At 46.1% G+C, this 70,898-nt stretch overlaps 1 protein-coding gene across 3 annotated transcripts; it reads left to right on the top strand.

The window, feature by feature from the left end:
- The first annotated feature begins 18,453 nt into the window (after positions 1-18,453).
- On the top strand, positions 18,454-64,614 carry CERS4 (ceramide synthase 4). 3 transcript variants are annotated; one of them, XM_056512455.1, is made up of 12 exons: positions 18,454-18,696; positions 25,873-25,927; positions 39,077-39,250; positions 46,397-46,514; positions 49,318-49,436; positions 51,465-51,522; positions 53,938-53,988; positions 58,228-58,320; positions 58,958-59,086; positions 59,331-59,437; positions 59,831-59,987; positions 62,581-64,614. In XM_056512455.1, exons 2-12 carry the CDS (start codon positions 25,908-25,910, stop codon positions 62,770-62,772), a joined length of 1,218 nt encoding a protein of 405 aa, XP_056368430.1. In that variant the 5' UTR covers positions 18,454-18,696; positions 25,873-25,907; the 3' UTR covers positions 62,773-64,614. The 3 variants fall into 3 exon arrangements, with proteins under 3 accessions (XP_056368430.1, XP_056368431.1, XP_056368429.1); XM_056512456.1 differs by lacking the exons at positions 18,454-18,696; positions 25,873-25,927 and adding an exon at positions 22,896-23,018; XM_056512454.1 differs by lacking the exons at positions 18,454-18,696; positions 25,873-25,927 and adding an exon at positions 23,085-23,182.
- Positions 64,615-70,898: the final 6,284 nt, after the last annotated feature.

Raw genomic sequence — 70,898 nt, 5'->3', positions numbered from 1 at the left:
AACACATTCCCCCCATATCCAGCACCCCGCAGGCTCAGCTGGTGCTCCAGCTCATTGTGCTGGAGAGCTGGAGGCTGGGGAGATCCGGGTGACCTGCAGCTCAACCACGTGGTACCCATGGCCTCAGGTGCTGTGGCAAGATTCCTGTGAGTGGCAGCTCCCATCCCGCTGGGAAGACGCTCCCCTGGATGAGAACAGGCTCTTTGCAGTGGAGAACAGCACCATCCTCAGCAGAGGTGTGACCCAGGAACGTTCCTGCTCCCTGCAGCATGTCCTGCACAGACAGAGCAGGGCTCAGCCCTTTAGGGATCAGGTGAGCCTGGCACAGGGCATGGCCCCGCTGAGCTGAGCCCCCCGGGGCATCGGCCCAGTGGTGGCTCAGCACACAGCCATTTCCATTTCCATTTCCATTTCCATTCTATTTCCTTTTCTGTGTGCAAACAACTCTAGTTTTGGTAGGGTTTGCACAGCTGTGCTCCTAAATCCATCAGTAGTGGCAGAGATCCTGCAGTCACCTGGCTGAAAAAACCACTGGAACTAAATGAAAAGGGAAAACCAACCAATGTCCTTAGTCTCCCCCAGTATGATATCCTGTCCTACAGGTTTAGTATAAGAAATAAATTCCTGTGTCTCATTTTAGTACCTGCAGATATTGATGATTTTAAATTTTCCCTTGTGTCACAGGAAAGTTCCTTTTTCATTGGATGATTGATTTTGGGCTGGAAATTCATCAGAGCAGAGATGCAGTGGTGAACTGGACTAAGCATACACCAAAATGCACTGCAGCAGCACACGCTTTTCTGTCTTCTTGTACTTCGGGAATGAACAAGACTTGGAGACTTTATTTTCCTAGGCAGTCATTACCTTTCTCCTGGTGATACTGCTCTGCATTGGAGTGTTGATGTGGATGTATGTTACCCTATTTCAGATCCCCTCTTGACTAACGAAATATAATATTTGTTTTTTTTCTGAAGGAGGATAAACCATGATGGAACTAGAAATAATGTAGTTAGAAATCTATCTTCCCTTTGAAATCCCCAAAAATGCAGACAAAATTTCATCAGCCACAGACAAGTGCTTAATTGACAAAATGTGGAGGTACATTTTGTCATTTTTGCCCAGTTTTTGGAGTATAGTGAGGAGCTGATTTTCATTCTCAGTGGCATTCAGATCAAATGACCATGTATGAAATTGAAATAATCTCCTTCCCATTGCTAGTGTCAGATTAACCTCCCCTTTGGGGATTTCATTCTTCAGATCTCTTTTTCCATGATGCCCGTCCTTGGATGACTGCCACAGGCCTGGTCCTGGCTGCTGTGGCCACTCTCCTTTATATCACTGTTTATCTATTTAAAATGAAAGGTAATCACTGTTTATCTATTTAAAATGAAAGGTACCATCCTGGTCTGAGGACTGGGGAAGGAGCTGGGCTGTCCTACTGAGCCACCTCTGGTCCTAACCGATGTGAAGGGATGAGAAACACCCAGAGGGAACCAGGGTTTTGTTCCAATGCCTGGGGCATATGTTTGGTGCCAGGGAATTTAAAGACCCAGTGACTTTAACTTCTGTCAGGAAAAGAAAGGTTTCTTCTCTAGCAAGAAGGCAAGGAACGAAGTTCTCCTCTATCCCAGCATGGAAATGTGGCAATAATTTGCCTTGCCCTATAAAGAAACTCTGACAGGGCCTCCTTTCCTTCTAACCCTGATGGAAGGCGATACAGAGGATTGAAGGACACTGAAATCCTCTCTTTCTCACGGGAGATGGGGCTGGAGGGTCATGTGGGCACTGAGGCACATCCAGACCCCGCGGTGCTTCTATCATATGGGTGGTTGTAACCTGCTGGGGGTTACTCAGTGCTCATTGGAAGGGATGATTTTTTAAATTATTTGCATTTCATTCTTTTCTTCATGGGAGAGCATAAAAAAATATGCTCTTTTACTTTCCATTTTTCAGAAATTGGAGAATTCTTCAAATAGAATAATTCAGGGGTTGCATTTCTGGGGGACTTTTGGGATGGAAATGGTTTGGATGCATACAATTATGCAATTAATTTGAATTAATTAATTGCATAATTTTAAGAACAATCATTGCAGAACCACAGAAAGTGTGAACATATGTACCCACAGTGAGTTTTGCTTTTCAAAGTGCTCTCAAGACTCTTCCTTCCCAAGGCCGGAGGAAGCTTTGGGGTAGTGCATTTTATTTTGCAGGGGCCTCAGATTTCTCAGCACTGCAGAGCTCAGGCACAGGGCAGTTATGTACCTTGGCAGGTGGTGTGCTTCGCCTGTTGAGGCACACCTGCCCCTTCAACTGGAACTGGAGGCCAAGCTCATGTCTCCAGCAGGGTGGTGTTGATCCCTGCACATGGCAGGGTTAGGGAGGGTGGGTGAGATCCCCAAAGTCTTTAGAAGAAAGGCCCTGAGGAGTTCCTGGGCTGAAGCTTCTGTTTCATGAGCAATTTCAGCCTTCTCTCTACCCCAACAAACCTATCATAGGAAAAATGCACCGGATTGGTGATGATGCTCTGGTCTGGCTTTGTTTTCCAGGAATGCAAACAGTAATACTGTGTAAGTCTCATTCCCTGTCTCCTTGGCAAAATCCTCTGTGAAAAATTCCAGGCTTTTTCATTCATACTCCCATTCTCCCAGACATTATCCTTTGCTGTTCTCTGGCTGTTGTATGCCAAGAGTTGGTAGGGGATGCTGTGGTCCAGAGGCCTTGGGAGGAAACGCTTCTTTAAAAACTTGGAGGAATGCTCTCCCTCAATTCTCTGTAGTTGTGTGTGTGTTAATGTACACAGCTACCTCATCCTTTTTCCACACCCCAGTTCTAGAATGTTCCCCATTTCTATTGGTCCCCATTTCTAGTCACCCCTCCTCTAGATCCCAGCTGGTTGTCACCCCTCACTCCTGCCCCTGTCCCCTCAGTTCTGATGCTCCACCTTGAGCTATCCCAAATATAATCCTGGACCCTCCTCTGTTCTTGGTTCTTTGTCCCTGGGTCCCTCCTGTGTGAGGTCAATAAAATCCACAGGAACACCATACAAAGAACTCCTCCTGCCATTACTTGCCAGCCCTCAAGACCATGGTGGTGTGAGTGTCTGGTGCTCAGGGCTGTGCCTGTCCTGTAGACACAATGCTCTCAGGAAGGTGCTGCATCTGGCCTTGTAATCATGTGAAAATTCACCCCAAACAGTCATTAGATTCTTTTCCTGGGCAGTTGTCAATGCTTTCTGGCACTCCTTCAATTTAAGTATTGAAATTCTGATAAAGTTTGGGTTTTTTTAAGGGAAGATTACAGAAACCTGATCTTTTAAGAAATTTCCTATAAAAATACAGCTTGTTTGATCAGTAAGAAATTTTAAAAAACCAAACTTGCTGGAAGAACAAGCAAGTTTGCATGCTTGTTTACTTGCTCGCAGAATTCCCAAGGAATAGTGCTTTGGCTATTAAAAATTAATTCTTGGTAAATTGGTGCCAGTGAAGGGGGGGAAAATTATTGGGGGAAGCTAAACAGAGGTCATCTGTCTTTGCAATCAAAGTACAAGACAGTGCATCTGCCTCCTCCATCACAGCCTGTCCTGACATGTGCAGTCCTTTAGTGGGGTGGGGGCCCCAGGAAAGGGGCTGTGCCACACAGTAATCTGTGTGTGTTTGTGTTTCTTGTTCAGGGGACTGCAGTGCAGAAATCAGTGAATCTCCTCCTCTTCCTTACAAAGAATTATTTACAGAGTCTCTGTAGGGTGGTGGGTTTGATTTAATTTTTTTCACTTTTAAGGTGTAAAGTGAACCAGAAAAGTGATTGAGGTTGGGAGGAAGAAGAATGAATTTGAGAATCAAGAATTAGAGATGACTGGAGGCAATGTCTGGGGTTGGGAATGGGTAGTGACAGTGGTGGTACCAGAAGTTTGGGAGTGTCCTGGTCTGTCACATTGCATATTGCATCTAGTCTAAAACTGCAATCTAAACTCAGCCATCCTGTAAGCAGGCAGGTACCTGGGTATGGATGGATTTGAACAAATACAAAGAATCATAGCCAGTCTAAGTGCAGGTGTATCACTGGCCAAGGAAATGAGTGACTGGGACAGTAGCCAATCATGGGTATGCCTGGAAAATTCAAACTCTCTATTTAAGGAGTGGTCACAAGAATAAAGTGCTTTTGTCCTTTGTCACATGAATCACAGAGTGTCGTGTGGTCTGTCTCTGACCTGGCACCAGTCAGCGTTACACTGGTCTCCTTGGAAGTGAGGGACCTCTGGAAGAGCATTACCTGCCCCAGATTTGCACATGACAAGCTGCACCATCCCTGGCAGACCAGAGCTCCGGGCTGGGGGAGGAACAGGGCTTTGGATGGCTGAGCTGTGGCAGAAACCCACCCTGGGACATGTGCAGGTGGTTACAGGAGAGGGAACACAGGTATATTCAAATCAATATCTCACAAGCCACCTGTGCTAGTTTACCTTCTTTTGCAGAGATACAAGCCAAAGAACTTGGTGAGTATCATTCTCTTTCCTATGCGGGAGACTTCCCAGCGTGTGTGCCCTGGTTTTGGTTTTCCTTTTGGGAAAGGAAGAGGTAGCAAATACAGGACTTGTTTCAGAAACGTTTTCCATTGGTCTCTGTGTGGCTTTATGCTATTCCCTGTAATTATCTCTACTGAGAAGAAAATTCCTTCACAGTTTTCAAAGTATAAACTGACCATAAATATACATCCAAATCCGGACCAGAAACGTGGTTGTATTTGTAGAAAATGGATGGAGCCCTTTCATGCAGTCAGACACTGAAGTTTTGAAGCAATACACTGTGAAATGACTTTGACAAAGAAAGCTACTCGGAAAATGAGCAGCAACACTGGCATATCATTACCCTGAGATAATCCAGTACAAGTCTGTTTGATTATCTCTCTCTCAACTGTGGGTTTTTGGGGTTTTTTTGTGGTTTTTTTTTTTTTTTTTTTTGTTTTTTTTTTTGTTTTTTTTTTTGTTTTGTTTTGTTTTTTGTTTTTTTTTTGTTGGTTTTTTGTTTTTTTTTTTTTTTTTTGTGTGTGTGTGTTTGATTTTTTAAAGCATGGACAAGATATGCAGTGCCTGTAGAAGAAGGTAATTCCAGTTTGGTCTTCCAGGGTGCTAAATCATTTCCCCTGCTTTATTCTCCCTCCTGGCAGTTCCCCTACTGCAGTGTTGCTGGTGGGACCAGGGGTGGTTCTGCCAACCCTCCCTTTAGCCAAGGAAGTGTAACACCCAGCTCTTTGTTCATTTGGTGCCTGCCCCAGTTTCAGGCAAATCTGGAGAGTTCTGGTCCTCAGCAAGCTGTGTCCTCACATTTCACACATCTAGGGTCTTCAGCCTGAAGGTCTGCTGACAATCCTCTTATCTCTCTGCTTCTTTTTCTGTTCCTTGCACCACCGTCGTGACCTTGTGCACCTTCCCCTGCCACAGTCTGCCAGCGCTTGTTCCCACCCTGCTTCTTCCTTAGGCAGCCCCAGCCAAGAGCTCCCCTGGGGTGAACTCTGCCCTGATGTATTGGTTCTGTCTCACTTGCAGTGAATGTGATTCTGAATCCAGACACAGCCCACTGGGACCTTGTCCTGTCTGATGATGGCAAAAGAGTGAAACGAGGCGACACACAACAGGACATCCCTGACATCCCTGAGAGATTTAACCCATGCTGCTGTGTGCTGGGCTGTGATGGTTTCACCTTCAGGGAAACATTACTGGGAGGTGAAGGTGATGGATGCTGGAGGATGGGCCATGGGAGGTCTCTACAGAAGATGTGGAAAAGAAAGATGATACTGAATTTAAGCCAGAGAAAGGCATCTGGGCAGTGGGGCTGTTGGCAGGGTACTTCCTAGTTCCCACCACTCCTGATTGCACTCTCCTTCCTGAAATCAGTACCCCAAACGGATCTGGATCTGTCTGGATTATGAAGAGGGATGAGCAGCATTTTTCAGTGTTGATGAGGGTATTTCCATCTTCACATTTCCACTAGTATTGTCTGAGAGGAAAAAAATCAACTTTTGGTTGTGTCTGGGTCCTGGGACATCCCAAAATATGACTGTGATGAATGGGAGGGAGTGAGATAAGGCTTTTCTCGAACTTGGTAGTTCATACTCACAGAACGATTGAGGTTAGAAGGAACCTGTGGAGGTTTCTGTGGCAACCAGCTGCTCAGAGTTGGGCTAACCTGAGGGCTGCCTTTGGACCTTGTTTGATTTGAGGTTGGTAGGGTTCCCAGGGCAGAGATCTCTGTTCAATGCTGCATCTCCCTCAAGGGTCTGAACCAACCTTTTCTCTTTGGTCAGAATTTCTCCAGTTGCATCTCGTGTTGTCAACTCTCCTCCTTGTTCTATTGGACACAACTTCTACTGAAAAGATGTTCCAGGAACAGGGATTTTTAAAAAATGTACACAATAATATTACTTTGGTGACATTTGTCTGTATGTATGTCAGCATCAAGGCTATCTGTGAGCAATGTCTCCTGCTCCTTTCAGCCTGTGGGATTTGCAGGCACTTAGGAGAAAATGGCTCACTGCATCCTGCTGGAGCCAATGAAGGTGTCAGCAGGGCAGGTCTGTTGGGGTAAGGAAAGGGTTACAGAAAGAACAGCAACACCAACATCATGTGTTTTAACAGACTACACCAGCTGAGCAAGAAACTCCTGCAGCCAGAACATGAAGAAATCTGAAACAAAACAGTTTTTCTGCTCTGCTGACTTGTGACTGGAAAGAATAGTAGAAGATGTCAAGAGGACAGATTTATTGTAGAACTGTGATTAGTTTTAAGCTTGCAGTTAAAAATAGCTTTTGGGCTGAGGATATAAATTTTGTGAACTTTGCAAATAAAGTAAATTCACTTGCACCTAGCTTTGCGTCTCTTGCCTTCATATGTCACACAGGTCCATGGCTGTGCTTGCCCCAACGCCTGCCAGAGCACAAACCCTAGGCACGAGTTCACCTGTGACCTAGCAATATCCCACACTGCGAGATGGGCAACTCTAGATTATTTTGCTGAAGGAAAATCTGCGCTGTGCAAGGGGAGGAGAGCAGTTGTGCTGGTTTCACATGGCAGGGGGCACGGGTGGAGCCGCCTGAGGGAAAGCAGCGGGAGGCTGGGGAGCAGGAGGGCTGTCCCCTCTCTGGGGGCTTCCCCTGTGAGCTGCGGGCACCGATCTGAGAGCTGATTCAGTAGGGGACAGCTCAGGAAGCCAATTAAGAAGTTACTTTGCTTTCACAACTCACATGGATAAAGTTAACTAGCTCTCTTATGTCTTCCGGCGGGGAGATAAGCAGCAGCTTGTGGGGGCTCCGGCCCCGGTACTGGGCCCCCCAGCACTGGGCCCCCCAGCCCCGGCTCTGAGGGACCCAGCCCGGCCTGGCCTGGCCCGGCTCTGCGGGGAGCCCCTGACCCGGCTCTGCAGGAGTCCCTGGCCTGGCTCTTGGGGGAGCCCCTGGCCCGGCTCTGCAGGAGTCCCTGACCAGCTCTGCAGGAGTCCCTGGCCTGGCTCTTGGGGGAGCCCCTGGCCCGGCTCTGCAGGAGTCCCTGACCAGCTCTTCAGGAGTCCCTGGCCCGGCTCTGCGGGGAGCCCCTGGCCCGGCACTGCAGGAGTCCCTGGCCCGCCTCTGCGGGGAGCCCCTGACCCGGCTCTGCAGGAGCCCCTGACCCGGCACTGCAGGAGCCCCTGACCCGGCACTGCAGGAGTCCCTGACCCGGCTCTGCGGGGAGCCCCTGACCAGCTCTGCAGGAGTCCCTGGCCTGGCTCTTGGGGGAGCCCCTGGCCCGGCTCTGCAGGAGACCCTGGCCCGGCACTGCAGGAGTCCCTGGCCCGGCTCTGCAGGAGTCCCTGGCCCGGCTCTGCAGGGAGTCCCTGGCCCGGCTCTGCAGGGAGTCCCTGGCCCGGCTCTGCGGGGAGCCCCTGACCCGGCTCTGCAGGGAGTCCCTGGCCCGGCTCTACAGGAGCCCCTGACCTGGCTCTGCGGGGAGCCCCTGACCCGGCTCTGCGGGGAGCCCCTGACCCGGCTCTGCAGGAGCCCCTGGCCCGGCTCTGCAGGGAGTCCCTGGCCCGGCTCTGCAGGGAGTCCCTGGCCCGGCTCTGCAGGAGCCCCTGGCCCGGCACTGCAGGAGACCCTGGCCCGGCTCTGCAGGAGTCCCTGGCCCGGCTCTGCGGGGAGTCCCTGGCCCGGCTCTGCAGGAGCCCCTGGCCCGGCACTGCAGGAGTCCCTGGTCTGGCTCTGCGGGGAGCCCCTGACCCGGCTCTGCGGGGAGCCCCTAACCCGGCTCTGCGGGGAGCCCCTGGCCCGGCTCTGCGGGGAGCCCCTGGCCCGGCTCTGCAGGAGACCCTGGCCCGGCTCTGCAGGAGTCCCTGGCCCGGCTCTGCGGGGAGTCCCTGGCCCGGCTCTGCGGGGAGTCCCTGGTCTGGCTCTGCGGGGAGCCCCTGACCCGGCTCTACGGGGAGCCCCTAACCCGGCTCTGCGGGGAGCCCCTGGCCCGGCTCTGCGGGGAGTCCCTGGCCCGGCTCTGCAGGAGTCCCTGGCCCGGCACTGCAGGAGTCCCTGGTCTGGCTCTGCGGGGAGCCCCTGGCCCGGCTCTGCGGGGAGCCCCTGGCCCGGCTCTGCAGGGAGCCCCTGACCCGGCTCTGCAGGAGCCCCTGGCCCGGCACTGCAGGAGTCCCTGGTCTGGCTCTGCGGGGAGCCCCTGACCCGGCTCTATGGGGAGCCCCTAACCCGGCTCTGCGGGGAGCCCCTGGCCCGGCTCTGCAGGAGACCCTGGCCCAGCTCTGCAGGAGTCCCTGACCCGGCTCTGCGGGGAGTCCCTGGCCCGGCTCTGTGGGGAGCCCCTAACCCGGCTCTGCGGGGAGCCCCTGGCCCGGCTCTGCAGGAGACCCTGGCCCGGCTCTGCAGGAGTCCCTGACCCGGCTCTGCGGGGAGCCCCTGACCCGGCTCTGCGGGGAGCCCCTGACCCGGCTCTGCAGGAGACCCTGGCCCGGCTCTGCAGGAGTCCCTGGCCCGGCTCTGCAGGGAGTCCCTGGCCCGGCTCTGCGGGGAGCCCCTGGCCCAGCTCTGCGGGAGCCCCTGGCCCGGCTCTGCGGGGAGCCCCTGGCCCGGCTCTGCAGGAGTCCCTGGCCCGGCTCTGCAGGGAGTCCCTGGCCCGGCTCTGCAGGAGTCCCTGGCCCGGCTCTTCAGGAGTCCCTGGCCCGGCTCTGCGGGGAGCCCCTGGCCCGGCTCTGCGGGGAGTCCCTGGCCCGGCTCTGCGGGGAGCCCCTAACCCGGCTCTGCGGGGAGCCCCTGGCCCGGCTCTGCAGGAGACCCTGGCCCGGCTCTGCAGGAGTCCCTGACCCGGCTCTGCGGGGAGCCCCTGACCCGGCTCTGCGGGGAGCCCCTGGCCCGGCACTGCAGGAGTCCCTGGCCCGCCTCTGCGGGGAGCCCCTGACCCGGCTCTGCAGGAGACCCTGGCCCGGCTCTGCAGGAGTCCCTGACCCGGCACTGCAGGAGTCCCTGACCCGGCTCTGCGGGGAGCCCCTGGCCCGGCTCTGCAGGAGCCCCTGGCCCGGCACTGCAGGAGTCCCTGGTCTGGCTCTGCGGGGAGTCCCTGGCCCGGCTCTGCGGGGAGCCCCTGACCCGGCTCCGCGGGGAGCCCCTGGCCCAGCTCTGCAGGAGTCCCTGGCCCGGCTCTGCAGGAGCCCCTGGCCCGGCTCTGCAGGGAATCCCTGGCCCGCCTCTGCAGGAGCCCCTGGCCCGGCTCTGCAGAAGTCCCTGGCCCGCCTCTGCGGGGAGCCCCTGGCCCGGCTCTGCAGGAGCCCCTGACCCGGCTCTGCGGGGAGCCCCTGGCCCGGCTCTGTAGGAGTCCCTGGCCCGGCTCTGCGGGGAGCCCCTGGCCCGGCTCTGCAGGAGCCCCTGACCCGGCTCTGCGGGGAGTCCCTGGCCCGGCTCTGCGGGGAGCCCCTGGCCCGGCTCTGCAGGAGCCCCTGGCCCGGCACTGCAGGAGACCCTGGCCCGGCTCTGCGGGGAGTCCCTGGCCCGGCTCTGCGGGGAGTCCCTGGTCTGGCTCTGCGGGGAGCCCCTGGCCCGGCACTGCAGGAGTCCCTGGTCTGGCTCTGCGGGGAGCCCCTGGCCCGGCACTGCAGGAGTCCCTGGTCTGGCTCTGCGGGGAGCCCCTGGCCCGGCTCTGCAGGGAGCCCCTGACCCGGCTCTGCAGGAGCCCCTGGCCCGGCACTGCAGGATTCCCTGGTCTGGCTCTGCGGGGAGCCCCTGACCCGGCTCTGCGGGGAGCCCCTAACCCGGCTCTGCGGGGAGCCCCTGGCCCGGCTCTGCAGGAGACCCTGGCCCGGCTCTGTAGGAGTCCCTGGCCCGGCTCTGCGGGGAGTCCCTGGCCCGGCTCTGCGGGGAGCCCCTAACCCGGCTCTGCGGGGAGCCCCTGGCCCGGCTCTGCAGGAGACCCTGGCCCGGCTCTGCAGGAGTCCCTGACCCGGCTCTGCGGGGAGCCCCTGACCCGGCTCTGCGGGGAGCCCCTGACCCGGCTCTGCAGGAGACCCTGGCCCGGCTCTGCAGGAGTCCCTGGCCCGGCTCTGCAGGGAGTCCCTGGCCCGGCTCTGCGGGGAGCCCCTGGCCCAGCTCTGCGGGGAGCCCCTGGCCCGGCTCTGCGGGGAGTCCCTGGCCCGGCTCTGCAGGGAGTCCCTGGCCCGGCTCTGCAGGAGTCCCTGGCCCGGCTCTTCAGGAGTCCCTGGCCCGGCTCTGCGGGGAGCCCCTGGCCCAGAGTTTTTCCAGCAATGGCCTGGTCCAGCTTCGTCATGTCCTGAATGCAACTGTAACCCTTTTAATGCCTGGATAAGATTCTCGATCTCCTGAGCCCCCCCGAATGAAAAGAAATAAAAAATGGAGTCTACACAAGCCAGTGAAATGAAGATTAAGTTCTTGATGGGAAGAGATTGAAAAGATGCAACTGATGAGTAGCTGAAAACTTTTTTGGGCTATGAGGGGACTGTGACTACACTAAAATTTCTTTAAATTGTGAAATACACTTGAGGAGGTTAAATGCTTGAAAAGAAGACCTTTTTGCTTTCAGGAAATGGGGCTCTCTGTTGTGGGACTGGAAATATTGACAGAGACATTTAATAGAAAAAGAGATTAAGAGAATTTTGCTTTTCAGCAGCTTGCCTTTAAAAGAAGTACCCCAAGTGTGTAACGTAACCCATAACAGCTCTAGAGGAACTGTGGAGATGAGAGGAAATTCATAGTTTGCAGTTATTTCCTAGGTGGGTGCAAATTGTGAAGGTGAAGACACCCCCTAAGCCTAAACCAAAAAAGGAACTTTTCTCTCTAAAGAGAACTGAAATGATTATTTAAGTAGATAACTGACTGAAGTGTTTTCTGTGTGTTGTTGTTAAGAAATGTGGAATGAAGGCAGGGGAAGGAGGGAATAATCTAGGAATCTTATTCTGAATTATTTTTGTGTTATTAATAAATTTTTTCTTATACCCTTTTAAGTTTTAAGCCTGCCTTATGCTCCTAAATCCTATCTCTAAAAGAAATTAAATATATTAAAATTGGCAAAACCCAAGTCACACTGTGTCAGCAGTGCATTCTTTCTCAGACATGCTTTCACACCAGATCCTCCAGTCAACTGATGTCCAGCAGGCATGGACCTTCCCAAGGGAAGGCTTCACCCAGATAGAGCTGGTAAGGGAGAAGACTTCAGTACAGGTGGTCAGTTGCCCAGACCTTTCACCTGGAGAAAAGGTAAATGCCTTCATAAGGTGTGCACAGGTTTGCTGATCTGTGTCAGGAACAGGAAACAGTTAAAAAGCTGTGCAGTGTTAGAGGAGCTGAGATGGGGGTGGACAGGTGGTTTCAGAACTATGCTCCTCTGGCAGGCACTGAGGATGAGGCACCTCAGAGCTGGTGACCCACAAAAGCAGGGCTGTGCTTCAGTCTCCACCCTCCAGCACCACACCAGACCCAGAACTGGCACTTTAACAGCTCTAGACACCCATGAGAAAGATCTGCAAGGAGAAACTGTACCAGAAGCACACAGGGGACACCGTGTAAAAGAAATTATGAGTGCTCACATTAACAGAGTGGGTGACTCCATTAAGGGACCATGAGGCTTTCAGCAGAGAGCCATGTGAGGTAGCCCACCCTCTGGCAGCTGAGGTCTGAGACATTGTTGAGAGGGTGCCACAGCCTCTCAAGAGCCCAGACTGCTTTCCACTGCTTCTCTTCCATGTGGCACAAATGACACAAAAGCCAGAACCTCAGCAAAATCAAGAAAGATTACAAAGCCCTGGGGGTCCAAGTGAAAAATACTGGTGTCCGAGTAATCTTTTCCTTCATTTTACCCATAAGAGGAAAGGGGATAACCAGGAATAGATGTATAATGCAAATCAATTTCTGGCTTTGTGGCTGGTACCATTATGGGGGTTTGACTTTTATGATAATAGGACATTCCTCAATGACTACAATCTGCTAGGGAGGGATGGGATCCATATGTCTAGAAGAGGTCAGGGAACCTGACAACAGGCTGGATACCTCGGACAGCTGGACTTTAAACTGGAGGACTTAGGGGCAGTCAAGTCCAGGAATAAGCCAGGACCCCCAGAGCAGTGGAAGGTGTTCCTTTGTGGCTGGCCAAGATGAGAGCAGAAAGCCAACCACGTCGGGGTGTGATGGCTGTGGTGTATCCTCCTGGACCCCTCCTGGGAAGGCTGCCTGCTCCATTGCCTCTGAGCTGCCTGCAGACCAACGCACACAGCACGGGCAACAAGCAGGAAGGATTACAGAGCTGTGTGTGGTCACAGGGCCATGGTCCCACTGCAGTTACAGAGATGTGGTGGGATAGTTTGCATGACTGGAATGCTGGTGTGGATGGCTGCATATTAAGCAAGACAGGTCAGTAAGGCGAGGTGGTGGAGCTGCTCTTTATGTGAGAGAGCAATTAGAATGGATCAAGTTGTGCTCAGGGATGGATGAAGACCAAGGCAAGAGTTTATGGGAAAGCATTTAGGGCCTGGCTATCATGGCCAACAGGACTCAGGCAGTGACTGTCCCCCTGTGCTGGGCACTGCTGAGGTCTCACCTAACATCCTGGGGTCAGTTTTGGGCCCCTCTTGACAAGAGGACTTTCAGGGGCTGGAGCATGTTCAGAGAAGGGACCAGAGCTGGGGAAGGCTCCGGAGCACAAGTCTGATGAGAAGCAGCTGAGGAATCTCAAGGGGCTCAGCCTGGAGAAAGGAGTCTTACAGAGGACCTTCTCGGTTCCATGAAGTGTGGTTCACCTCATTGCAGCCTCACTTTTTGCAGCACCAGGACACCCCAGATGAGATGGTGTCAATATGGAGAAATACCCCAATGCTCCTGCCAATGGAGGCAGGACAGGGAAGATACATAGGCACAAGGGAGTATGTCTTCATCAGAGGCTGAGCTGTTAAGGAGGTACCTCATCCTTGTACCCATGGACTTAACAGCAACGACTTTAGTGGATGGGAGAACAGACCAGGGGCATAGAAGCAAAGAATTGTTTAAACTAGGAAACACCTTTAAGATCACCAAGTCCACAAGTCCAACTGTTAACCCAGCACTGTCCAGACCACCACTAAACCAGGTCCCCAAGTAGCACATCTACATATCTTTTAAACCCCTCCAGGGAAGGTGACTTCACCACTGCCCTGGGCAGCCAGTGCCAGTGCCTGACTACATGTTCTATGAAGGAATGCTCAATGCCTTTCAATTCTTTTGGCAAAGAACAATTAGTGTAGGAGACGAGGCTTGCCCTGAGAATACCCCCTGCCTGATCAGGGTGTCTCTCCTGTCCGGTAACCTTGCTCTGGTTAAGGCATCTGCACTGCAGGGGATGGCAGGGAGGAGCCTGAATCTCCTCTCCCAAGGTGCTTCTGGTGGCAGTTTCCCTCCCTGCCTGTGTCTGCCAGGAGCTGCTCCTGGTTCCTACAGCTCCTTCCTGTCAGTGTTCACAGACCCCTTCCACCTGCTGAGTGCTCAGCACTGCCCTGCAAAGACCTCGTGACAGCAGCAGCTGTGATGAGAGAGTGTGGCCTTCTAGGCATGTTCTGACCACAAGCTCTTAATGAACGGGTTGGGCAGTATGGCTTCAGATGGAATGTTCTGGCATTTAGCTCATAATGGAAGCATCTTTAATGGTTTGTTGTGGCCCCTCTACACACCAGAGAGGGGTACAGCATTTGGCATAAGATAATATCAAAGACAGATTGCTTTCAAGACATGCTCAAGACAACTTGACCAACTGACCTCTTGTGTGCAAGTGAGTTTGCTGCTGGAAGAAACCAGACCCAAGTGGATGAAGGCATCAAATTTACAACAAAATGTTGATCATACACTGATTTTGTTGTTTCTCAGTTACACTCACCCCAAGTCAAGGATTTCTCAGTATCTTATGCTTTGCCAGTGAGGAGCTGCACAAGAAGCTGAGGGGAGCATAGCCAGGACAGCTGACCCAAACTGGCCAGAGGGATATTCCACACCACAAAACATCCTGCCCAGTGTGTAAACAGGATGAGCTGCCTAAGAGGGGTTGATTGCTTCTCAAGAATGGGTTGGGCATTGGTCAGTGGGTGGTGAGCAACTGTATTGGGCTTCACTTTTTCCTCTGGCATTTTATCCCTCTATCTCCTTTTCACAACAATTATTAGTATTGGGTTTATTATTATTGGTGGGGTTCTCTTATGGGTTTTTTTGATCATTTAATTGTTCTTTTCTCGGCCCATGAGCTCTGAGTTTTCTTTCTGATTCTTCTCACCAGGGGTAGGATGCAGCTGGGTGAGGAGCAGCTGCATGGTATTTGGTTGCCAGCTGGGATTTAACCATGACACAAACTCACAACACAGACCCTTCATATGTCCAAACATGCGTCTGATAGATCAGCAGGCAGAGTGACCTTAGAGACTGTGCTGATTTGGCACAGCCTAAATTTTAGTATCAGAGAAAGATCACAAAGTAGCTTCTGTGAGACTCTGTTAGAAGCTTCACCATGTCCAACAGAGCCAATCTCTGATGGCTCTGAAGATGGACGTGCTGCTGGCCCAACTTGAGAGGCTGGTAATGCCTCTGTGATGACATATGTAAGAAGGAAATCAAAATGGCACGTGAGCAGTTTTCTCCTGCCCATGAGGCACCACTGCCAGGGCCGGTCCCGGCACCGGGCGCGGCCGTACAGCCACCACAGCCGGCACAATTTTGGCACAGCCTGTTCAGAGCCTTGCCTGCCTGGCCACCCCCAGCCAGCCACGTGTTGTGACCAGCGATGTCTCTTTGAGTCTGAGATCACTCAGCACACAGTGTTTGGTGGTTTTAGAGGTCGTTTTCCAGCTCAAACACCAAAGGAAGAGTCAGAAGCCTTTTTCTGAGGTCTCCAAGGTTGTTTATTCTTTCTTATCTAAGGAATTCTTTCCCTGACCTACAGAGGTCTGTCTGGCAGGTCAGTCAGAGGCACACTGCCTGCCCTCTGGGCAGGTCTTATCTTTTATACTATAAATTACATACATGATGTTTACAATTACTTTCCAATACATGGCACTTATATTGCACTGTCCAGCTTTCTCCCAAACCAATCCAGAAGTGCCATCCTAACCCAAAAGATGGATGCGACGAAGAAGAAAGAAAGAAAGACATACCATGCCCAAATTCCTCCATCTTGGCTCTGGACCCCTTATTATAAACAATTTTACAAATTCACTTTTCTACCTTCTAACAATCTAATTTATGCTCTACTTATTTTTTGTGACTTGTAATTCTTCCCATAATGATGGTAATTTTTCCCAGGGACTGAAATCAAACCCACAGGGGTCTTGGGCACTGTGCCAAGGCCTCTGAACCCCTGCCCGGGTCTCGAGGCGCCCAGGGAAGCCGGGGGAATATCCTGGATTCCCACAGCCATGCTGCAGGCAGAAGGGCAGGGCGGTGGTGGCAGCTTCCCCTTCTCAGCGCCCTGCATGAGGAGAGGAGTTGAGTGGTGTCTGTGCCACAGTGGCCACCAGTGCCTGCCCGAGGGCAGCGGGGCCACATGGCTGGCAGCAGAGACGTGGTGAGTGATTCCCCAACACAGAACTAGACAAAATCAGCCTGTCAGCTCTGCGAGATGCTGCAGAAATCTTTGAATTGGTGGCATTTGTTGACAATGGTACTTACAAGCAGCAGTTTTTCCTCCTAGTCAGAGAAAGAGGAAGAAGTGAAGATGTGGAAAAAGACAACATGGCGGCACCAAGGTCAGTGGAAAGAGGAGGAGGAGGAGGAGGAGGAGGAGGAGGAGGAGGAGGATGTGTTCCAAGTGTCGGAACTGAGAGTCCTCTCCAAGCTGTAGTGAGGACTATGGGGAAACAAACTGTCCCCTTGTAGTGCACAAAGTCCAGGGGGATGAAGAGATCCACTTGCAACCTATGAGAAAAGATGCTTTGCTGGAGCTGGTGGATGCTAAAAAAGCTGTGATTTGGTGAGAGACCCAAACAGAGAGAGAGGGCTGTTGCTTCCAAATTAGAGCAGCCTAACCTGCACTCCATGGACTAGTGATTCATGACATGGCAGTTTTGGGAAGGCTCTTTTGTCCGTCGGAGCGACTCATGTTACAGCAAGTTGGGTGGAACAGCTACTTGTGAATTTAGAACTGTGCTGAACCACCTTTCCAGAGAACTGTCTCCCACAGGAAAGACCCCATGGCGCAGCAGAAGAAAAAGACACCTCTTCCTAAGCAAACTGAAGAAAGATCTCAAGTGGTGAACTGAAAGTCTTTTGCTCCTCATTATCTTCCTCTGACTCTGTTAATATTAAATTTACTTTATGCCTTTAAGGTTTTGTTTTGCCCTTAGAGTGTTTTCTCCTAATCCTGATCACAACTCACGAGCGCTTTATTATGATTTTCATGGGTGCCTGGTGTCTTAACCAGTGTCAAACTACAACAGAGACAAATTCCCTTTTCTTGAGTGCCCCCAGTCTATAACAGCAAGGATTGCAAATGACACGGGATTTATGAGCTAAAACCTTTGCTTTGAATTACATTTGAAAACAAGTTGGTAGCCAGTACCTTTTAGGACCATTGTTTCCCCTCTGCAAAGGGCCGCTCACTGCAAATGAATGTTGGCATTGCACATCTTGAAACAATTGACTATAGCTGTAATAACTGCATTCCTGTTCTGTGTCCCCTCATAGAATGGGAATGCAATCCCATAAACTGGGGCCCACAATTTTAAAAGGATGTGAAGGTCCTCAGAGTCCAGAGGAGGGGACCCAGGCTGGTTGGGCTGGATGGCAAGCCCCTGAGGAGCAGTTGAGGGGTCTTTTGTCCTTTGGAGGCTGAGGGATGACATTGTTGTTCTCTGCAGCTTCCTAAGGAGGGGATATGGAGAGGGAGGTGCTGAGCTCTTCTCCCTGAGATTCAGGGACAGCACTCCTGGAAATGGTCCAAAGCTATTCCAGGGAAGGTTCAGACTGGATATATGGGAGCATTTCCTTATGAAGAGGGTGGTCAAACCCTGGAATGGGCTTTCTGGAGAAGCAGCCAATACCCCCAGTTTGTCAGAGAGAGACATTTGGACAATGGCCTTAAGAACCAGCTTTAACTTTTGGTCAGCCCTGTAGGGCTCAGGCAGTTGGATGAGATGATTGTTGTAGGTCCCCTCCAACTGAAATATTCTAGTCTGTTCAGTTCCTAGGGCTGGCTGCAGGGCTGCAGGGTCCCACCTGTGCTATGGCTTCGAGAAGCCCTGGCACTCTCTGGAGCAAGAGCCTCAGGGTGGGTATGATGAAAGGTGGGTGCAAAATACAGCACATGGCCACCAACTCATGAAGAGCTGAGAGCTGTGATGAGGACTCAGCAGCCAGTGCCGTCTGCTTTTGGTGTTACCTCAAGTAACACCACTTGCATACATTCATCTCAGTGCTTCCGTATGAGTGTCAGAGAAATTCAAAAGCAAATGAATGGAAATTAAGTCAGTTTTGTTTCTAATAAGCTCAGCTATTCAGTGTATAATCCTGAGTTCTGCTGTACTGATTGTGCAAGGGAAGGGGAGGATGTTCTGACCCTTCAGCAGGCTTGCTTGGAGCACTTCACCCTCTTCAACAGGAATATCAGCAAGGGACCCTTAAATGTCCAGTGACATGAATCCTGAGGTCCTGACATTCAACCTGAAAATGGTGCTGTGGGATGAAATCACAGCAGGAATGGGCAGAGCCAAGCAGTGCAGAAAGGGCACTGCATTGCTTGCTGAAGTTGCAGTGTCTAATATTAGCCACAGGTCGGATACTTTAGAAATCCTTTCAAGAAGGACAGAGATCCTGGGACAGCTTTCCTGTAATCCTCTGGAGCAGCACACTCAATAGCAGGTCTTTGAGGCTTGTAACCCAAGTCCTGCCAGGCTGCACGGAGAGGACAAATGGCTCCTGGATACTTCGGTCTGTACTTAAAATAGGAACAAAGCTGCTCCCATGTGCCTCCTCACAGAGCTGGGGGAGGGGCTGGCGTGGTGTCTGAGAGTGTCCGTGGTGTCTGCAGCTCTCTTCTTTCTGCTATGCTCACAAAGTTGTACCTTTCACTCAAGATACTGAACTTTGGCACCAGGCAATAAGCCACCTTCTCTGCATACCCAAGGTCGTAAGGATATCCAAGGACATCCAATTCAGGCTGATATATGGCAGGAAAAATGAGCAAGTAAGACAGTGTCCAGACACCAGCAGCAGGAGCAGGTAAGTGAATTGCAATAAGCAGCAGTGGGTCTGGGATATGGGACATGCTGTCTCTGCACAGAGAATCTGAGGTCCTTCTGTGATCCTAAACATTAGTGTTCAGAAACCAAATGACACATTAAGGGCAGACACCAGTGTCAGAATATTGGGGTGGGAGTGTCAGGAAAGAGGGGAAGTGGAGCTGTGTCAATGGGTGTCACCTGTCACTGCAGGATTTAGGGCAGAGCCCAGGTAGCAAACAGCTGCTGAGAGACAGATAAGGGGGACCCAATGTCTCTGAACAAAAAAATTCTTCATCAGGCTTGAACAAATGAAGAAACTAAATGGCACAGAGTTCATTATTATCTAAGTGGGAAAAAGGAAAGTACATAAACCAAAATATCCATACAATGGTGTTAACAGGAAGCTGCATGTTATCTTCCTAGGGAATAGTGTGATCAGCAGTAAAGGAGTGTCTTGAGATGGTGTTGACTGTCAAAGAGGAGCTGTTATTCCAGAAAATTCATAGAAGACATTGCTTTTACAGGAATAGCCATTGGTAGATGGAAAGAGACCTAGAATATTTTCAAATTTTCCTAATTAAGAATGTTCTTTAAATCCCACCAGCTACTCTGCATTTCAGGGTAACTAAGATGGCAGAGACTTGTTCAAAGCACTCCAAGCACACTCTCTAGAAGAGTATGTAATTTATAAAGGCCCTGGAAGTAAAATTAAGCTCTTGCTGCTGTAATGTGCAGGCTTTGATGGCATTCACAGACCCAGGCTCTGCACCACTGGCTCATACATTCCTTTACTTTACTGCAGTACAGTTTTTTGAGCTGGACTCCTTCTGCTTTAGTCATGTAAAACCCAATACCCCATTGGCTACAACCAGTGCCAAAATGGTGCCACGTCTGGTGCCATGAGCAAGCCGACGTGGAGGCACCAGGTGGAGCTGGAATTCATAGCCTCTAGAGAAGGAATTGACAGCAGACTTGGAACAGAGATACCTGCTTTCTGTGAAGACAGTGAGAATTCATTTTAATGACCTGGCTTTGCTGATGACATGAAGACTTTAAGACTCCTCAGACTGTTATTGTTAGGAGTGTTGACATGAGTAATGTTACTGATTCAGAACATGAGCTTTTCTAGAGGGGAGGTTTGGTGCAGTTAATCATGGTTGGGCTTCTTTTGAGAAGCATCAGTGATGTGTCAGCCATAGAATCTGCCCCCTGACACCCTCATTTCCTGATCATAAACATAGGCCTCACCATGATCTACAGGAAAGTCAGTTTCTGAGTTTGTCTGCTACTGATGGCTCCCAGCTTACTCTGCTCTGACAAAAAGCCATAAAGTGATAATAAGAAAATCATATTCAAAAGGATAGTCCTGTTAGCAACAGTGTCTTGTCACATTTCAGGTGTGAATAATTGCACATTCTTCCATGAACTACCTGTGCAGTTCCAGTTAGACACTGTCTCACTGCATCCTTTCTCAAGGAATTCCTCTGAGGAATTGCAGTATCTCCTGAAGACAAGCCTCCCCCTTTCTTCATATACAGGATCTATTTAGAAAGTAGATGAACTAATCCCATGAAAATGCTGTGTCCTGGTCTTGAGTTATAATAGCTTTGGGATGCTCATTAAGATTGAGAGGCACATAAATAAGATATTAGGATGAAGTGTCATGAGAGTCACAACTCAAGAGTGACTTAGGTGCAGGAATCTGCACAAGGTGAGATTTGTTGATGGGCAGATGGACCAGTAAGGCTGCAGTGTCCAGCAGCTGTGCCCAGATCATGAGCCACAGCAAGCACAAGCATTCACTCACCATTGCCTGACCTGGGCCCATCCTTCTCTGGGGGTACCAGTGCTCAATTGCATTTGGAGTTTCAGAGAATCACAGAATTGCTTGAGTTGGAAAGGACCTTAAAATCCACCCTCAGAGGGAAGAATTTTTTCCCAGTATCTCACCTAACACTGTCCTCTGGCAATGGGAATCCATTCCCCCTTGTCCTGACCCTCCAGGCTCTTGCCCAAAGTCCCTCTCAAGCTCCCTTGGAGCCCCTTCAGAGACTAAATGGGGCTCTGAGGTCTTCTTAGAGCCTTCTCTTCTCCAGTCTGAACTAATTTTGCTTACCTCAGGTCCTGCTGACTGGAAGGAACTTCATTTTCCCATTCGAGTGCTGTTCCCATTGGCAAAGGCCACCCTTGCACCTTTCCAGTGCCCAGCATCACATCCCAGAGCTCACAGACAAAATGGCCATCAGGCTTGCTCAGAGATTCATTTGGGCTCACTGAACAGGGTTTCAGAGGGTAACATTCTCATGGACTCTAACTAGAGAACTTGTTTGACCTCTGAACACAATATCATCCTGTTCACGGTGGGCATCTGCTGGATAAATTATTACATTTTATAAACCTGTGTACACTCATAAATACATTGTCATATAAATACTAAGCCAGCAGAGGTTCAGCAGTCCATATTCTAAAATAATCAGTGATTTTTAAGAGTACCTTATATCCTAATTGTTGCATGAAGTATTGAACAAACCTGATAGGTAAGAGACTGTGTGCCCATCTTTGTCCTTCATACCCCTTTGGATGTGTCAAGGTACAGATCCCAAAAAGAATGGTATCTTCCATGGCTTGAAGGCAGCACTCTGCAGAAGGATTGAGTAGCAGTATTCAGTACTTGTAATTCTAAACTCACCATGATTTATGATTATGGACTGCTGAGGCATGCAGGGTTAGGTCTGCTCACCAAGGTTCTGTGTTCCGAGTTGCTTTGCCGTGCAGAGCCTGGCAGGCTTGTGCTAGGTTGTGGTGCTGCTGTGGGTCTGTGTGCTGGGGACCCTCTGGTGAGGACACAGAGATGGGTCCTCCTGACTGGGAGCACTTGGGTCACACCTCTGTAACTAAAAGAGTCACAGCAAACCCAAGGGAAATAGAAGGCAAACAACACCTGAGCATTTTCCTTTGCTCCAGGGGTCTTAGATGTTTTTGTTCCACCTATTGCATGCACTGAAACAAACAGACGTTTGGAAAGCCCAGTCCCAATCCTTTGGAAGTCAGTGGGAGTTTTTGTTCATATCAGTGGGCTTTGGATCAGCCCCAGAAAAACTGCCTTTGTAAATATAGGCACTGCAGATCAAGCACTGTTTTAAGCTGCTTTCAGTGATGCCGCACAAGGAGATACTGGACGACCTTGCTGGTAGGTTCACCGAGATCCCCTGGGGCTCTGAGATGGCCAGAGTTTCCAGACAGAATTGTAACTCCAGGGCCCCAGTACTTCTTGCAACTGTATTCTCTGATACACTGTGGCAGAGTACTGTCCTGTAACAGAGACTGTTTAACTAGCCAGACCTTTGTCAGCAGCTGGATTGTACACTTGCCTAGTGGGAATGCAGCAGGTGGACTCAAATGGTGAGGGAGAAAACTACTAGCAAGTCACTCTGTTTGTTTTAAAATTCTTCACATTTCTGTCTGCAAAGGTATTTATAACTATACTCATCATAACCGTGCTGACTACAGCTTTGGAAAAATCCGGCAAGAAAGAGCTGATGAGCAGCATTTCAGTGAGACAAGAGAACAGCTTAAGTGCTCCAAGAATGCATTATAGCACAGCATCTGTGCTCCCAAGGCTTGAGAGCAAGAATGACGGAGTGGAAATTTTTTTGGCCTGCGTAACAAAGGACAGAATAGATCATAAGGGTGTTTTTTTCTGGCCTTAAAATCTACACAGCTGTAATGTGCTGATTGCAAAACCGTGGTTCACAGAAGGAGCACTTTCTCAGTGTTTCCACTGAAATACCATGTATTACTTTAACCACTGTTTTTCCGTGCAAAGAGCAGCTGCAATTTCGCTGAAGGCACCCTGGGTGCCCGGAGCAGAGATTTCCCTGCGAGGCTGCCCTGAGCCGGGGCCCGGGCAGGCAGAGCAGGGCAGGGCAGAGCAGGGCAGGTGGAGCAGGGCAGGGCAGGGCGGAGCAGGGCAAGGTGGGGCAGGGCGGAGCAGGCCAGGGCAGGGCAAGTTGGGCAGGGTTGGGTGGGGCAGGGTGGAGCAGGGCAGGGCGGGGTAGGGGAAGGCAGGGCAGGGAAGGCAGGGCAGGGAAGGCAGACCAGGGCAGGGCCGGCCTGAGCGGGGCCGTGCCGTGCCGTGCCGACCCCGCCCCTGCCCCTGGAGCGGGGCAGGGCCGGGCGGAGCGGGGCGGAGCGGAGCGGGGCAGGGCAGGGCAGGGCCGGCCCCGCTGCCGCCGGTGGCTCCGCCGGGGCGCAGCGGCCGCTGGCGGGCTCGGTGGCGGCGGGGCCCGGGCCGGCGCTGCCGGGCGCGGGAGGCCGCAGGTGAGCGGGGCGATGGTGCGGGCAGGGCCGGGGGCCGCCCGGGGCAGCGCGGGGATGCCGCTTTTATCCCGCATGAAAAACTGTGCAATTGAGGGAAGATTTTCTTGCTGGCGGTGGAAACTGTTCCTAGAGAAAAGGACGGCAAAGCTGGGCGGGAGGCTGAGGTATTTCGTTTGTGGTTTGAATTGTTTTTAGAAAGATTAAATTTTGTTTAATGATCAAAATTCAAGTAGGATAACGACAAAAAACAGCCAGCCAAACCAACCAACCTTAATTTTAGGCTTGAGTTCCTGAAAACCTCACATCAGATACTTGATAGCAAATTCCAATTCTGGAATGGTTTAAAGCAGTGGGATAAGAGTTAAGTTAGGAGTCACGGCATGAAGTGAGTGTTTCTGGAACGGACCTGTGTTCATTTGCAGTCTGACCGCTGAGTTTTAGCTCACCAGATTGGAAAATGCATCTTTATATACATCAGTTTATCATGATTTAAAGGTAATGCCTTCTTTTGAAAGTGTAATATGGAGTTTTGTGAGATTAGTTTTGTCAAAGTCAGATGGAAGGTGTGTGTGAGAGGATGCACGTGGTGAAGTTTGTCCTCAGAGGGAAGCAACCTCTCCTTCAGCCTGCAATGTGAGCTGGAGTGAAGTGTGAGACTCAGTTAGTGATTGATGAATCTACAAGCTCAGATTTATCAAGAGGCTTGAAAATGCAGAGGAATTTTTTCTGTATTTCTGTTTAAGAAAAAGGACAAAGCTTTTTTTTAACCTGGGTATTGTACAGTTGTGAGATGCTTGTGTTCAGAGCAGCAAAGAAGCTGCTACAATGGAAAAGTGCATCTTATGTTAACCCAGAAGAGCTTTTTATTAAGAATCAAAGCTGCTGAGGGTTATTAGCTGTTAAAATCTGTTGAAATTTGTGTATAATACAAATTTTCTTAATCCAATTCCCATCTCGTATCAAGAGTTATGTTAAGGAGATAAAGTTGAGACTTCACAGGTTGACAGCTGCTTCCAGACAGGAAGGAGAGTAAATACCTACAATGAAAAATTATTATTGCCCTGTCCTTCTGTTATAGTCTACCAAAATCCACAGAAATGTGCTTATTTTTGCTGTTTGTCCAACCAGTAACTACAAGAGACTCAGCTTCTCTGTTCATGCATGGTGAAGATTGGATTAATGCTGCCAACTTGTCATGTTGGGCTTAAGGAACTAATTCTGTGTTTCAGCTCTAATCAAAATAAAAATTTGTCTGAGTTGGTGTCCTTTTCCTGTGTTTTTGGACAGTGTCTGGGGAGACCCTGCATTGGCAAAAGAGAGAGAAGTGGTGCTTGAGGATGTTTAAACTATCTGCTCTTGCCTCCCAGGTCTGTTTGGGGACACCAGCCTGTCTGAGCTCCAAAGCCCCGAGGTTGTGTACTCGTGCAGGCACCATCACAGGCTTCAAAGTTCAGTTTCCTGGTGTATGTCTTTTTTGGCAAAATAGAGCTAAAGAAGGCTTCTTTTTAAAACTTCTCATGGTGGAGCTTTTTTTCTTCACTTCATGAGGTCATCAGATTTATGGAGCACATTTTCATTGGGTTTTTAAGCACCACTTACAGTTTCTGGCATCCTTTTGGGTGCAGAGCTTAAATGATGTCTGATCTGAAGGAGAGCATGAGCTCTGGGAAAGTCAATATCTTGACAACAGCCAATCTTTTATAAACCTGGCAGTGTCCAGTAAACACAAAAATAACTAAATCAGGCATTCCTGCAATTAATATTTTTTTTCTGAAAGGCAGCTAATGAGAATCCTTGATGATATTCATGACCTCAGGAAGGCTCAAGAAGCAAAAGGATGTCAGGAAAGTCTACTTGCTTTCTGTTCTTTGAGACACATAACAAGAAGATTGATACTGTTTTTCCAAATTTTTATTCTGTATTATAACTCTAGGTTTTATAATACCCTAGACTCTTCTCTGCAGAGCTTTTGAGGTTCAGAGAGTTATCCAAATTTTTCTTTTCTGATATGTTTATGGCAGAAAACAATAAAGGGCAGGGAAGGAAGTGAAAGCTTCTGTAGTTCACTTATTTTAGCATTATTGTAGGAAGTGGCTTATGTGGGCTCAGTACACAAAAATCAAGCTGCAAACCTGCTAATTCTGCCTGTGAAAAGTGATTATGGTAAAGGAGTGTTTAGTCAATACACCTACAGGTGACAAGGCTTCAGCCATCTGGGCACACACCTAGGCTTTGTCTCATTTTCTTCCAAGGCAGTTCCAGGGTTGAAGTCCATGGGACTTCTCTTTTTAGAGAGAACTGTGCACAGAACTATGAGTTGGGTTTGCAGTGCTTGCAGCAGATCAAGGGTCCTCACAGCTCAGCTGAAGTGTCTGGGTTGCCACCTGCTAAGGTCATGGTGATTTGTCCAGACTTTGGAAGCAGTTGTTGTAAATGAAAGATCCCTTAGGGAATCTTCAGATCCTGATTCAAAGCAAATTTCTCAGCAAGAGGGTAAAATGCAGCTTGAATGTTATTGCACACTACTTTTTCAGGTCTAAGATGAGCAGGGAATAGTTCTATAGCTTGCTACTCACTCCTGAGAGAAACAGGAGAGAAATACAGGCATTTCAGGGGTTTGGTGTGATGTGATGCAGAGGGTCCCTGCAATTTAGTTGTGTGTGTACACCCAGAAATTGCTTGGGGCTGCATCCATCTTATATTTAGGCTTAATTTTCTGTTTTGGATTTTTTGTTTGTTTGTTTGGGGTTTTTTGGTTGTTTTTTGGGAGAGTTTGTGTTGTTTCTTTGTTTCTTTTCTAGTTTTTGTTTCTGGGGTTTTTTTGTTTGATTGGTTTTATTTTCATTTTGTTTAGGTTCCTTTTGCAGAGGCCAGTAAGGACTTGATGATATGAATCCAGATATTTCCAGGTATGATATAGCAGATGGGCATTTGGAGCTCACTGGAGGTACAGTTTCATTAGCTTGAGCTGCATTTCTGTAGAGAGAGGTGCCTCCTTTTCCAGGTCTGGGCCACTTGTCATTTCCCCTTACACCTTGCATTGAGCCTGCACAAATAATTTTGAAGCCAGGAAGTGAACTGCACTGAGGAGCTGGCGTGGGGTAAAATCACCCTCAAATAAAACCAATAAAAGTTTGGTTTAAACCCAGATCTTTTTCTCGAGCTGGTTCTTGTGAAGCCTCACAAATTGCTGTGTTAAGCATGGCAGGGTGGTGGCAGTGAGGTGGGAGAGCTGGCCAGGAATGGGTGGAGGTCAGGGCCCAGTCTTTGAGGACTCTGTTGGTTTACACTGGCTCTCAGTTGTAAGGAACCTGTCTCAGCAGGGGAATCTTCATGCTGGAAAGAGCAGCAGTTTCTTTTTAAGGGCTGTAGTGAATCTCTCCACCCACCCATACAATCTTAAAGTAAACACATCTGTTTCTTTTCCCACTGTGGTCATCCAGTCTTAGGCTTTGTTCAGGTAAAAGCAAACTTAGAAGAAAGGAGATTATAGAACATCAAAGAACTAACATGCACAAGTGAGAACAAATAGTCCATCTTGATTTTCCTTACTGTAGGGTGTAAGTAACGTGTACTTGTTCTTTGAAATGCTAGAAACTGAGTCTTTATATCACAACATTATCTGAAAAATCATATTTGTTTTATAAATTTAGACTCATTGGATGTATCCAGACATTACTATGACATGAAAAGTACACAATAAAATCCAATGGGGATGCAGTTGAACTGAGGGGCATGCAGTTTTGAGCTGACTCCACTTTAGCTGCACATTTAGAGCCTGTTGATAAGAACAAAAGTGTCATAAGATTTCTATACTCAGAATTATTTATTGTGCTCTGTTTTTTATATCCTGTTTGTATTTCTAATGTCTGTTCAGGTTTCTACCACATAAGAGAAAAGCCATGCTTTCATGTAAAGGAAATGCAGAAGTCAAAAGTCTTACTTAAAAATAGAATGTTCTTTAGGAAGCCAAAATCTTGTAATTATTTACTAGTAAAATTAATTATCCTCCTTCCAGTTAATAATAATTGAGTGATTGAGCACTTCAGCTGAGTGTGTGTCAGGTGTAGAGTTCACACATTTGCAGTGCTGTTTCATTGCAGTGCCACACACTGCAGGTTCTGTTGTAAAAGCTGCAGCTTTTGAAGTCCCTAGAGCTGAGAAGAGGTGTACAGTGACCTCTGCCAGGAGCTGGGGCACTGCCCCCTCCCAGCAGCATGACAGCCCTGCCATGGGCAGCACAGGCTCTGCTTCTGGATCAGTCCCAGGAGCTGTTACCCAGCCCAGGCTGCCATGAGGGGCTGAGCTTGCAAAGTGTTGTTCTTTTCTGGATGCATCCTGGTACCACAGGTGTAGGCAGAGCTCCTCTCCTTTGGCCTTCTGGGCTCTCCTGGTGTGGCTCAGTGCCCCTGGTCTCACACACTGACCTGGCTGTAGAGTGCTTTCCACCTTAACCAGGTGTCTGCAAGTCTGTAATCCATGCCCTTAGCCACCCTCCTCATTTGAATAAAGCTTTGCACTTTACTGTGGGTCTCTGCTAGATGTGTGTATTCACCTTTAGTATATATGTGTCAAAGATTTAATTCTGCTGATGCTCTATGGCAGATTCTTCTTAAGTACAAGGAAAACAAATGTCATAATTTTCCCAGTTTTGAAAATCCATTTAAAGCTGTTCTGTTGGGGGTCATTTTTGTAGTGCTTCTCATCTTTACTGATGAGTATGCCTCAGCAGGTTTGTCCAGAATTAAATAGCAATGTCAAGAACTCAGTGCATGTTCCCCACTCCTTTTCCAATATGCTTCAGTTTGAATTAATTCAGGAGTTTTATTTGGAAAAATGGGAAGTATGTTCAAAGAGGACTGCAGTAATTACGTAAACTTCAAGACTGATTCACCTTTTACCGAAACTGGTTTTGATAAGAACTAGTATCTTTGTTTTAAAAGTCTGTTCCAAAAATAAAGAAATTCTTCAAATACTTTTCTTTGTGAGGCTGCTGCACTGGTAGCCACAGGTATGGCATATGCCTTCCAACCCAACCAGTGCCGAGGCTTAGAATCAAAACAGATGAGAAAAATAAATTGTGAAACAGGTAAACTACAGGCTGGATTCAGATTATTTTGTTTGTAATAAGCAATGTTATTTTTATCCTTGAGGTACTATAAGAGTTTTTGGGACCATGGCTTCCTTGTTGTTCATCTGTCTGTCTTCACACATACATGAAGGATCCTTCTGCAGGGTTTGAAAGATGAATTGTCAGAGTTTGTGTTTAATGTTTTCAAAGAAAAGATCAGAGGAATTTTTCTGTTTGGAGAGGATACTGAATTAAAAGCATGAAAGCAGAATTCCCCAAGTAATCACTTCTGTGTGACTCTTCTTGTAAAGTTGCTTGTGGTGAGTTGAAGCAAGGAGACAGTGACCCTCGGTATCGGTATTTTAAAAATAAACGCTGAGCTCAGCCAGCATGAATCAGGGCTGTGCTGTGGAAGCCAGAGGTGCTGGTGGTGTGCTGGGGGATCCAGCTGGCTGAGGCTGGCACTGCCCTTGGCTCAGGGCTGGGTCTTCACCCTCTGCAGCTGCTGCAGGCAGCATGGTGTTGGCTCAGGCAGGGCAGAGCAGCTGGCTGCACTGAGGTCAATTAGTGTCTGCTCTGCAGAGGAACTGGCCCAGGGAGGAATAAATGTGGTGTCATATTCAGTCTCAGATCCCCTTGTGGCTGCAGCAGAGCAGGAGGAGGAGTCCAGCTTAAGGAGTGCTTGTCAGAAGACCAAGGGGCCACCAGAGCTAAGCATTATGAATAAGCCCTGTGTCCAGCAGGATCATTCATTAAAAGGGTCCCACTGCATATGGAGTTAAGCCATCCCATAATGCCAGAATTGCTGGATGGCACAGTGTGGTTGCAGCCTTCAAATCTTGACAAGGAATATACTGTCCTGTAGTGATTTGTTTATGTAATAGGTAAAGCTCCATTGGAGGCGGGTTTTCTTCATGTTAGGCACTATTCCAGCAAAGAAAAGAGGATAATGCTTATGAAAACAACTAGAGTTTTACATTCTGCTTTATAAGCTGCTCTTATCATGGAGCTTTTAAGTTATCTGTGCTTAATGAAGAGTAATTCATATTCACATTTGTTTTTAAATTAATATCATCATGTGGTAGATTGCATTACTCATTAAGCAGTAATGCTTGTGAAAAGTGAGTCTCAATGCTTTTAATCTTGGAGAAAGGGAAATCTTTCTGTCACTTGCTCTCACAATGTTTTTGACATATTTTACTTTTGTAGTAATGTTGGGAATGTAGATGTTCTCAGATAAGGTTTTAAGTTTTGTGTTTTGAAATGAAAAATGATGAGAGCATGTACTAGTTTTACCGGTACAAGTATAATTTAAAAGAATCTTAATTTTAGCCTATTTTTCCCCCCTAATCTTTGGAAAAGACTGGGGAGTTTGCAGGAACAAATACTTGGGAAACTGATGGAATTGTTGATACTGAAATTTGAAGCCAACTCATAGAAAGTAATTAAAGCCTGTGTATTTCCTGCATAAGGGAGGAGAGCGAGGGTTGTGTGAGGAGTTGCTCGCTGTGTGTGTAGATGTACTGCATTGGAATGCCTCCCTCAGCTTTGTGCAGTGGATTAATCCTGAGTGGTGGGTAAGCACTTTTCTAATCTATGTTGGCATTCAAGATGATCCAATTCCACTTTGCTGTTTCATCTTTGCAAGGTCTGTGGCAGAGATTGCACAGATCGCTCCTTTAGGCCTCCTTATTTAACACAGCAGTTTCTCTGGTTTTGACCCAAGGTCAGTTGTTCCAGAGCTCAGTGCTTCGCTGAGCTGGATGCTCAGAGGTGCTGGTGTGATGAGTTAGAAACTTTGTCTTTGGGGAAATGGCCTGGCTGGGGGAGAAAGAGGGGTAAGAGTGCTTGATTCACTGTAGGGCTTGGCTGTACAGATTAGGAGCAATGGTGACACTTTGGGCTGCAGGGAAGTAGGAATTGTAGGTGAAATTAAGGGTGAGGAGCTTTTAAGGGCTGCTACAGACTGTGGAACCTGGTGTGTGGCTGAAGGCAGAAGGACAGAAGAGGAGGAGTTGTTCTGGAAGGGACCAGAAGGGCTTGCCAAGGGTGATCCTGAGAGGACAGGTTAGGAGAGAGCCATCAGACCACAGCAGCATGACTATTTAGGAATGTTTGTGCTCGAGGAGGGCTGGAGAGGCAGGTAGTGCATTGGAGAAGCATTGCACTGTCCCATGAGCTTGTAAGAAAGGGGCTTTATTGGTAACTGTGTTTGTATTTTGATGTGACTTGAGTATGGCTTGAAAACTTGAATCTATTACCAGCTTTTTATTATTCCAAATTTTTAAGTTAGAATTAAACTTTTTGAGGTCTGATATGTGTTTGTTGAGTAAGAGGGTTAGTGATAATCAGTTGAATGATTTCAGTTGGCAGTAGAAAAACTGTCAGGGATATGTATTGTCATGAATCATCTGGGCAAGTATTTTTTGCTCCTCCAACATCTGAACATCCATGTTCATAAGCTGGGTTGTAGGGCCAGAACTTGCCTTTGGAAGAGTTTATCACAAAGTTATTGCTGCCCAGGCTCAGTCTTGAGCCTTATTCAGTGTATATTCTCACAGTGTGATTCCTTTTTGGTGCCTTTCTCTTCCAAAATCTGTCAAAAGGCTTCTGTTGGTGTATGAGCTGCTTGTTGGTGCAATCTTTGCAGATAAATAGCATTTTTGTTTAGAGGCTTTTTGGCAGTTTTTACTGTCCCTTAACTTAGATTGAAGGACACGGTCTCATTGAGATTGCCTGACTCTTTCTTTGGTACTGGTGAATTTAGAGAAAGAACAGGTGAGAAGGTGAGAAAGAACAGGTGAGAAGTAGTCTTTGTCTTGATTCTCTGAGTGATCTTCCAGCCTGACTTCTTAGCTCACTGTAGCCTGAGGCAAATAATTTTATTTTCTTCCTCAATTCTATCAAGTGATGTCAGACAGTGATGGCTGTTTCTACGGTGACACTGGAGGAAATAGTAGATGTCAGGAGAAAGAATGAAGGAAAAAATGCAAAGAAATTGATAAATAGCTCATTTGGGATTTATAGGTGCCTCCTTCTTATATTTTGCACTCTTGAGAAACACACATAGGTCTGGGACAGTGTGTCTGTGTTGTGTGGAGATGTAGCTGGTGCTTTGAGTTCCTCAGTTGCTTTACTTGGACACCAGTGGTGTCTGATGTTCTCACTGAGCTCTAGTATGGTCTGTAGCTTTCTGCACAGTGATGTGGCCTTACCCAAACAATCAGCACGCTATCTCCAGTGGTTATTTGCTGAATTTTTTTCTGTTTTTACAGTTAATGTTCAGTAGCAGAACATTGTTCCCAAGTATCAGAAAAACAAGGTTTATGTTACCTCACTCTGCCCTGGAAGTAACCCAGGAATGTTACTTCATTTAATAATTCAGCCATGGACTAGGTACCAGCCAAACAGCAAAGGTCTTCAGCTTTTGTCTCTATTGCTTTTACCCTGATAATTTCACACATCACGTTGTTTTTCAGACTAGTTTGATGAGTGCTGCAGTTCAGCCCAGGTTTTTTTGCAGCATTAGGAGGGAAGTATCTCCAGGTTATTGGAGGAAAAATATGGCAGAAACAGCCGTGGTACTTCAAAATTTGAATGCACCTTCTTGGGTTTTTTTTTTTTAGTTTCAGGAGAGGAGATTTGTGCTTCTTCAGGGACCTACTTGGTAGGATTTAATGGGAGACTCTCCTGGCAGGTAAAGGTGCTGATCTTCCAGGACACCCAGTTCAAAGCACATGTCCATCACAATGGACATCTTCCATGGTAGGAAGACCAACAAAAATGGTAGGAGGCAAACAAGCCTCCATGAAAGCAAGCATGAGCATGGAACTGTTGTTTGAGCTTAAACACAAGCATGGAGCATCAGGAAGGTGTGAGTGGTATGAGTGGCCAAGAGCAATATAGGAGTGTTGCCTGGGCAAGGAAGGATGCAGGTAAAGCCAAAGCTCAGCTGGGGTGAGGAATGTGAAGAGCACCCAGAACAGCTTCTGAAAGCACATTGGTAGCAAGAGGGAGGCTAAGAAAGATTTGGGCACACTGCTCTGAGCACCTTCTGTCGAAGGAATGGTGAAGCCAGAGGTATTCAGGGCCTTTTCTGGCCCTGTTTTTAGCCGAATAAACTAATGCTTGTTTTTCACTGGGCAAAATCAGGAAGTTGCATTCATCCCCCTGAGTGAGGGATGATTGAATGGGAAGAGCTGTGTGATTTGCATTCTGGTGTGGTGAGAGTGCAGCTGGAAGCCGTGCTGTGGGCCAGACCTGGCAGTCTGCTCAGGAGCCAGGGGCTCGCAGGCAGAGCAGCCCAGCAGGGACGGAGCTGGCAAGAGGAGCAAAAGGTGTGGGAGGTTAGTGTGTAATTGGTGCTGGGTGAGGAACATGTTCTCTGCAGATCTAGGTAAGAAAGTTTGTCTATTGTGGAACTTTTATTTGCAGTTTCAAATGTTTGCTTGGGTATTTTGTGGTTTTTCTGGAACAGAGCTCTCCCAAAAGATGGTGTTCATGAGAATTTTTGGCTTTGAACAGAGCAGCACATGACTTGGAAAATGAATTTATTCTTGTGTAAACAGCAGATATGAAATAATTTGGTAGGAAATGTCAGCTGGTAGATATAAGTGAAGAGAACATCTGAATGCTAGGAAGTTGAGGGTAACTGGGCATTGGTGGAGAAACAAGGCTGCAGAAATAATTTCAAATTTTCAGTTTTCTTCCAAAGAAGAGGATACAGAGAACAGAGTCTGGGTGAAGAAGGTGAGCCTGGAGAACGTAGTGTTGGTGATTACAAAGGTAAGGAGGCTGTGGTTTCATTTCTCTTGCTGCTGGTCAGAGTTGAAACGTCTTATTTAATGCAAAAACAAATGGAGGTTCTGCCAGAAGCAGTAGTTTTAGGGAAAAGGGTGTGTAGAGTCACAAGAGAAAAATGAGAAGGCTGGGGAGCTAGAGAAATAAAACCGAATTAGCTGCAGGGAAAAAGAGATTAATACCAAAACCTGTACATGTGATTGGAGAGTCTGCATCAGTCATGGCCAGAGTAAGCAGGCTCATAAAAATCTGCAAAAGAAGTTCAGAGAAAGGGAGGATGATGGGTTCTGTAGGAATGTTACTTTGACAGGGTGAGGAGGCATGCTAGGAGAGCTGCGGTCAATAGGTAGTTCATGGACTGGAACTATATGGAAAGGTTTAAATATTTTTTCATTACCATAGGAGGACTTTCTTAGGCATTTTTCTTAATTGATAAATTTTACCTGAGTCCCTTGGACACTGTGCATCCATGATTAAATTTGCATTTCTAAGAAGAGCCTTAAAATGGTGAAGAAACAAGAGAAACATAGTTTAGAAAGGGATCTGGGCAAGGCGAATTTTTTATGAGTAAGGAGATACCTGAAAGCAGGTATGATTCTAGCATGGCTAACAGATGAGGAAATGGACATATCAAACAAAGCTGAAGTGAAATTTGAAAAGCTTTGTGTGTTCCCTTTAGGCAGGAGACTCTAATCTCTGTCTCAGTATGCTGAAAATAATGCTACATGTAATTAAGAATTTTGGAGCAAAGATTTTTTTATCCATGAATTTTACAAAATCTTTAGTGACTTTTTAATCTATAAATTTTACCAAATCTTGATATATATTAGAAGAAATGTATAAAAGATTTTTAAAAAATTGTCCTAGAACTATAATTGTGTAATACCAGTATTGTGATCATTAGTGTGAAGGTTTAAAAAAAGAAAAACCCTTGGAGATTAAGATACTAAATATAAGTGTTCAAAAGATAGCCTGTGCTGTGTTAGTCAGAACTTTATTTGTTAAAATAAAGAGACACAGTAAGTTTCATGTCTAAGCTAGTTACTTCTGTTGGGTAGCTCTAACAGGTAGTTTTAGTTGAAGACATCAGGATTATGGGAAGTATCAAACAAGAAACTGGCTAGAAAAGCTATCAGGAGAGAATTTACCCATGGAGTTCTTGACTAATTGATTTCTTAGTAAAATGAGCTAAAGGTTCAAATGGATAACAGGCAGTGGAAACTCAGATTTGGGCAGTATGGACCAGAGTAGGGCAGGAATGCAGTGGCTCTTCAGTTTGAAATAACAGAAAGCTTTACAGCTATATGGAGGACTTTGTTTCTTGAGCCCAGTTTCTTGAGAAGATGGGACAAGCCTCTCTACTTTGGTCTCTAGTATATCAAGACTGAAGAGGCTTTTTTTGGTTTTCTTTAGCCTTAACCCCATGGAAAAATAAAGCAACTTGACTCGAGAAGCCACATAACTGCAGACTTCTGTTGGTGTGCTTCCTCATTAATTAGTGATTTCCCCTGTGGCAGTACTGTGTTGCTGGGGATAATTGCATCCTGGGAAAACTGGCTGTACCAGGAAGGCTGCTGCAGGAATCCCTCCACTGCTCTTGCAGCCAGGTCATCAACATGATGCTGCACTTAAGATAATAAGACTTGCTGACCTAAATGGCTTGGCCCAGAGCCACTGCAGGGATGTTTGTACCTGTGGCATGGTTCACCCACAAACCTGGATAATCCACATGCAGACAATGGGCCATGTCTGCTGTAACTGAGCACTCGAAGGCCTTTGTAGCCAGTACTGTGTAAGCCAGATGTGTAAGCTGGTTCTCTCTGTTTTGTCCCCACCCTTTATCTGCTATATTCACACATGTAAATTTACATGAATATTTGTGTACCTATATATTAATGTTTTGCTTGGGAATGGAGTCTGTAAGGGAAGCAGCAGAGTAACTCTTTGAAGATGCAAGCAACAGTTAACATTGCCTGCGTAAACCTGCTTAGCCATTTTACTTGTGAGACAAGGAGTAACCTCTTTAGCTGGATGCCCTGCTTCTTCTCAAACAGTTCTGCTTTGAAAGCCAAGTGCAAACCTGGCCTGAGGGGTTAAGTACAGTGCTGTTGTGTGGGTGCTGTGTGGCTCAGGGTGGGGAGTGCTGCGGTGCCGCTCTGCCGCAGGCACTGCGTGTGCAGCAATTCCTGCTCTCCTGGAGCAGCTCTGCAAGCCCAACAGCCCAGGCCTTTGTAATGCTGAGGATTCAGATGAAACCACTATGTTCATAGAAATTAAAGAATCCAAGCAACACCAGGAAAGGCAAGATTCAACAAAGTAAGTGCAGTGGATGGGGCTGCTGGGCTGCAGAGTCCGGTTGCTTCAAGACCTTCTGGCTGTGTCACCTCAAAGGAGCTCAGTGAATTCCACCTTTCCTGTCTCCTCTTGGTGCACTATGGGCTTGGGAAGTGCTGAGGCCTTGTCCTCCCTGTCCCCATGGTGTAGCTGTGATACTTCTCTGGTTTTAGTTTCATCCTTACATGTACCTTCTAAAACCAACCTCAAGCTGTCCTTTCACCATTTACTATTTTGTTGGCTGTTTACGAAGTCCTTGTGTTGATCTGTCCAGTGTTTCCCACTGTTGCTTTTTATTTCTGTTCTTGCTGAGCTCTGTGTGAGGGGGTGTTTTCTCTGTTAGCCTGTATTCTGAGCTGAAGGACTTGGTTTGTGTGTTACAAAGCTACAGTGCAGGATGGATGCTGTGTGAGGTGTAAAGAACTGAGAAAGAAATGGGCCCAGTTACACTTTTCTGTGGGTGCTCAAAGGGCCTTTAGACACACCATTGTCTTTAGCTTTGTCTTCCAGCAGCCTTGACTTGAGAACTTGACCTATATAAATTGCAAAAGATATATGTGTTGCTTCATGTTGTACCCTGCTCTATGTTTTTGCAATGTGTAGAGACAGCTGCAAAGATGAAAGAGTATTCCATGAGAGTGATCCTGCCTATCTATATTTTGCACATGAGAGTTGATTAGGTAATGGCTGTTTGCTTCCTTAGTACTTTGAATCTATATATTCCCCCTAAGCAAATTGGACATCTATTTTGTATTCTCCCACAGAGAGTCCCCGGTGGAATTCAGCTGCTGCTCTCTACCAAGTGGGGTTTTGTGTTGTTGCCATATATATACAGTTCTGGAGGGAGAATGTGGGATTGTGTAGCTGCAAAGCTGGTTGTGATGATAACTTTCCTCAGCATGCCTTCTGTCTGCACAGTGGGAAAACCACTGAAGAGATGTTTTTTGAAGAGCTGAGCCAAGGAGGAAGTGTAATTTCTCCCTAGACTTCTCCTAGACTTTCTTAATGCTTTTCTCAATTAGAGCTGAGATTTTTAACAGCTGAGAAAATTTAGCAACATTTTGAAGTTGGTGTGTTTAGTGCCTGTAAAGTTCATTTCAGTTCAGGCACCTCACTTAGGTTGTCTGGCTCTTCCAAGCTGTATCCAGTGCTGTCTGAAGTGCACGAGCTGTTTTGGCGTGTTGTCACCTTGCTTCATCATGACAGGATAGTGAATTCATCCTAGGCTAAGCCCATAGACTGTTTGTTTCTACAGACACATTCTGCTTTAAAAATGCAGATTTTTATGGAGAAACCTAGGTTCACCCAGCCTATAGGAAGTTTGAGGGCATACTGAAAAAATGGTTCACCCAGGCTTGGGGGTTCAGCACAGCCACCCTGTCCATGGCACAGAGCTGTGTCACCCCAGTGGAGCTGTACTGGTGAGCAGCACGTTTACTGAGTAGTCTGAAAAGCTTTTTCTGGCAGGTGTGGATGTGTGCTTCAGCTAGCTCTGTCACCAGTGAGCTGTCACCAATCTCCATGGTCCTGGCTTCAGGTGTTTTTGCTGGAGCTTAAAGGTAAAGGAAGGGAACTGTTGCTGCAGGATCCCACAGCCCTGCCAGAGGAGCAGGGGGTTGGTAGCAGATGTTCCCACATCCAGACAACCTTGGTGGGGACAGGCAGGTTGTACTTTAGGTCCCAGAGAGCTGTAGAGACTTGAGATTTGGCAGGCAGTTCAAAAACTGTTGCATCCTGCTTGTCAGGCTCTTATAACAGGATTTGAAGAGTCTGTAAATCCTGTTTATCTCTGTTTTGTGTGCCAATGGTTTTTGTCCAGGCATTGTCTGGAAAGAGCCAGAAGAAGGAATGGAGAGCAGCCTGGAAGTGGGATCACAACTGCAGTTTCCAGAGGTCCAGAAGCCACAGCAGAAAGAAAATGCTGCTGATTATTGTCAAACTGAACTGATTATTGTCAAACTGAACAGTAAAAGATCTGGATGTTCTTTTCAGTGCTAGTGAAGCCATACTTCCACTTCTTTTGGTTGCAGTTCTTCAGTATGTCAGGCTCTTGATTTTTAGGAGGATTTTTATGCTGTGGTTTTTACTATGAAAAGCTGAAATAAGGCAGTGCAAAGTGGAGGAAAAGAATGCATTTTTCATAAGATGGTTTTCCTTTTCCTTTGTGGAGAAGGGGAAATGTTTTCCTGCTTTCTGTGTATGATATATAAATCCTAGATAAGATATGTATTTTTCTATAAGTGATTAGAAAGTTTACATCCACTTACTATCAATTACACGTGTATTTTAATCAGCTTTGTCCTCAAACCAAATTGGCTGTGCATGTGCCAGGAAAAATGAGTCAAATTTGAAGAAATAGCATCCTATTCTTCCCTGTTGTAGTCAGATCAAAAGACACATTGAAGTGAATAGTAAAGTCCAAATCAAGAAGAGATGTTACATTTCCTTCCAGTGCTTGAAGGGAGCCTGCAAGAAAGATGGAGAAATTCTTTTTACAAGGGCTTGGAGTGACAGAATATGGAGGCATGGCTTCAAACTGAGAAACAGTAGATTTAGATTAGATACTTGGAAGAAATTCTTCCCCATGAGGGTGGGGAGCCCTGGCACAGGGTGCCCAGAGCAGCTGTGGCTGCCCCTGGATCCCTGGCAGTGTCCCAGGCCAGGCTGGACATTGGGGCTGGAGCAGCCTGGGACAGTGGGAGGTGTCCCTGCCATGGGAGGGGTGGAACGAGATTCAAGGTCTGTCTAACCCAACCCATTCTATGACTCCATGGTTGTGATTCAGACTCCAAAATTGCAGAATGAGTTTAACAGAGAAATTGCATCAGAATTAAAGATGCCTTCAAAATAAAATGACTGATTCATTTTTTATTTGATTGGCAGTTCTTGCAGCAAATGGGCTAGGCCTTGGGACTGTGCTTGAAGAGAAGCTTTATAATACTTGGGCCAGACACTAAATTATATGCTTTTCCCCTTGGTCTCCTAAGGTGGCATTTCCTGTGCACTGTTCTGATTTTCTTGATGGGCATTTCATTGCCATTTCCTTCTTCCATGCCTGCACAGAGTCTGCCTTCAGAGCTTGTGTGTGGAATGTTGTTACCAGCTAAGAATGAGCAGCCTGCTCATTGGGGGGCAGTGCAGCTCATATTTGTGTATGAGGTAGAGTTATCTAGGAGCAGTATTTGTGTGTTGAATGGTCATATTAACATTCTGTTGTCCTTTTTGCTGCTAAATTCACTGATATATATGTAGATTCTACATTCAAGTAAGGTCTTTAAAATTACATTAAGAATCCAGCACAAAATCGACCTAACACAAAAATTCTTACCTGGAAGTACCTTCCTTAATAATTCAAACTAAAAAGCTGATTTTTTATTTTTTCTTTTATAAGGTGAGGTCTCAGAATAATAAGTATAATGGATACACACACACACAGATAATGGAATTGCAATCTGTAAATAGAAACAAATGAATACAAAATATCAAAAACAAAAATAAGAAAATACATACATAAAAAAGTAGAGCAGACTTGCTGCTTGCACACAATACCCAGCTGTAGAGAGGAATCTGTGAACCTAAGAAGCTTGGCACTAATACTCTGTTGAATTCTGAGGCACTTTTCTCCATTTTACCCTTCTTTTGGTTTGGTGCCAGGAGTCAGCATTTAGCAAGCACATGATAAGAATCTGTGAGCAGGTTATCAGTCCTTGGGCAGTGCTGCGTCCCACATCTGTTCTGCTTTGACAGCCAGATGCAACCTCAGCAAGGGTGTAATCCTTCCTTGGCTTCAGCTGCTTGTGCTGACAGGTTTCCTTGTGTGCAGGGCTCACTTTGTTCTGCTCTCTCCTTCCAGGATGGCTGGCTCTCTGTATGAGTGGCTGTGGCAGCACGAGTTCTGGCTGCCCCCAGGAATCACCTGGGAGGACATGCAGGAATCTGAAGACACTCATTACCCTCAGCCTCGTGACCTCCTGCTCAGCATCCCTTTTGCCTTAATCTTAGTAGTCATTCGACGTGCCTTTGAAAGGTAAGTTCTTTAATTCTCTTTGGCTTTCTTAGGTACAGTGGGAGCAGTTTGGGTCCAAAAGCTGCCTTCATTGTCTGTGCCAGGGCATGATTGAAGAGGTCCACAGGACTCCATGTCACAGGGTCTGCTGACATAGATGCATTTTTCAGCTCCTCCTTTTCAGGCCTGTGTCCTGGCTGAAGGAGTGTGTTGAATGTAGAGCACAAACCCTACCCTTAAGGTCTAATTGCAAGCATTGTGGCTTCATACAGATAAAACATGTCAGTCTAGATGAGGTTTGTGTGTGTGCTTTGCCTGTGTGTGTGTGTTGCATGTTACTTGCTGTTTCTGGCTTGAGTGTGGCAGAAATCATGTTAAGACCCCATCATACAGTCAAGCATCCTTTATCTTGGGTGATAGAGATCTGGAGTATTGCACCTGAATAAGTGCCTCAGACTGGGCTGAGCCTGTGCCCTCAGCTCCAGCCCTGCCTGGCACAGGGTGTGTGGCACTGACCCCCACGTGGGCTCAGCAGTGCCCCTGCCCTCCACTGCCCTGGAGATGGATTTGTAGCTGCTTCCTCTGACTTGAAGTGTCTACAGACCCTTCAGTGCTGGGCTGCCAGGATTTCTGCTCCTCTCATTCTGCTACCTGATCTGCTTTTGGGGCTGCTATTTGCAAACTCTGAGATACCATCTTCCAGTGCTGGCACAGGAAGTTTGTCTGACTCAAGGATCTTTCTGGTCAGAACCATTTTACACATTACACTTCAGAAAATTTGGGGATTGTGACAAAGGTATAGCAAAAAATCCTGCTGGTATCATTGAGTTTTGTTTAAGTCCTGAACTGGTGCCATTGCTTTATGCAGTTTGGTCAGTAGTTACTGTGGTCGGTGACTCGATTTGCTGGTGGAAGATGGAGATTTTGTACAGCATTAACCATTGTGAAGACTGCAGAGCAAGTCCCCATTCACGATTTTGAACACATTTTAAGGTGTTTTTCAGTATATTCAAAATCTAGTATTTTTAGTAGCTCTCTGAAGAGGTAATATTTTGAAATCTTCAATGGTTTTAAGTTTAGAAAGGAGGAAAATGACAATTAAATTAACACTTTATCATTCTTACAACAAAATGGAAATGGACTTTCCTGTAGACTAGAAAGATGTTTCTTCTGCAGATTCTCTGTAACACAAGGGTAGCTTGGAAAAGCATATAGAAGTTGAAATGAATCAGAGCTCTCCTACAATAATCTTTTCATGTAAAAATACTGCCTGTAAGTTGGGATATTTTATTAAAACCAAATGTGTGAATATTTACTGAAATAATAATTTTAGGATGATACAAAATTGAAATTCAAATATCTTCTTTGTAAACAATGTGTTTAATGTGCATTCCATAAATTCCATAGTTTTTATCCTGCACTTTCCTGGGGACGCAGGCATCTTGGATACCCTGCTCATCTGGAAACCAAGGTGCTCTAGGTAGCCAGTAAAACACAAGTGACTCACATTTCTTCAGTGCTGATGCACGAGGTGTGGCTGGGCTCCTCCAGGTAGGCTCTGCTGGTCGGTGGCATGGGTGTGTTCTGGTGTGGAGCTGGCAACCAGGCCCATGTGCCACACTGACCAGTTTGTGGCCCCCAGTGCAAGACAGGACCAGGGAGAAGGAGGAGCCAAACTCTTCTGCTGTGGAGGCTCATGACAGGGCACGAGGCAATGGGCACAAACAGGAACACATGATGCTCCATCTGCACATACAGAAACTCTCTTACTGTGAGCTGTTTGAGCATTGGAGTGCTTTCCCCAGAGGGGGAAGGAGTCTGCCTGGGCAGAGATAGTGACACCCAGCTGGACCCAGCTCACTCTCAGAGTTGGGCTGGGTGGTCTTCAGAGGCCCTTTCAGCATCAATGCTGTGCTTCTGTGACTGTGTCCCTGCATTTGCCTCCCTCCTGCCACAGCACTCGTGCTCAATCTAAATATCTTTTTCATCTACTTTTAGATGCCAGTGGCCAAATAAAAAGATTTTTTTCTTTCTCATCCAAGTGCTGCCTCAGCTGGGAGTGTTTTCACAGGCCTGGTCCTACTCATTAATTTTAAAGCTGTTTTGATTCACAAACTTCATTAAATAAAAGCTGTATGTCACACCCTTGAAAAAGATAACATCACAAGCCCATTTTACAGGTCCAGGAAACCTATAATCATAGCACTATTTTACCTATGCAAATTACAAGCCGGTGTTCTGAGCTGTGTTCTTGTTTGTCCTAACTCTGCAGTCATTTATTTCAGCATGACTTTTTCTCATTCTGAATCATTACTGTTTCACATCCAGTTCATCCTGAAGAAGAAAGCTTCCCCTGGGAAGGTGAGGTTTGAATCTAGCCCTCAGCTTCTCCATTGCCTTATCAGTGGCACTGGCCTGTTTAAAATAATTTACACCAAGTTTGAGAATTGCAGAAGGAAGTGTGTGTTTATTTCTCATTTTCTGTGTTGATTACCCTGACTGCATATCTTTGTGCACCTGGTCTGCAGATCAAAATGAGTGGCTGTAACAAGTATACAGGTTGGGGTTTGGTGGCTATAGCTTGCCCTCTGGCAATTTATTTTGCCCTCAGCCACCACCAGCTATTACTTGCACCTGTGCAGTGGCTGCCAAGTTTTTTTCTCTCTAGATAGTTCCTGGTGGTGCCTCCTTTGGGATTTCAGACATGTTATAATGTCTTCATATGATTTAACTGTCAGAACTCCAGGTCAATAGTAAGAGGCAGGGGAAGTCTGGAGGATTTTCTGCAATATTTGCATCATCCACTGTGCTGGGACCAATTATTTCATCCTTTTTTTGGGCATTAAACTTGTGAAAAAACCTGCTTCCTCAAGGATGGATTTTCCTCTCCTTTGTACTGGCTGGGGAAAACTGAGACAGCAACATCCTTCTAAAAGCCAGCTATGCTGGGTATGAGGTGGTGGCCGTGGGAAGAGGACCTGGAGTGTCTGGGTGTGGCCTGGGAGAGCTGAGGAGGTTGTGGGTGCAGCCCTGGGGCAGAAGAAACAGCTCACAGGTCGTGAAGCAACTCTCCTGTGAGCTGCTTCGTGCTGAGGAAGGTGGGGAAAAGTGGATGCTGTGCTGGAGAGTGGAAAGCCCATTAGAGCTGCAGTGCTGGGCTGTGCCACAGTACTGAGGCAGGAACAGGGGGAAGCAGTTAATGATGTCCTGAGAAAAGAGAGGACCTAGAACATGGGAACCTCCTCTGTTCCTTTAATGTTTCCAGATTGCACTTGTGAGTGGGAGAGATGTCCTGCAACCTTAACTTGGACCTTGATTTTAAGCACCTTTATACCTTAACAGAATTTTTCCCTGGACATAGTCCTGCAAGGATGTTGTCTTCTCTTCTAGTTATGTCATGTTTAAGACCATTTTTTGTAAAAATCAAGTTCTTGGGGTGCAATGGTTCTGAAGGAATATTGCAAAGTGTTTCTTGCCTGCATAGTTATTAAAATGTGGCAACTAAAGTGCTTTAAGGAGTAGTAAAGCCATTGAAAACCTGATTTACATACAATTTTTGATCTGTCTGATTTTGGACTTGTCCAGGGATTTTTGGGTCTTGGACAAGTTGAAAGGAATTGCCAGTGAATTTGAATCCACACAGCTCCCAGATTTCACTAGAAGAGGATTTTAGTCTCGGTGACAGGCTGTGAGCCATAGGTTGTACATTTAAAGAAGTGGATGCTCTTGGTCTGCCAGGAACAGATACTTGGATTCAAAACCAGAAGAAAGAAAGGACACCAATTCTGAGTATTTTATTTAGTAATGTAACTTTCTAAAGTTTATTGGCATAGAGACTTTTGTGGTTGATCAGTAATCTGGAAGGATCTGGATACAGACAGGGCTTGGTGCCAGGATGAGGGACACTTTGTAATATTTACCTGGAAATGGACCTGACTCAGTTTGGGCAGCAGCACCAGAGAGAATCCAGACCTTGCATCAAACGGGGCAGTCAGTCTAACTGGTGTGAAACATCCTCCTGCAAGAGAAGGCAGAGACTACACCAGGAACACAGCCATAGATAGCCCTCTGCCAAAGGCAAGCAAGAGGCTAAAAGAGACTGTGCAGTTCAAAAAATAGAAGTTCAGATTGCTGCTGTCACTGGTTCTGCATTTCTTAGTGCTTGAAGGTATTTGCAAGTGGCACCCATATAAATAATAATAAAAGAATCCACCCCCAAAGTTAAATTATTTATTGTATCTCACACTAACTCTGAAAGCCTCTGCAGAAGGAGTATAGCCCACTTTTGAAAAGTGGGGAAGTAGTATTTCAAGCCCCTTCAAGATAAATCCATTTGGTTTCAACTTCAGCAGATTTTGCACAACGCAGTTTGTTCTGTGATTACTGAATAAAGTGCCTTGGTGAGACCTCTGCCATGTAAACCATGGAGTGAGAGATGCTCACTGATGGAGTAGGCTGGTGATGAGCACCATCTCCCTGACACTGACTCTGAGAAGGGCACAATTGAGTCCTCAGATTTACCCTTTTGTCTGCAGAGAGCTGATAAAGTGCCATGATGAGGCTGTCCCTGCCACTGAGATGACATATCTGTGATGTTGAAATCAGTATAAGCATCATCCTCTCAGGGTTGTGCTTGGAACAGGACTTAACTGAGAACTGAGTCAGAGCATAGAGCCAACATGTGCAGAAGTCCTTTATGAAGAATTTCAGGCCTTGATATCCCAATGATGTTCATAAAAGTAGGATTGATTCCATAAAACATGGATGCACTCAAAACCTCAACAACAAAGTAATTGTAACTGGTTACCTTGTCTTCATCTGCTGCAACTGGTTTGTTTCTGTTATAGTGAGATTTTATGCCATGACATAAGAAATCAGCTGGAAATATAGAGAAGTCAGAGATTAAACAAAATTAAGAAATTTGCCGGTACACTTTAAGTAGTTTTTCAGTAAAATAAATTTGTTGGCAAGCTGCATTGGCACCTGACAGAAATACTCTCTTTTCTTTAATGTGTCTGGAAAATTTCATACCTTTCAGTTCCCAATTTGGCCTGATGAGAAGTGGCAATAAGGTTGTTTGCAACAATAGAATTGATTACATCTTCCTCTTCAGAGGTGCTTGTATTGATGTGTGATCTTTGAAAGAGGAAGATCAGGCCCACTTCAAGGAACTCTTTAATACAAGATTCAAGATCTAATGCAGAGCTTAAGGTAGATGTTTTCCCAACTTCAGTGTAGTTATGGATAAATACTTAAATATTGAAATACTGTGTTATTGTTCTTAGCACAGAACCTACTGGTCCACTATCACTCTCATTAAACAAATCACAACATCTTAAAAAAATCATTTGATGCACTTAAAGCATTTCTTGAGAGCAGTCAGAGCCAAAACCCAGAATTCCCAGGGATGGCTATATTCCCTTGCCATTCAGCAGCAGTGCCAGAGTGCTGCTAAATTCACAGAATCTAGTCAATGCTTACCCGTGTTTTTGTGATCACTGTGCATCATGCCAGCAAGGTAAGCATTGCCAACAAGCACACTTAGCCCTTCTTTTAGGGTAGAAACATAATTTTTGTTGGTCTTGGTACATCTTTGAATGTTCCTATAGTCAGTGATGCCAAAGGAATTTCTCAGACATGATGACAGAGAACAATTGATACACAGGCAGGTGGGTTGGCTGTGCAAAAGGAAAGTGAAAATGAGCTGTTATATCAGTGAGGAAAATGTGTACCCATTCTGTGCTTTAACAGAAGCTACATAATTCCTTAGGTAGAGAGTCTTTTTTTTTTTAAATTGCTTTTAATACTTTTTAATTAAAATAAGAAATGGGTTATTGAAAAGAAAACTTATAGAAGACCCATCTGAAGGATGCTGGACCTGAAATAATCCCTAAAGACATGCATATGGATGATAAGCTCTAGTACTAGCAGAAACCACAGGTAACCACACCAGATTATCACAGCCATAAATATATCTCACACTGTTTTGAAGTAGAACACCTTTAAACATCTACATGGTGAAATAGCTTTTGCAGCTTTTTTAGGCTAAGTGGAAAAAAAAAAATCTTAATTCTGTGTCCAAATCATTAGGGAGAACTAATGAGAGGACTTGCCTGGGCAGCAGGAGTGGCCAGGCCCAGCAGGTGTGGGGCTCAGCACTCGCTGCCTCTGCTTGGTGCTCTCAGCTCAAACCAGCTTCAGCAGCAGTTTGCAGTAACACAGAGACACTTCCCCAGTGGCAGTGTGTTAAAGGGAGCAGTTAATAAGAATGGCTAATATTTGAGAGATTCAAGTAAAATTCAGATTATTTTGGTATTTTTTTTTAAATATTTTTTGACAAATTTCTTGTTTGTGCCATATTTATGCAAGATCTCACTTCACATCTTCAATGAGGAGGTTTCCTTCTGCTGAGGTAGAGAGGAGTGTTGGTAGTGGAGGAGTTGAGTTTTGAGCACTGGAATTTTTTGAACAGTTTTCCTTGGGTAACTTTTTTCTATTTATGCTTTTTTTTTTTTTTCTTTATTTCACTGTGAAAAACTGAAGGTGCACAGCTAGTGCAAACATCCATTTCTTGTGACAAGGTTTCTAGTTGCCATGTCCTTATTTTGGATCTGTGTTTGATTTATATTAGGAAACATGGATGTAAGTTACTCCAGGAAAGGCCAAGTGGCTTCCTGTTTCAGCAGGACATTTCTTCTGCATTAATACTACACCTCTGGCTGAGCCTTCCTCTTGATCCTGAGCCAAGGCCTTGGTTCAGGTGGATGCCATATATGTTCCATGTTCTAGATCAATCTGGGAGCAACAATTAGGCCTTATTTTATGTTCATTATATATATATATGTATCTTATATATAATAGAGTGTGATACTCCCTAGCAGCTGCAAGCAAGCCAGAGACACGTGATTGGTGATTCAGAAGTTGACAGAGGAAGATACAGCATTTGCCAGCCTCATGTAATTTTGAGTATCAAAGTACAGAGCTCAGAGCAGTAGGGTACAAGTCCAGCAGTTTCTAAGTTTGTGATTTTACGTGCTCAACGTGATGCTCGTGTTTGTATTCACATGTGGGAAGCAGCTGTTATGTACTGCAGCATGTTTTAACAGTACTGCAAAATCAGAAATCACTGTTCTATTTTTGCCTGACCCTTTATGTTTCCTTTTGCAGAGCCATAGCCCTGCCCCTCAGTACCAAATTGGGCGTGAGAGACAAGCAAAGACCAAAAGCTGAGCCCAACCCCCTGCTGGAAACATTCTATAGTACACGCCGCAAGAGCCCAGATAAGGTGAGTCCTTTCTTCCTTTGCTTTCCTGTAGGTTTAGTGTCTTTAGCCCAGGAAAATCCCATATGGAATCCTCGAGTTTAGCCATGTCATTCATACTAGAAGTTCAACAAAGGGAATGCTGTAGCACTGGTTACTGAGAGCAGCTGGTCAGGAGGGTCCTCCTGCAGTGCCATCAGCTCCGAGTTCTGCTTCTGCACACCTAGGGGGAAACTGCTCCCAAAAGAAAGAGTGACAGCTCCTGTTCCCTACTTACCTTACACACAGCACAAACTGCAACACAGGGGCTGTGTCTGAACATCAAAGGCACTTCCTTGTGAGCTGAGGGTGCCCAGGGAGGTTGTGAAATTTAAATCCTTGGGAGAACTCAAAGCTCTCTGGGCATGATCCTTGACACCTGGCTTTAGGTGGCTCTGTTTGAGCAGGGCCCATTGGACGAGGTGATCTCCATGGTCCCTTCCATCCCCAGCCATTCTGTGACAGCTTCTTTTCATATACTGGCAAACCCTGTAAAAAAGTCTCATCAGCTGCCTTGAGCTCCCATATTGCAGCTCAGTCAGTGTGTCTTGCATGATCTGCTACTCCTTGCTCTCCTAGTCCTGTCATTTCTTTGCAGTCCATGAGTTTGAGATTGGCCTTGCAAGAAGCCAGAGTCTTGGTCATCATCACAGAGATTGTGAGGGGCTTCAGAAACCTGCAAACACAACTGGTGGGTAGTGTTCCCCTGAGGGATAAGAAGAGTGATTTTCAAGAAATTGGCAAGATGACTCAGAGTTATAATGGCTGCTGCTGATGGGAAAAACCATTAGCAGGATTGTGAATTGTCAATTGATATTAGAGTTTAGCCTGGTCAGTGAAGTCCCTGGGTGTGAACTCTGTGGTAGGGAAAGGAATCTGATATTCTTTCAGCTTGTTTTTTAGGCTTTCTTTTGGCCTCAAAGCAATAGCTGTGAACTCTTATCAAGGATGGGTTCCAGTCCCAAGGAACAATCCTACTCCAAACACATTGCTTTGCCAAGGCTGTTGCACCATGGTTTGTGCTTCAGTGGGGTGTGAGGAGCCCCAGGACATGCAGAAGCAGGTTAGAAATAAAGGAAAAGAGGCTGCAATTAACATGTAGCCATTCATCTGGGCAGTGCAGCCCGCCCATCTCTGCAGCATGGGAAGAATGTTCTAAGGGACACTTGTCAGTGTGGTAGCCCCTGACCTTCCACTTGAGTTTCTGTCCCCAAAATCCAAACATTTCTCAGTAGAACTGCTTCTGTGGCAGAGATCTAACTCAAGACCTGGCTTTGCCACCAGGTTTTCCTCACAGTTCTCCCTGCACCCCCATTGCACCAAAGTGGTGCTTTTCTCCCAGCAGATCTGAGATACTGGGACAGATCCTCACCATGAGACAGCAGCATGAGGTGGAGCAGGAACTGCTGTCTGGCTCTCTCCACTCAGCCAGTCTGCTGGCTTCCTTCCTTTCCCAGGAGCTCTCAAACCACTGCTTAGAGGCAGCTTTTACTTGTCCAGTACAAGATGAGATTTTGCAGTTGTTGGCATCTGTTTCTTGGGAGGAATTCCACATGATGGAGCAGTTGGAGAATGTAAATTAATGTCTCCATTTGTCTCCACCACCAGAACAGAACTCAAAAAATAGCATATGTGAAAGCAGCACATGTGAAAATTGGTAATGAACTTATTTTTGTACAGCATGCTCAAAGTGTGTAGGCTACTCTCACATGATACCAATGCAGGTAAATGCATTCCATGAAAAACTGTTGCTTTACTTAAAAAAATATGACTATTCATGATGACATTTCCAAGTAGGAATATAAAACATGACAAACTTTTTTCATGTAAGATGCCAAACTCTTAATAGACTTAAGGGCAAGAAGGAAGGTAATTGCAGGATTTCTGTGAGTTATATATTGAAGAATTACCCCAACAGGTTTACCACAAGAGGAGAATACCCAGTAGGAAAATGATGTTGCTTCTGTTCATGACATCCATCATGATACTGCATCAGAATGCTCAGAAGCATGACAAAATTCATTGCAGAACTATAAAATACTACTTAAGCTGCAGTGATCTTTATTGGAGTGACAGATCTGAGGGATTTGGTCCCTGAATGTCACTGTGGGGCTAGGAAGCAGCAAAAGAACACAGCAACACGACTCCTCTTCCAAGCAGCAAGAAGGAGCAATTTATGGAAAAGCCATGGCATTTATATAAGGGAGGTCGTGAAAAACAAAGTAAAAAAGACTCATTGGTCAAAGAAGGCAACACTTCTTTGAAAACATGCTCTCTGCAAAATATCACGAGACACTTACACAACTCGGTGGTCAACACCAGGTGTCTCTGTGTTTTCTTTCTACCTTTCCTTGTTTTGTCTCTGAAGATTTCCAGCCTGGGAAAGATTTATGCTGGAGCTGAGAAAAGTCAGCAACCTGGGAAAAAAACAGATTAGGTTCCCCACGAACCTTCAGCAGTGTCCACACCTGAAGACAGAGTGAAGAAGTGATTTGGCAACAAACTCATGTGAGGAGACCAGACCAGTAGGAAACTGGGAAAGTTCACATAAAAAAATGAGAAGTTCAACATTAGCATTTATAACCAGTTGATTAGAGGGGAATGGAAAGGTTTTCTGCTATCCAAGATCTTTACACTAGGAACGGACTGCTTTCAGAAAGATGCCTTAGCTTGAACCAGCTTTGGCTGGCCAGGGGCTCCAGCTGGGTTCTGTGGTGGGTCAGATGAGATGCTGCCCTGTCTGACCTTTGAATTTGGATCTGAACATGCTGGCTCACCTGTTTTCCAGGGTGAGCTGCTCAGTTTAGCCAAGCAATGTGACCTGCCAGTGAGGAAGGTGGAGAAATGGTTCCGGCGCCGGAGGAACATGGACCGGCCCAGCCTGTCAAAGAAGTTCAGCGAGGCCTGGTGAGCAGAGTACAAGCCATGAACTCAGGTTTTCACTGGAGCTGAGCTCCACAGACAGCTCACTGCCTCGCCCTGCCCTCTATCCCTGTCCAGAGATCCCAGCTCCCTGCCTGCCCTCCATCCCTGTGCAGAGATCCCAGCTCCCTGCCTGCCCTCCATCCCTGTGCAGAGATCCCAGCTCCCTGCCTGCCCTCCATCCCTGTGCAGAGATCCCAGCTCCCTGCCTGCCCTCCATCCCTGTGCAGAGCACATCTTGGGTCTTCCCTGACCCACTTGTCTCTGCTCTAACTCTCTGCTGCTTCTCTGTTACAGAAATATTTCTTGCTTTTCCCCTTTATTTGCAATCCCAAGTCTCCTTTTACTGCTGTATCTTTATTTCTTACTGGGCCCTTGTTTCTGACTTTTCCTGACCTTTGTTTGACTGTGGTTCTGCTTTAACACACCTTTGAACCTGAAAAACTCTCTGCTGTTTACATCTTGATGCTTTGCTGCTGCATCAGTACCTACTAAAAGGGCAACCTTTCAGTTGCCTTTCCCATAGTTCTTCACCTCTCTGCAAGCAGATTCCTTCTGCTGCACCTTTTCTGCCACTATTTTGCACACTGTTGCTTTCAGAAGCTACAGGCAGCAGGCTGAATTGGATTCTGCTGTCTTTTGACCAGCATCCTGAAAGTCACGAACCAGCACCCTACCCACGGGGGTGGAAGCTTGTGAGCAAAGAACAAAACCTGCCTTGGAAACAGCTGTGTGAAAATCCTCCTTGTTATGTGGAAGCACAAAATAAATCTCAGGTCAGACAGATCTGAATGTCAGTTCTGGCTCAGCTTTCCACAGAAAAGGAGGATTCTCCACAGCTTGGTTGGAATGCCTTATTTACAAGAGGCTGCTCTGCTATTTGTTTAAGGACTTGAGTTCTCCCAGGAAAGCCACATAGTCAAAAGAAATCATTAAATACCTAGAGTACTATTTATCTATCTAGAAGTGTGTATCCAGAGGGTAAGCATCAACTTTGACCTCATCAGCATGTGCTCCATTTAACACTCCACTTGTAATTCAAAACCCTGCCTAAAACCTCCTAATTCAAAAAGAAGAAAAGGATGTGTATTATTTATTTATAATAGTCCATATAGTTACAAATATTTACAGAAACAGTGAATAAGGAGTTATAAGGCAACAGTTCTCCCTGCACTCTGACAATTTGGAGTAAATAGTAACAGTAAATAGGAAACAGGAAATCCTTTTCTGCCTCAGCCCAGTGAGGATAGTGTCCTTCCACTCACCCTCTGTCACCATGTGCAGTCTGTAGACAGAATGTCTCTGGTGTGACGTAGCAGCTTTGTAGAGTTTATTTTTGTCTTGGAATTCCTGGGGGTTTCATTGACAGGTGGAGTCACTCAAAATGCAATTACATCTGAATTGTTATGGAGATTTTTGTAAATTAAAGGACTGGTTTAAATAGCTTTACTCCTTTGAATATTTCCTGTGGTTTGTTTATTAATAACTTATTTATTCTGTTGGGATGAAATTCCCCTCATTCTTTACTGTGTGTGTGAATATTCAGGTGACCTTCCTCTGTCCACTGAACTGGGCAGAAGTTTGTATGTGCTTCTGTGTGGGTTTGATGTAGGCAAATCATTACTGGCTCCTCACTAGACCAAACATGACAGTTAGTTACTGTACATGATAACAAATTTAGCAGGCTGGATCTCCAAAGGCCTAAGAGAGAGATTGGCATTGTTTGACTTTTATGAATGCATTTGCCACTGCTGGTAAATCTTGGGATTATTCTCTGTGGGATTTTAGTCAGCAAGATTCTTGTGTCTTCTTCCATCTCTACACAAAGGAATTGCTCTTTGTGAAGTCTGTGAAATGTGCTGGTAACATGCAAAGAGCTGTGCCTGTTTTTGAGCATACTAACGTGTGTTTGCCTCAATAGTGTTACTCTTTCAAATAGTGTGAGGATAACAGACTTGCATCTCAGGGGTTAATGAATGGGATTCTAATGCCTTTTGTTTTGTTTGTTTATAGCTGGAGATTTACATTCTACATCATTTCTTTCTTCACTGGACTCGCTGTCCTGTACGACGTGAGTACACATGCAGTCACCTGCTGTTCTACCCAGCCAATGCCTGCAAGAATGGCAGAGTTTGTTGTCAAACATGCCTTTTCAGATCTGCTTTTAGAGGTTTTCCATACAGGTTGGTGTGTATCCCCTGCATAGCACACTCAGGAGACCACAGACATACTGGACTGTGCTTACTTTAAGGACTCAGAACCAAGATGTTTCCTCTTCTTCTGGCAAAGCAGAAGGCAGTTGGGATTGTGTAAATGTAAATTTCTGCAGGGTAGGAGCTAGAACACTTACCTAAGCTGGAAGCTGCAGGGCCTGTTTGTGTGTTGCATCCAGTACCTCTTTAAGGTAAAGAAATTGAGCTTCCTGTGGAGCAATGGGCTGCAATTAATAATTGTATCTGCTAATTTTCTTTTCCTTACCCAGGGTGTGATTGGTTCAGCTCATGCCTCAGCCTTTTCTCCAATTTGATAAATAGTGAGTTGTCATGATGCAATTTGAACTGTCTTGCCAGGCAGAAGTGGTAACAGGAGCCATGGGTGTGCTCTAGTCCCTGAGCTGGGAGTAGGGGCACTGGCCATCTGCTGCCTCTATTTTAAAGGCTCCCCTGACTCTTTTGATGCCTCTGGTTCCCTAGGTGAGCTTTGCAAAAGTCTTCTGGTACAGTCTGATGAGTTAAGTGATGGAAAATGTGCATATCCCAAGGCAGCAGGCAAAAACTCTCTTTGAAACCACTCATTGTAACAAGTGTAGGACTTTTGAACTTATACAGACTTCCAAGTGAGATTTTAAGATACTCAAAGATATGAGGATTATAGGATGAGCTAGTTGAGAAGTAAAGGTATCTGAATCCCAGCTGCTGTTCTGTGGATCTGTACATCAAAACAGAAGGCTATTTTTTGAGACCAGCTATTGAAATTTGGTCTGGATGACCTGCTTAGCATTGTACAAGAGACCTGTGGCAAAAAGGGACAAAATCATATTCTTCAGCATGTTATCTGTCCATTATATGGATGAAATACCATTTTCACTCTTTGTGACCCATATCCTTATTCAACACACATCTTCCAATTTTCACAAAAAAGGGAGACATCCGTCCTACCATCCATCCAAGCACCTCTAGATCCTGTAGCAAGTATGTTATTCTCTTACCTAAGTTGTACTAAAATGACTACTTTAAAAAGAAGGACAAAGAACTAACATGACAGGATATATATACATGTGAGATTTCCTGACTTTCTTGTTTATTATGTACCCTGAGTAGCTTTTTTACATGCATTTGTTTTTGTGAAAACTCCATTCTTTCTTTAGGACAAAAGCAAATGTTTAAATTCTGTATCAATAGTTTTGGACTGATAGCAGAATCCTCTGCCTGTGAATCAGTGAAACAGCCAGTAGCAAAGGAAAGTTACCTAGTAGGTCACCAGAAATCAGATGTATTTGGTGAGAGTAGAGGAATTATGAACTTCAGGGATCTGGAGTTCTTTTCTAGCTTAGGTAAACAGTATTCTGTAGTTGTTTCATATTTTTGCTTTGCCCTTTCTGGTTCTATATCACACATCTTTCCTGCACATGTATTTACTGTAAATTCTGCTTCCAACCTCACTCCCAGTCAGCCAAAGACTGTGTCTGTTCCAAATTACCACTGCTCCTAAAACCACTGCCTCCTGCTTTGCCTCTGTGTCAACCACACACCAGCAGTGCTCAGTGAGAAGAAGAAATGCTGCCTTCTTGCCTCAGCTCTGGTACCTGGAGCCCTGCAGAACTTAGAAAAAATTACCCTCATAGGCTGGGGTGTTGTGTGAGCTCTGATCCAGCTTGGCAGAGCTCTGGGCAGAGCATGCTCCATGCAGGGAGGACTCCTGGGGACTTCAATTGCCATGTTTCTGTGAACGTTTCAAAACTTTTCAGGTTCTAAACTACCAGTTTTCTATTGAACTGATTAGTATCTTTTCAGAAGTTCATTACTTAACAAACTGCAGCATAACCTTCACTGGTAGAGGAAAAGCCACATACCTGCCACACCAGTTATCAGCCTTCTGTCTACATTTAAGTGTTATTGTCTAAATCACAGGTATTCCTAATTAAATACTTGTAAGATTATTTTTAGATGCTCAAAACATTGCTACCACCTCAAGCTTGTGGAAGACTGCAAAACAATGGGAGAAGTCTTCTCTAAGCTATTTTATTTGGGATGGCTAAATAGTGTGTGAGATTTCAGGCAGATAGCCACAATTTGGAAATGTCACAAGCAGATGCAAGTCCTTCTTGTGGAAATCTCTTGGCAAGTGGATTCCAGACAGCAAGATCAGCTCTGCCTGTAATAAAACACGGCAAAGTCTGGCAGTAATAAACTAAAGGAAATTTAGACAATTGATAAGAAAGTAACTCCTCTGGTATTCTCACAAACGTGTTGCATTTTTGTTGCAGAAGCCTTGGCTTTGGGACCATAGAGAGTGCTGGACAGGATATCCACAACAGGTGAGTCACACAAGAAGGAAAGTTGCTGTTATAAATCTTGTGTTGTGTTTCTGTATTTTTTTGGAAAATCAGATTATATTAGTGACAAAAAGAGGACACAGAAGACCTAAGAATTCAAAGCCAGACCCTCATCTGGTGAGAACTTCTTTGTACCCAGTATCATCTAAACACAAGAGAAGATGAATTGTCACTACCAAGAGAATATAAAGACTTATGTTCCAGGGGTTTTTTGTCTGAGAGCCAAAGCTAGAGCAAGACCCCTTGACTGTATGTGGAGGTTGAAAACCCATAAAGGGGAAAGCAGTGCCCAGTTTTAACAGTGTCAGCCACAGGAAATGTATTGGGACAATGACTGAAGAGTGAGGCAGTGCCTTTCAAGACGAGTCTCTGAACAATGCAAGCACAAACATTTAGGGGCAAATCTGTAGTTCTGCATAAAAATTAAACCATACAAACAAGTGGGACTTGAACAGGAATGTGAGACTGAAAGGATCACTCGGGTCCCTCTGTCTCCTGCTCTGCACACTTGCAGTACATGTCTTGTCCAAAACAGTGGGACCCTCCATAATGGCACCTGTGATGAACTGACCCTGGCTGGGCACAGTGTGCCCACCAAGCCCATTTTTCTCTTCCCTCCTCAAGTGGAAAGGAGGCAGAAAATGTAGCAAAAGGCTCATAGGTTGAGATAAAGACAGGGAGAGAGCACTCCCCAGTTACCATCACAGGCAAAACAGGCTTGACTTGGGGCAAAATTATTTTAATATACTGTTAATCAAATAAGAATAGTTTTATAAGAAATAAACCCAAATCTTAAAAACACCTTCCTGCACCCCTCCCTTCTTCCTGAACTTAACTTCACTCCCACATTCTCCACCTCCTCCCCTGCAGTGGTGCAGCAGGATGTGGAATGGGGATTGTGATCAGTTCATCACATCTTGTCTCTGCTGTTCCTTCTTCCTGCTCAAGCTCTTCCCCCATGCTGGCAGGAGGATTCTCCAGTGGGGGACAGCTCTCCATGAACTCTGCACTGTGGCTCCTTTCCACAGGATGCAGCCTGTTAGGAATGGACTGCTCCAGGTGGGTCCACCACAGGTGCTGCCAGGAGCCTGCCCCAGCACAGGGTCTCCACAGGCTCAGAGCTTGCTTAGGCCACATCTCCCTGCTCCAGGCAGGAGTCCTGCAGGGACTGCAGGGGATTTCTGCTCTCTGGGCTCCATGGGCTGCAGGGGCACAGCCTGTATCACCATGGGCTGCTGGGCAATCTCTGCTCCACCACCAGGAGCTCCTCCTCCCCCTCCTGCACTGACCTGAGGGTCTGCAGAGTTGTATCTCATACTCTCACTCCTCTCTCTGCACCACTCTTGCCCAGCAGTTTTTTCCATTCTTAAAATGCCCTCGAGGCGCTGCTGCTGTCCTTGCTGGAGCCAGTGGCAGATCCAGCTTGGAGGTGTCAGGAGCTGGCTCTGTTGGACAGGGGGCAGCTTCTGGCATCTCACAGAAGCCACCCCTGCCCCCACCCCACTAGGGAAACCTTTCCATGTAAATCCAGCACACCCCCATTTTCCAACATTTGTAACCAGAAAAGACCAAAACCAGGGCTGGTCATGTCCCACTGGCAAAGAGCAAGTCAAGTGCAAACCTGTGTATTAGCAGGAACAGCAAATGTATTAATTAAAATTCCTGCTAAACAGACCATGCCCTGTGCTACAGACAATGACAAAAGAAATGGCAGTTTGCCCAAATAGTCTGATCTTTGAGGGGGGAAAATAGCTTCTGATCCAGAGCTCCTGTTTGGATATCCTGGAGTGTGACCAGCACATACCAGCTAGGGAGATGTTCATGTGCTCTCTGGAAGCCCCAGGCCATCCAGCTGTGCTTCTTCTTGTGGCCAGTTGCTGGTGCTACAAAGGAAAACAAACTAACATGTATGAAGGCCATAAATAACCAGTTGGTATTTGGGAGCACAGTACTTGATGTTCCTTTGGAAATGGTTGCAAAGCTCCTTTAATCATAGTAATTATTTATCAAATAGATTCAGGTTTCAGGAGGTCATATAGTGCCACAACAGCAAAAATTGCTTGTTAAATAACAAGATCTTGCTGAGTAAGTCTATGCTTTCAGTTTCCCAGCTGTAAAAGCCGAGATAATTTACCCAAAAGAATGTGAATTACATTTCCTGCTGGGGTTGGATTTTCCCCCCATTAGTTTGATTAAACTGGAAAATCAAGTACAGGGTGTCTGAAGCATCTTCAAGCCTTAAAAGGGAATGATTTATTCAGACACTCCTTTTCTACCATAATGAATTGGTTTATGTAGTTTTTGAAACTGTACTATCTGCTTAGGAATTAGAATAGTACTGAAGAAATCCTAAAAATATTCAGGATCTTTATGGTGGTTCCCTAAATGTTTGACATGGTATGGTAAGGTGGAATTTCCCCTGCTATTTGATTTCATCTTAGCACAGATGACATTTAGTAAGTGAGCATGTTGTTCAGTTGAAGTATTTCTCCCTGTAGCTGCAGCAGCCAGCTTTGATGATTTGGTTGTTCTACTGGGTTTTCATGGTCTGGTTTTGGTAGTAGGGGTCTACAGAGGTGGCTTCTGTAAGAAGTTGCCAGAATCTTCCTCCATGTCCAGCAGAGCAAATCCCTGGCTGCTCCAAGGCTGAACGTGCCACTGGCCAAGGCTGGGCCAATTAGAAATAGCAGTGACACCTCTGTGCTAACAGATTTTAAAAGCAAGATAGAAAAGAAAAAGTTATTGCACAGTTCTATTTGCAGCCAGAGAAGAGCAGGTGTAGAATGTGGGAGAGGAACAACTCTGCAGACACCAAGGTCAGTGAGGGAGGGGCAGGAGGTGCTCCAGGCACCAGAGCTGAGGTTCTTCTGCAGCCTGTGGTGAGACCATGGTGAAGCAGCTGTGTCCCTGCAGCCCATGGGGATCCATGGGGATGCAGAGATCCATGAGGGATGCAGAGATCCATGGAGGATGCAGAGATCCACCCACAGCCCATGGGGATCCATGGGGGATGCAGAGATCCACCCACAGCCCATGGGGATCCATGGGGGATGCAGAGATCCATGGGGATGCAGAGATCCATGAGGGATGCAGAGATCCACCCACAGCCCATGGGATCCATGCAGACATCCACCCACAGCCCGTGGGGATCCATGCAGAGATCCACCCACAGCCCATGGGGATCCATGGGGGATGCAGAGATCCACCCACAGCCCATGGGGATCCATGGGGGATGCAGAGATCCATGGGGATGCAGAGATCCATGGGGGATGCAGAGATCCATGAGGGATGCAGAGATCCACCCACAGCCCATGGGATCCATGCAGACATCCACCCACAGCCCGTGGGGATCCATGCAGAGATCCATGGGGATGCAGAGATCCACCCACAGCCCGTGGGATCCATGGGGGATGCAGAGATCCAGGGGGGATGCAGAGATCCACCCACAGCCCATGGGATCCATGGGGGATGCAGAGATCCACCCACAGCCCGTGGAGCAGGAGCCCACAGCAGAGCAGGGGATGCCTGGAGGAGGCTGTGACCCTGTGTCTCCCATGCAGAGAGGAGCCCTGCTCACAGGCTGGAGCAGCCTGTCCCTGGAGGGCTGCACCCCGTGGAAGAGTGACCCACACCCCAGCAGTTTGGGAAGGACAGTTTTCCATGGGATGACCTTAGGTTGTGCCAGTTTGCAGAGGGCTGTTGCCTGTGGGATGGACTCACACTGGAGAAGTTCATGAAGAGCTGTCTCCCATAGGAGGGACCCACAGTGTAGCAGGGGAGGCCATGGGTGATGAACTGACCATAACCCCCATTCCCATCTCCTTGCATCACTGGAGTATGAGGTAGAGCTGGAAAGGAGGGAGGGGCAGGGGGAAGGGTGTTTTTAAGGCTTTATTTCACTTCTCATGGTCGTGCTCTGATTTTGTTAGGAATGAACTTAATTCATATCTCTAATTAGAGTCTGTTTTACCCATGATTGTATTTGATGAGCAGTCTGTCCCAGTCCTTATCTCAGCTAATGAACCCTTAGTTGTATATTCTCTCCTCTGTCTAGCTGTGCAGGGAAGTGACAGAGCAGCTCTGGTGGCTGCCTGGCATCCAGTCAGCATCAACCACACCATCATCCACTACAGTTGTCTTTTGCCTTGAAGGGAGTTTCCACTTGCAGCCCTTGCACTGATGTATCTGATGGGTATTTCTTCATCTCTCCTTCTCTCTCAGCCTCTCCAACCCTCCCTGTTCTGGTATTACATGCTGGAGCTCTCCTTCTACTGGTCACTGGTCTTCACTTTGCCCTTTGATGTGAAGAGGAAGGTGAGTGGAAGTCTCAGGGGAGAATCAAGTACAACCAGGACACAAGCTGAACACTTAGGAGAGTGATCTCTAAGTGCATGTGTATAGTGCTAGTCAGGGTTTGGTGGGACTCTCTCCTTGCTCATTCACAGGAATTCTTTTTCCCAATCAGTGGCTTTCTCCACTCTGGGAAGTGGAGCACACCAATCTTGTCACAGAAAGGTGCAAAGTACTGCAGAGTTCTCAATCCAAACTAAAAATCCAAACATAAAAATTGTTCTTCTGTAACTCTTCTAGGCTTCAGTGATCATAGAGATGGGAAAAGAGGTGCTTCTCTGCCAGTAAAGCTACTTGTGGTCCTGGTGCCAGTGTCCCAACAGACAAGGTGCAGCATCAGACCATGGCTAGTGAAGGGAAAGAATGTTCTTTGTTGTGAGATTCTCAGTTTACACCACAAACTTTTCATTCCTGAGTCTCTTGGTTGCCTACATCTCTAGAATGCATTTAGTAAAAGAATTACATGGGTGAGACTTTGTAGTGGGTAGTTTCTTAGTCAGTAGGTAGAGAGATATATCTTTGCTAGCTGCAGGAACCACACTTGCACTGAGACAGGAGGTGCGTTATGTATTTTATTCTCTGCTGTTCCCCTTCTCATCAGGATTTCAAGGAGCAGATAGTCCATCATGCTGCGACCATCTTCCTGATCAGTTTTTCATATTGTGCCAACTACATCCGCATTGGGACACTGGTGATGGTGATTCATGATGCTTCTGATTGCCTCCTAGAGGTGAGCCAGGCAGAGCTAATCAGCTACGGTTCTCTTCAGTCACAGAATGTCCTTCTATCTAAGACAACATGGGCCAAGCACTGGGGTGTTCCTCAGATCCCTCGAGCTGCTCTGCTGACTCAGCTGAGAGCTGGCAGAGCTGTGGTTACCTGCATGCAGGTTGTGTCATACTTGTCCCATTAACCCCCCAGAGTGTGTGCTGATGCTGTCTTGACTGCTGTTTTATTGCTCTTTCTCCTTCTAGCCAACTAAGATACTCAATTACATGAAGTGGAAAAAAACTTGTGACAGCCTCTTTATGATCTTCTCAGCTGTTTTCCTAATCAGCCGCCTGGTCATTTACCCCTACACGTGAGTGCTACAGTGAGGGGACATGGACAAGCTGCCTTCTGAGAGACAGGCTGATCAGCTGGGTGCTGCAGCCTTTGTTTTCTGCTCGTGGAGCCTGTGTTCCTGCCCTTTGCACAGGCTGAAGTGCCACATGGTTGTTGCACCTGCCTTGGGGTAAACGAGGGTGCTCTGCCTTGGAGTTGATAAGCACCCCTGCAGGGTGCTGCAGAGGAGGAGCCCTGGGCTAGTGGCTCTATCCTGTCTGCTTCAGGTGGGGAACTGATAGTTGGCTCACATGTGATAGGTAAAGATGGAAGTGGCTGATTGGAAACTTCCTCTGTGATTACAAATTTCTGGGGCTTAATTGTGGCCTTATTAATAACATGTTTCATTGCAATCCCCTCTCTTTTGCAGAGTGCTTTATAACACCTACTATTACTCTATGGAGATATTCCAACCCTTCTTTGGATACTACTTTGTGAATGTTCTCCTGATAATTCTGCAGCTGCTCCATGTCTTCTGGTCCTGCCTCATTATTCACATGGTCTACAAGTTCTTCCTCCAGGGCACGGTATGCATCAGTTTGTAGTTTTCTTTACATCACACAGGGAGGGAGGTTCCACCTAGACTGCTTGAAAATACAGGGATGGATTCCTTATTGTTCTAGTGAAATTATATATGTATATTACAAACTGTGAGGTGGAAGGAAACTCAGTAATATTAGGAAAAGTTGACCAAAAAATTTTTTATGTGTCACTACAATATTGGGTCCACTTCTGATGCTTATATTCAACAAAAATGTGGATCGGACTCCAGGAGAGATGTCTGTGAACAAAGCCAGTGACATCTGAGTAAAAATCCCAACACTTTGTGCAGTATGATTTCCATTTGTAACAAGTCTAAGAAATCAAGGAAGGAAAAATTGTTGTGATTGGTGAGATCAGTGCAGAAGTGTTTCCCTTACTGTACAGGAGTTTCAATTACAGTTGTGCTACAGTGCTACAGAGTTATTTCTGTCTAAAGCAGCTGCCTGTGCTCTTCTTGCAGCAGTGGAGGGTAACAGGCATGCCCACATTGCAATCCATTCCATACTGCATCTGGCAGTGCTGCTCAACAGGCACAGAGTGACCAGAGATGAGTATCTCTAGCTCCAGCCGTATAAACTGAAATGAAATGCATCCCACATCCCACTCTTTCTGGCCTGTAGGATTTGCTGTGAGAGCAAACTGCTGCTCAGCATGCAATTTTTCCCAAAATCAAAGCCATGACTGGCCACATGCCAAGGACACAGTCCAGAGGTGACCAGTCAGCACCTCGTGGGAACTGACCTCAGAGCCCAGGATGATTTGTTTTATTAGTATCCAGCTGAGGAATTCTGTCTTACAGGAACTGAGAGCTAGCATTAAAGGCTCTTCTTTATCCATATTCCCATTTTCTTTATCTGCCTTCCCTTAAGGTAGCACAGAGCAAATTACTTGCAGATTAGGGAACAGGGCCAGAAATGAAGACACAACTGAATATAGCCTTTTATTGTTTCCCTAGTTTCTGTGTGAATTACCACTGTAGTTATTGTAGTGTAAAATGATGAGGTAATAAATAGTCTTATTAGAAAGAAAAGAACCATCTGGGAGGAAAATCCTGAAGCATATCCAGAATTTTTCCTATTTTATCTAAAATCAATCTGCCAGATTTGATATAAAAATATATTTCAGAACTTTCTGTGCTGAGCAGTAAAAAGCAAAAAAGAATTGTCCCAAACAGATCTGTTTCAATGACAGTATTTAGTAGCCTAAAGCAGTATCAGCAAGAATACAGGACATTCTCTCTTTGAGAGCCATGAAACTCTTGCTGCAGTCAGTTCATGTTCTTCTTGCAGGCCTTTCTGGTCTGGTTTTCTTCTCTGTCTACAGGATAATCTTTACCATCTTCTCACATGATGTTCCTTAATCCCAAGTAATTAGAACTCAGCCTAGATCCTGAAGTACAAGTTTCATTCCCTCGTGGAGGGAGCAGCTTTATAGTTCCTTTGGGAATCTTGCCAGATTTTAGGGCCTCACCCACATTCTCTGGCTATAAATTGATATATTTAGAAATATTGACTATGATTTGTCCTTGTGCTGCAGATCCAGACTGCTGCATATTTCCTGATCTGTCAGTTCCAGAGTGATCCAAGGTGCAGGTTGTTCACAGCAGATATATGGTTCACACCCATACTGTCCTTGGAGGCAGATTGAATTCAGTGCAGGTTTAGATTTTTACAAATGCTGTCTGCATCTGGTTGTAGTGATCTCTGGAAAGAGCATGAGCCCAGATAGAGTTCTCAGTATGATCTGGGAGATCTCAAGAGAAATGGACAGCCATAAATGGAGACTAAATTTCTGGGCAGCACCTGATTTGCCCCTGAGCAGTTTCTAAAGCTCAGGTCACAGAAGGGGTTTGCAGCTTTCCCTCTTTCCAACAAGGAGTGTGACACTGTGAATTTGTCCCCAGTATTAGCACTTTATATGGCATGGTAGAGACAGCCGTATGAGCCATGAAGTGTTGAGCTGCTTTTTCTAAACTGTCATTTTATCCCATTATTTCTTTTTTGCCTTCCTTTTAAGGCAGTTAATAAACACTTTCAGAAGTGGATTACCTGTCTCTCAGTCAATAAACAGCAAGAGGAAAAGCCTGACCATAAAACTGAATGTAGTCAGAGTGTAGTGGCTGTGTTGAGCCTTTGGGAAGCATGTGTTTCCAGCCTGTCCTGAGCAGTGCAGTCACTCTGCAACCACCCAGGCCATGTAGGCAGAATTTAGCTCCTTGTCCCTTTTGGAAAGTGTAGAAGAGCTTGGTTAACTGCCTCCCCCATCCCTCTCCCTCATGCTGGTGACCTGGGCAGCAGTGTGGATCTCCTCAGGCTTGCACAGTTGTCCTCAATCCTGGGCACTTGTGGTTTTGTTCTGCTCTGCAGCCTGTAATTCCTAATGTGTATCAGGATCACAGATGAGACTGAAATCAAAGAGGCAGGGAGAATCTGTTCCCAAGGGTAATGTAAAAGCTGAGGGGTCAGAGCAGGGCTGTGCAGAGGGTGAGTGGCTGAGGCATCAGCCTGTGGCTCAGCCATCACTGCTGCTTGTGCAACTGCTGTGTTTGTCTGGCTTCTCACTTACCTGTTTTTGTAGATGGAAAAGGACATGAGAAGTGACACAGAAGAAAGTGACAAGGATGAAGAAAGAGATAAAACTAGAGAAAAGGAGAAAAATGGGATTACGTGTTTCAGCAACGTCACAAGCAATGGTTACATCCAGAGGAATGGGTCTGAGCCCCTGGACAGCAGAGCCCACCTTGCCAATGGCTATGCCAAGGAAAGATAGCTGCTGTCATGTGCTGCTGCTCTGGCCTCCAGCAAACCCAGGCCACCATCTGTAGAAACAGTTTTGCTCACTGTGTAGATAAATTGGAGTGCAATTGCAGTATTGTTGCTTGAATTCCTGCTTCCCATAAACTGAAGTGTATATAGTCAGTGATATTTGAAGGAAGTTTCTTGTCTTCCTTGAGTAAAATCTTACTATAGGTTGTAGCCTCAAAAGAGATAGCAAGGGATCAAAGTGGTTTGACTTGTATTACTGTACCATAATTGTTGTCAAATGTATTAATCCTGAAAAATACTTTAAAAAGGTGGATAAACTCTGGCAGTGTCAAGTTTTACCCACCTAATGTTTGATAGGAATCTGTTGAGCCTGGATCAGTCTCTGGAGGCCCTAGCCTATTGCCAGTATTTATTGTGGCTGACAAGTGACAAATCTTACCACCGAGAAAACAGATGCCCTGTATACACTTAAAAAATTAAAACTTAGCCTAGTGAAGTGAAAGCATTGGAAAGGCATAAGATAAAACATGTTCTTCTCAAAGGAAGCACTCTTTGTGCCAGTGACCAGTTTTGTAATGGTGTCGATCTCAGTCCCTACTTATTGCCCCTAAGGAGGGAACTCCAAAGCCCAGGCTGGAGGAGTACCTACCCAAATCACATTGGAAGAGCTGGAAAATCCAGACAGCTGTTTCTCACCTGTCAAGTAATCATCTAAACCTGTCTTGGAAGGAAGTAGTCAGGAGAAGAGAGGTAATAAGAAACTGTGTAGTCTAGAATACAACACTGATGAAAGTGCTCATATTTTCACTTAGTTTGATTGGCACGGTGGGAAATGTTTACAGAGTCAGCTTGTGGCAAGAAGGGAATACATTTCCCCTGCTCTCAGATAAGAAAGGGTCCAGAGAAAATCTGCTGAACCTTATGGAATAATGCTTTAACATGGCCTTCTAACTCTAGGGCCTTTGCCTAGGTGTATCAAGAACAGCAAGTATAAAGCAGTGGTCCATGAAGTCATGATGTAGTGCTGATTCAGTTTGTTCAGTTGCCATATCTTGTATTATGTGTAGTCTTAGACTTTTGGATTGTGTAATCTCTTAAAACATTTAAATTAGTGTTATGTGAATATTTGTTTTATAGGTTACTTAATATATGGAATTCAAGTATTAACAGATTCACTGTAATGAGTTCAGGGACTTAGACTACTGAGGCCATGCAGACACTGCTCTTTATGTACCTACTGCTAACTGGGCAGGGATGGGGCATGGACCAAGGAAATACCATGTTTGAGGAGGGGTACACATGTTTAAGTTATAAAGTGACAGAAAGACAAGAGGATTATCATCACTCCACTCAGGTCACCAGAGATGTGTGTGAGAAGCTTTGATCTGAGCTTGTGTATGCTCATCTTGTGTTTCAGTCAAAATACATTTGGGTTCTTGGATTTCTAAACTGGAATTGGATAATTTCAGAAGGGAAAAAGTGGTTCCAGCATGTGTGATTCCAGGGCAATAACATGCTGCAGGAGGAGGTTTCTGCATTGTCATTTAAGTCTTGATTTGCTGAAAATGGTGTGTCTCTGGAACCTTAGCTCAGCTGGTGAGAGCATGGTGTTAATAATGCCAAGGTTGTGGGTTTGATCTCTGTATGGGCCATTCACTTAAGAGTTGGACTCTATGATCCTTGTGGGTCCCTTCCGACACATAATATTCTGTAATTCTGTGATAATTGGAAGTTGGAAGCACATGTTCTGTACACTGTGATCTCTGAAGGTGGTGTGCTCAGGAAAGCTATATATCATTTTGTACTACTGAATGTAAATGTTCTTTATAAATTACTTTTAAAGGTTTGATTGTCTGGTCTCTTTTCTCCTTCTTTAACCACCAGGAGGTAAACCTGGTGGATGTGTGATGAGGGAGACCCATGTGGGTGCCATTGCCAGGGGGAAGATGTTGCATGCACAGGACACAGCCACACTGAGCCTTGCCATTAAAGAACTGCAGCTGCCAGTTTGTGTCCTGCTCAGTAGTACTATGTTTGGCCCTGCAACAAAGCACCATTTGGGACATCCCTACACTAGACCTGGGGACAGGCCAGGTTACTTGGTACTGCCAGGACAGTGGCAAGTCCAAGATGGCAACACCAGGGAGGAACTTTGGCCTCACAAGGGAAGGAGGAGAGAAATTAATATCTATTATTCTTTTTTCCCTGTTGTAAAATCACACCACTTCTCTGAGGAGCAGAATGCTTCCCAGAGTCTGCACAATGCCCAGTGGAGCCAGTGTGTGTTAATGCCTGCTGGATTTGATCCTCAGGGCTTTGTTGTGTTCCTGAAGATTGAGATAAGCTTGTTAGGAGGCTAATCTGGTTCTTGTCAAAGTTGCATGAAGGACACAGGACACCTGCTGGATTTGAGCAAGAACTACTGAGTGCTGCCTTTAGCTGAAGAACTGAGCATACCAGTCATAAGCCATTGAGGCAGATCAGCTGCTGAATTTGCTTGCCATCAACTTGCTAAGGCTTGAAGAAGCATTCAGCTTCCTCCCTGAACTGCTCTACCTTCTCTCTTTATGTTTGCTCCAGGGCTGAGAAGCTTCTGAGTAGTGTGATAGTGTCTAAGAATTTAGTGTATCCATCCCCTCCTCTGTTCATACATGGAGCATCACAGCTCTCCCCACAGAACAGCTGTTGTAGAAAACTTGCAGCAGGTCTGTCACTTGTCTGCTGAGAAACCCACCAGAGCAGATCTTGGAGCCACCAAATGCATTAGACTGGGGAAGGCCTCTGAGATGATCAAGTACAACCTGTGACCAGTCACTTTATCAATCAGAGCAGAGCACTGAGTCCAGTCCCTTTTTAATTACCACCAGGGTGATGTCTCCACCACCTCCCTGGGCAACCCATTCCAATGTTTAACAAGCCTCTCCATGAAAAAATTCTTCTTGATGTCCAACCCATACCTTCCCTGGCATGGCTTGAGTCCATTGCCTCTGTTCCTGTCACTTGTTCCCTGGGAGCAGAGCCCAACCCCCACCTGGCTGCATCCTCCTGTCAGGGAGTTGGAGAGAATGAGAAAATGAGCCTGAGCCTCCTTTTCTCCAGGCTGAGCACCCTGAGCTCCCTCAGCTTCTCCTCATAGGACTTACTCTCTAATGGAGAGTTCCATCTCCAGATGGAGCACTGGGACTACAGCAGGGCTTCTCTTCCCCCCACACTTTTACCTCCCATATGCGCAGCTGAGATGTGCATCACAAAATGTGTGCCCACATAATGTTAGTGGAGATGAGATGAGGCATCCAGCTCCAGGTGAGCCATGAGAAAAAGAGCATATATGGATGCTTCCAGGCTGCTGTGAGGTGGGTGAGTCAAGGCTGGCCCCTAGGCTTCCCTAGCCCAAAATTATGGCTGACATGAATCTGCTGACTCCAGTAGATGGGGACATCTGGTGCCATTTTGAATCTTATTTTAAGGATTATTTGGCACAGTTGTTTTTTTTTCACAGTAAATTTCAAAGATCTCCATTATCACATTGTTTCACATTATTTCATTCAGAAATGTATGCCTAAGGGAACCTTTTCTTGGATGGCTGCACTTGGAACAACATTGCTTTTCTTATTCTCACAGGTACAGCAGACCCAGTACCTACAAATAACAGCAAGGCCTTGTTCAAAAAGCTGAAGTCATGTCTAAACAAGGGAAAGGACCTATAACTTTGTCAGATGAATGTAAGCGTGTGATAAAGCAGGCCAAGAAATATCCTGGGGAAAAAACTGGAAGGCAATACCAGTCTCTGAAACATGGGCAAGATGGCTGGATTCAGAGATGATGGTGGCAGACAGCAGCAGCACTGGGATAGGTCAGGCTAGAGGCAAGGAATGCAGTGAGCTGTCCTGTGTGCCTTCCCAGCTGAGGGAGAGAGGGTCTAATACCTGACATCTCACTGAGGCCATATTCCAAGACGATCCTATACCAATAGGTGAGAAAATGTTACCTAGCACACAGATTAACTCACAAGCCTGGTCATCCTTGCAGAATGTGGGAAATCCCTCAGCCCCTAGAGAGAGCACAAGGGATATACACAAATTTGTTTCTCTACAGCTTGCCAAGATACTTTATTACCTGAAATTGAAGCAGGTCTGTGAAGCAGTATTCAAGGTTGTTGCTGTGGTTTTCATAATCTCCTGGCTTGTCATTTTCCCATTAACAGGAGTAACATTCTGCTGTCCTCTGAATGTGGGTGTTATGTGCTGTTTGAGCTTCTGGAAAAGTGACCCTCCATGCTGAGGGAGGAAAGACAAAGAACAGACTATAAGTTCAAAGATTAATTCAACTGGAACTGAAGAAAAAAAAAAACAAAAACCACTAGGGTTTTAACTATAATAATGAATTAATTCTACTAATTAATCTAGAGCCACAGCCTCTGCCCCTCTAGTCCCACTCCTAATGTTAGAAACACCAGTTCCTGTGAGAGAAAGAAGGTGGAAACCATACTGGTTAGAATTTCCCAAGAAATTCTTAGCAGACTAAAAAAGGACTTAAAACTCAAAGGTCTATTAGGATACAATTGGTATAGAAAAAACAGCACTGTAAATTTAGTGACCCAGCACATATCTGAAATAAAACAAGAAAACCATGAGGGATTCAGGAGGTGGGATACTCGACATATTCAATGATTCCTCAAGAAGCCACACAAGGTGTGTCTCTCTTGGAGAATGGTTTTTGTGTACACACATCTGGCAACCCTTCCAGCCTTCAATTAGGCTGAAATTGTTCTTTTTCCTTTACCATTGCCAAGTTGCCTGGAAAAGCTGATAGTGACTAATTTTTCATAAACTCATCCCACAACATTAACATTATAGTCTAATCTTTCTGTTTTCTTTCGAACCAAACATTTAATTTGTTAGACCAAGAAGAATTTTAAAAATAGGCCATGCTATACACACACAAAGGGATAAGTCTCTGTTGCTGCCCTATTGTCCCTGCCCTTGCTGCATACCACCACTGAAGATGCTGAGTTTTGAACTTTGGTTGTGTTGCCATTTAGTCTGGATGCTTATGAGGCTGACTTTGCATGAGAAGTCCCAGATTCTGGTGGTCATATGTCTGCCTTAGAGAGAAAAGCAATAAAAGCTTGAGGCAACTTTTTTGTGAACAAGCACGACTTCAGTTGTCTCCACTACCAAGTGTGAAGCCCCAGTGTCCCAAGCTGCTGTACCATGATGTAAGTACAAAGAAAATAACAGGTCCTGGATCAGAGTAAGGATCCATTGAGATCAGCACATCTCAGCAGCAACAGCAACAGCAGAGCTCTAGGAAAAACAAGTGCAGAGCAAATACATGCTGTGTTGAACAACATACAGTATATATACTGTTCAGCATACAGTATATTCATGTCATAGGTAACTTGTGGAGGAAGACACATACCAGCAACTCATAATTTCTCTCCTGTGCTGAACTGCTCTCTGTCCTGTCTGCTTTCCATTTCCAAACCAGTGCTGTCCTCCTTTCTGTTCTCATCACTGAGGATACAGACTTTCTGTGGCTTTTGCTAAAAATAATGCTGTACCCAGCTGATCATCTGCACCCTTAACTCTTCCCTAACTTCAGTTTAAAAAATCATGTATTATCTTTTTATTTAAGTGGCACTGGAGAGGTTCCTTTATGGTTTCACTTTTGTCCATTTTTCCTCTCAAGATTTATTTTAGGAGAAATGTTGCCAGTTCCTGCCTCTTATAAAGGAGCATTTCAGATTTCTGATAACTGACCTGTCTGCAAAGCCTATTGCATTGTTGGTGATTTTAATACAGAGCTTCTGCACATCCTCTGGGACTTGCTTGCTCTGGGAACAGCATGAAGCCTGGTAGTGCCATCCTGGCTCAGCTCAGCTCTGCCCTGGGAACACATCAGCCCAGTCATTGCAGAGATCCTTTTAAGTCTGAAGATACTTAGCCTGCTTTAGTTCTTGAGTCTTCTGATTTGTCTCTCCCTCTCCTTCCCTACTTTGTGACAGAAGTTTTGTTGTTCCCAATAATCTGTCTCATAAATGCTTTCCTGATGATCCTGCAGTTGTTACACATTTTCTGGTCCTATGTGATCATCCAGATGATCTTCAGTGTCATCCTCTGTGGTGATATGAAAAGTCTTTGGCTCCTTTGTGCCACCACCACTCATGAGAGAGCACAAGGTTCAGGGTGACTCCTACCTCCCTGCAGGAAAGGAGAAGAGAAATGGGGCTGCTCCACAAACAGCCTCCTTTAGGAGCTCTACTCATAGGAGTATGTTGGGACACCTTATCTCACTAAGCAGGAGCTCACTTCCAGCTTGCAGCTATGTTCTAGTGACATGGGAGCCACCACAGACCTTTCTCCTCAGTGCCCAATGTCTTCTCAGTATGTAATTTCAGAGACCTGGAACCTGTTGGGGTGCCCAAAGTGGTGTTAGGAAGGAGCAGCCAGGTAAGCCAGGTAGCACACTGTGTATTTGCATCTCTGAGTTTTGGGTGCCATCCACAGGCTCTTGATGCATGCCAGACTTTGTACAGGGATCACTGGGAGAAATGTCATAGACAGGTCAGCTCCCTAGCCTGCCTTGCTAATGTAGGGAGGTGGCACTGTGGGAACATCTGAGGTTTGTGAAAGCTTTGAGGACCTGTATCCAAAAACAACGTCTCCATCATGCTGGTGCTATGCCTTCAACTTTCTTGAGTTACTCCTTCATCAAAGGAAATTACATCAAAGCTAAATTACAAGAAAAAGCAGCTTTTCTGAGCATTTCACAATGGGATGGTGTAATTTTATGTAATTTTATTACTTGATGGCCCATTCACTGAAGATATCCCCAGGAGAGAGTTGTCAGGGATGAGCCATGGAAGAGATAAAGAACACTGCCCCTCCTGTTTTTAACAGCTTATGGTGACAGAATACATACTTTTGATTACATCTTACTTTGTAACCTAAGACAGATAGCTCATCAAGGTTGTAGACAAGAGCAAAATAAGGAGCTGAGTACATATTCTTGCTGGACAAATCTATCTTGGCTTTCACAGCTTCAAATGACATTATTTCACAGTAATAAATTGCATAGGAAAATATGCTGAACAACTATATGTAGAATAAATATTAACTTATTTTCAAGAATTCACAGTACAAGAGCATTATGAGGGTGAGAAAAATTGGGTGAAACTGTAATAGAGTTAACACCTGTCAACTTAAGTCAATCTCCCAGTGCAGGACCTGACTTTAGGAACATGATCACAACTCTTATTTTTATTTTAGCTGCCAGGTTAAGCCCCCAGGGCTATGACTGAAAACAGGACTAGTCCTTTCAAATACAATTTAAGCATTCTTTTTCTCAGAAAAGACAAGATACCGAAGAGAGTGACAGGAGTGAAGGAGAGGATCTGGCAAAGATAAAAGAACACCACAGGGCTGGCTGCAAAACACCAGGATCCAGGCAGTCTTTGGAATGCAGGAAGGCTGAACAGGACCTCACTGCACTGTGCCTGAGGCCTAGGTGGAGGTGAATCTTACCACATCTTTAGGCAGTTAAGTCACTTCAGGGGTTGTTTTCTGTAATTACTCTGCTAGGATTATTCTTTTACTACTACTACTCTATAATCATTCATCCAAGAAAAAAGGGGTGTACCAACTGTAATAAATAAGGGGCCTTTTGTTCGCCTGACAGGCTTTAGACCTTGAAGGAATATTGCCAAAGACTTGTGAGGCCAGGATGTTAATTGTTCTGCTTTGATCCTCTGACAAGACCTTGAAAAAAATATCGCCAGAACTTGTTAATTGTTTTGCTCTGCTTGCTTGCTTGATAGGCCTTAAAGTAAAAAAAAAAAAAAAAGCCAGAATGTGTTCTGCTTTGCTTGCATAATCACATATTGTTTTAAGTGCCAAGAAAGTGGCTGAGGAAGACTACTCACCCTCATCCCCCGACCACCAGAAGGCAGAAAAAGACCCCCTAGCAACTGGAGGAGCATGCGCAGAACTACTGGAGGAGGAGCACGTAACCCGAAAACTGAACAGCTTAAAAGGAACAAACTAAGGGAGGTGGGGTGCGACAGTTAGTGGAGCGAGACTCCTCTGTTGTCCAGCGCTGATTTTGCTTTTGCTTTCTGTAACCAATAAA

This window comes from Oenanthe melanoleuca, chromosome 28, assembly GCF_029582105.1.
Source record: "Oenanthe melanoleuca isolate GR-GAL-2019-014 chromosome 28, OMel1.0, whole genome shotgun sequence".
Taxonomy (NCBI): Eukaryota; Metazoa; Chordata; class Aves; order Passeriformes; family Muscicapidae; genus Oenanthe; species Oenanthe melanoleuca.
This window is presented reverse-complemented; position numbering and strand designations above follow the sequence as displayed.

Bases quoted from the DNA above. Each gene is read 5' to 3' on its own strand.
- CERS4 (XM_056512454.1), top strand. From the start codon at position 23,091: ATGAAAAACTGTGCAATTGAGGGAAGATTTTCTTGCTGGCGGTGGAAA. The intron at 58,321-58,957 runs GTGAGTGGAAGT...CCTTCTCATCAG, and splicing joins CCTTTGATGTGAAGAGGAAG to GATTTCAAGGAGCAGATAGT. The intron at 59,438-59,830 runs GTGAGTGCTACA...TCTCTTTTGCAG, and splicing joins CTGGTCATTTACCCCTACAC to AGTGCTTTATAACACCTACT.